At 50.9% G+C, this 67,187-nt stretch overlaps 13 protein-coding genes across 13 annotated transcripts; 8 read left to right on the top strand and 5 right to left on the bottom strand.

Annotated features, from left to right (window-relative positions):
* Positions 1 to 4,009: 4,009 nt before the first annotated feature.
* Positions 4,010 to 5,398, top strand: LOC135998294 (feather keratin 1-like). Its single transcript, XM_065651450.1, has 3 exons — positions 4,010 to 4,069; positions 4,150 to 4,281; positions 5,069 to 5,398. Exons 1-3 carry the CDS (start codon positions 4,010 to 4,012, stop codon positions 5,396 to 5,398), a joined length of 522 nt encoding a protein of 173 aa, XP_065507522.1.
* Positions 5,399 to 7,686: 2,288 nt separating this feature from the next.
* LOC135997964 (feather keratin 1-like) lies at positions 7,687 to 7,995 on the bottom strand. The gene has a single exon (XM_065650945.1). The coding sequence runs from the start codon at positions 7,993 to 7,995 to the stop codon at positions 7,687 to 7,689; it is 309 nt and encodes a 102-aa protein (XP_065507017.1).
* A 5,855-nt stretch (positions 7,996 to 13,850) lies between these two features.
* Positions 13,851 to 14,159, top strand: LOC135998115 (feather keratin 1-like). Its single transcript, XM_065651224.1, has one exon. The coding sequence runs from the start codon at positions 13,851 to 13,853 to the stop codon at positions 14,157 to 14,159; it is 309 nt and encodes a 102-aa protein (XP_065507296.1).
* A 2,458-nt stretch (positions 14,160 to 16,617) lies between these two features.
* On the bottom strand, positions 16,618 to 16,926 carry LOC135998012 (feather keratin 1-like). Its single transcript, XM_065651035.1, has one exon. The coding sequence runs from the start codon at positions 16,924 to 16,926 to the stop codon at positions 16,618 to 16,620; it is 309 nt and encodes a 102-aa protein (XP_065507107.1).
* Positions 16,927 to 21,204: 4,278 nt separating this feature from the next.
* On the top strand, positions 21,205 to 21,942 carry LOC135998040 (feather keratin 1-like). Its single transcript, XM_065651089.1, has 2 exons — positions 21,205 to 21,277; positions 21,632 to 21,942. The coding sequence occupies exon 2, from the start codon at positions 21,634 to 21,636 to the stop codon at positions 21,940 to 21,942; it is 309 nt and encodes a 102-aa protein (XP_065507161.1). The 5' UTR covers positions 21,205 to 21,277; positions 21,632 to 21,633.
* A 2,284-nt stretch (positions 21,943 to 24,226) lies between these two features.
* On the bottom strand, positions 24,227 to 24,535 carry LOC135997963 (feather keratin 1-like). The gene has a single exon (XM_065650944.1). The coding sequence runs from the start codon at positions 24,533 to 24,535 to the stop codon at positions 24,227 to 24,229; it is 309 nt and encodes a 102-aa protein (XP_065507016.1).
* A 5,218-nt stretch (positions 24,536 to 29,753) lies between these two features.
* Positions 29,754 to 30,557, top strand: LOC135998295 (feather keratin 1-like). The gene is made up of 2 exons (XM_065651451.1): positions 29,754 to 29,784; positions 30,229 to 30,557. The coding sequence occupies exons 1-2, from the start codon at positions 29,754 to 29,756 to the stop codon at positions 30,555 to 30,557; spliced, it is 360 nt and encodes a 119-aa protein (XP_065507523.1).
* Positions 30,558 to 39,241: 8,684 nt separating this feature from the next.
* LOC135998011 (feather keratin 1-like) lies at positions 39,242 to 39,550 on the bottom strand. Its single transcript, XM_065651034.1, has one exon. The coding sequence runs from the start codon at positions 39,548 to 39,550 to the stop codon at positions 39,242 to 39,244; it is 309 nt and encodes a 102-aa protein (XP_065507106.1).
* A 3,445-nt stretch (positions 39,551 to 42,995) lies between these two features.
* On the top strand, positions 42,996 to 43,773 carry LOC135998102 (feather keratin 1-like). The gene is made up of 2 exons (XM_065651211.1): positions 42,996 to 43,065; positions 43,463 to 43,773. Exon 2 carries the CDS (start codon positions 43,465 to 43,467, stop codon positions 43,771 to 43,773), a length of 309 nt encoding a protein of 102 aa, XP_065507283.1. The 5' UTR covers positions 42,996 to 43,065; positions 43,463 to 43,464.
* Positions 43,774 to 49,440: 5,667 nt separating this feature from the next.
* LOC135998297 (feather beta keratin-like) lies at positions 49,441 to 49,749 on the top strand. The gene has a single exon (XM_065651452.1). The coding sequence runs from the start codon at positions 49,441 to 49,443 to the stop codon at positions 49,747 to 49,749; it is 309 nt and encodes a 102-aa protein (XP_065507524.1).
* A 4,217-nt stretch (positions 49,750 to 53,966) lies between these two features.
* On the bottom strand, positions 53,967 to 54,275 carry LOC135998004 (feather keratin 1-like). The gene has a single exon (XM_065651021.1). It carries the CDS (start codon positions 54,273 to 54,275, stop codon positions 53,967 to 53,969), a length of 309 nt encoding a protein of 102 aa, XP_065507093.1.
* Positions 54,276 to 57,962: 3,687 nt separating this feature from the next.
* Positions 57,963 to 58,271, top strand: LOC135998182 (feather keratin 1-like). Its single transcript, XM_065651316.1, has one exon. The coding sequence runs from the start codon at positions 57,963 to 57,965 to the stop codon at positions 58,269 to 58,271; it is 309 nt and encodes a 102-aa protein (XP_065507388.1).
* A 4,637-nt stretch (positions 58,272 to 62,908) lies between these two features.
* Positions 62,909 to 63,217, top strand: LOC135998109 (feather keratin 1-like). Its single transcript, XM_065651217.1, has one exon. The coding sequence runs from the start codon at positions 62,909 to 62,911 to the stop codon at positions 63,215 to 63,217; it is 309 nt and encodes a 102-aa protein (XP_065507289.1).
* The last annotated feature ends 3,970 nt before the right edge of the window (positions 63,218 to 67,187 follow it).

The following is a 67,187-nucleotide window of genomic DNA, read 5'->3' on the forward strand; positions in this document are numbered from 1 at the left end:
TGGAGGATCCCACGGTGGTGTTCTGCGGGAAGGAGCTGAGGATGGGGCCGGGCAGGGTCACCACCACGGGAGATGGCTGGATGTAAACATGGGAGTCCTGGCACTGCAGGACACAGGGCTCATTGCAGCTGTTGGCCAGCGGGGTTGGGCTGCAGGGCTGGCAGGGCAGTCACTGGTTGTAGCAGGACACGTGTTGTGGCTGGTGCTGCACCTGGGAGAGAGTGTAGGGGGAAGCAGAACATGAGGGGTTGCAGAGGAGCAGTCTGTCTACTGTACCAGGAGGGAGCCTAGGCAGAAACTGGAGATGAGATTTAGAGGCTGTGTAAGAGGCCCACAGGCTTCTCCTTTCCCTCAGAAGAGCCCAGTAAAGAGCACTGAACCCCGGGGAGATCACTCAACTCAAGACCCTGCAGGTGACAAAGGGGCCAGGAAGGCACTGAGAAATCCCAGAGGAGGAGGGGAAAGCGGAGAACAGGTGTCTGACTCACCTATTTCTCAGGGAGATCGAGGCAAGAGGAGTGGATGAGGGAGTGAGGAGAAGAACCTGCTTTTATACTGCTCGTGCATTGCCCCAGGCCCAGAGTCGCTGCACGCAGGCAGCAATTTTCCAACAGACTCACCTCCAAAGCAAAACATCCTAATTAATAGCATAGGTTGTGTTTTGGTTTCTGTCAATGCTGCCATTTCATTTCTTCATTTCTGCCATGCCCTCTAGGCCATGGAGGCTCATTTCAAGTGCCAGTATGAGAAGCGCAAGGATTTTCCATGCTAGAACACATTCATGCAGGCTGAAAACCTGCCTCAATTGGAGCCCCATGAAGCAGATTTCTTCCTCAATATGAGGGCTGTGTTGGGGCTCAGGAGAATGTCTTCTTGCTCCCACTCTCCTCAGACCACCATGGACTTTGTCTGCACACTTTGGAGCCTGAGCAGCAAGAGACACGACGGCTTAGGCACATTTGCAAACACACTGACCATCCTGTGAGCCCCTTGAGCTGAGGGAGTGCCGGCAAGAAGGTCACACTGAGATCGAGGGCCATTAGGGTTTCCAGAAGCTGTGTACTCGAGTCCAGCCCAGTGCTCAGAGCTGGTTTTCCTGGGGCTGGGATGGAGCTGCCCTGGCCTCAGGGGAATTATCCCTGTGTGGGACACGGGCCTGCAGACAGCACACACTCCTGGCTTGGGCTCACACCAAAAGCCTGGCACATGGCCAATCCAAAATTAAGAGTGTGACTCGCCATGGGTCGGGAGAGTCTATCCCAGGAAGCTTGTCTGCTGAAGGCACTCCCTTGGTCTGCTGGGATGCGTCCTAGCTGCCTCCATGCCTGCCGGGCAGGGAAGTGCATCGCCTCTTGAAATCTTCTCAGAGCTGTTTTTATACCCAGGGCCCTTCTGACCCCGTCAGCTCCCTGAGTATCCTCAGGCACGTTGCACTGCAGGGTCCTGGCAGCCCTCACTCACTGGGGAGTTTGAGGAAGCTTCATGCCTCTCCAGTGGTACTGTGTTGTGCTCCAAGCTGAGGAGGCCTTTGAGGCATAGGAAAGGAGACATGCAGAAGCCCAGGAGAAGATATATAGCGTGAGACCCAGGGATGAGTCCCAGCTGGTGAGGCAATCCATTCTGCAATCCTTTCTTTCTCTCCACAGAGCATTCAGGAGAGAACCCTACAACAGCCTGGTCTCTTTGGCCATGAATATGTGGCTTGTGGTTCTGTTCACTTCCACCATGCAGACCTTGCTCAGGGATGATCAAACCCCAAGGGCACATCTACCCAGAGGAGGTTTGAGGGCTCTACGATCATAGCATATATCAGTCCCCACTCATTACTGATGCAAGAGGTTCTTCCTCTCAAAGTGAAGAACTTGCCATTTGCCCTTCTTGAATGCCATGAGACTCCTGAGGGCCCATTCCTCGAGCCGATCTAGATCTACCTGTATGCAGCCCTGCCCTGGAGCACATTAGCTGCCTTGTAGGGGTTTACTTTTCTCAGGCAGCCCTTGATTTGATGCCCAGCCACTGCTGGGAAGGTTCCCTCTCCCCCGTTCAACTCTTTAAGGGGGCACAGCGGCCTGGGAGTCCTTGTAGCTGAATATTGAGAGAGAAGGTATTGGCTCCCCCACAACCTGCTCTCTGTCCAGTCTTCAGGAAATCAGCTGCCCCAGTCTGCAGTGAGCCCATGTTTTCTTCCATCAGTCTGCTCTTTGACTGCACTTGTAGGGACTTATGTTGCTCTTGGTGCCTCCTGCCGGTTGCTCTTGATGCCCCTTGCAAGTCTCAAAGCCAGCTGAGCTTTGCTTTAATATTCTTTACTCATCTGTGTGGCTCTTTGCTGGACTCGCATATGGCAGTGCCTCTCTCGTACTAAAGAGCTGCAAGCTTGTCATGACAGCTGTGGTTTCAGTAGTGCATAGCAGAGGAGAGGATTCACCTTCTGCAATTTGATAGCAACCCTCTTCCTAATGCAGCCCAGGATGATGCTGCTCCCCTGTTGATGCAAGAGCGTGGGGCTGCCTCATAGTCTCCAGCAGGACCCACATCCTTCACTGCAAATCTGTTTTGCAGCCCATCAGCTCCAGCCTGTGGTGATGCATGAGGTTATCTCTCCCCCACTTCAGGACTTTGCATACAGAGGCTTTTGCATTTCCCTTTACTGAACCTCATGACATTTATGTGTCCCCATGTCTCCATCCTCTCAACATGCCTCTGAACAGCAGCACAGCTATCTGCTATATCAATGCCGCCCTCCCCCAGCTGTTGTGGCATCTGCGGACTTGCTGCGGGTGGGATCCTTCCAAACCTGCAGGTCATTATAAAAAAAGTTAAACAATACTGACCCTAGTCTGGACCTGTGCAGTGCATCAAGACTCCCTGGCCTCTACCGGGACTTTGTGCCACTCATCACCACCCTTGCAGACCAGCAGCCATGCCAGATTTCCATGCCCTGCACTGCACTCTTCCCCAGCCTGAATTTCATCAGTTGGTCTGTAAGGATTGTTACAGTAGACAGCATCAAAAGCCTTCGTTAGATGAGATTTGCAACATTTGCTGCAGTTCCCTCACCCACTGGAGCTAGGCACATCCTCAAAGAAGTCCATATGTTTCATCAGGCCTGTTTTTCCCTCCATAAATTTTTCCTGACCAGTCAAATTCACCGTCATGTCCTCTCATCTTGGGAAAGGGCTTCCAGCATGATTTGCTCCATCAGCTTTGCAGGCCTAGAGGTGAGGCTGACTGGCCTGTCATTCCCTAGCTCCTCCTTCCTGGGGATACCCATTGGCTTTCTTCTACTCTTCACATGCATTCCCTGGCCACTGAAACTTTCATACATTATTGAAAGTGGCCTTGTAGTGACACCATGTCAGTCCAATCTGTTTAAATTTTCCCACACTTGATCCTTCTCTATTGCAAGTCTGCCCTCTTCCAGATGTCCCAAGGAATGTCAGGAGCTCCAATTCTTGACAGCAAATCCTGCCAGTAAAGACCAAGTCAGGGAAACCTTGGAGCACCTCCACCTTTCCTGTAAGCCCTGTTGTCAGGGAAGCTGCCCTGTTAACACTGGGGTGGCCTTTACCCAAGCCTTGCTTTTCCTGCCAACCTACCTGGAAGAAGACCTTCTTCCTGACCTCCATGTGCTGTGCCTGATTCAACACCAGATGATCTGTGGCTTTGGTGCCCCCAACCCTGCATTCTCAGCCTGGCAAAAGTTCTCCTCAGAGCAAAAGTCATCAAGAGGAAGAGAGCTGAAACCACTGGCACAGCCTGACTGCCCAGGGATGCAATGGCAAGTGAACGCTGAAGCAAGCTGAGAGAGAGAGGAGAGAGAAGCACGTGGCACATCTTTAAAAAGAGGAGCCTGTGGGTGCTCTGTGGACATGTGCAGCGTTGGAGAGAGCTGGGCCTATTCCTACTAAGGAAGTTGGAAAAAAACACACCTCACTGCCCCGAGCACGTGGATGTCAGACCCAGCACAGCCTGGGGCTCGTCTTCTATCAAAAATGACACAATTCCAATGAGGATATCCTTCGACCTCTCATCTCTGCACATGAAAGGAGCCTGCATGGCAGAGCAGGTATGTCAGAAATTAGAAAATAAAATGGCAGCAGTGATGGATATCAAAATACAAACTTGCTAATACAATTTGCTTTGGAGGTGAGTCTGCTGGAAAATAACTGCCCACGTGCAGTGACTGTGGACCTGGGGCGGTGCAGGAACAGGATAAAAGCGAGTCTTTCTCCTCACTGTCTCATCCACTCCTCTCACCTCCATCTCTTTGGGAACAAGGTGAGTCTGAAGCTCTTTCTCCCCTTCCTGCTGTTCCTCCTGCACCTTTATCCTCTCCAGAATTTCTCAGCACAAACTTGCCCCTTTTTCTTGTGCTGGGTCATGGGGCTACTTGTCGTGGGAGAAGTAAGGAGTAAGAGATACACCATGGAGAGAAGTTGGGGCTTCACTGAGATGTCTCCTGAGATATGGACAAGGAAGGGATCTCCCTGGACTTGGTTGCTGTTTGTAGGTGCTCTTTTGGGCTGAGAGAAAGGGTTTCCATAATCTGGAGTGACAAGCTGCTCTTCAACCATCCCTCATAATCTGCTTCCTCCTGCCCTCTCCCCCTCCCAGGCGCAGCTCCAGTCACAAGACATGTCCTGCTACAACCAGTGACTGCCCTACCAGCCCTGCGGCCCAACCCCGCTGGCCAACAGCTGCAATGAGCCCTGTGTCCACCCCCTTGGGATCAAGGTGAGTATGAAGCCTTTTCTCCACCTCCTTCTCCTCCTCCTTTAAGATTTCTCAGTGCATGCCTGCCCCTTAGTCCCATGCAGGGTCTTGAAGCTGTTTGTCACATTAGATGGAATGGGTCAGAAGGTGTGACATGGCTGAGTCATGGTTGAGGTGTCTCCTGAGCTATGGGCAGGGTAAAGATCCCCCTGGGCTTCGTCACTCATGGCAGGGCTTGCCTTAAGGGAAGGAGAGGTGTTTGTGCCCCCTACTCTTGTCTGTGCTCCAGCTCTTGTCTCCAGCTCCTGCCTTGGCTCCCATAGAACTTTGTTTCCCCTGTCCTCTCTCCCAGGTGCACATCCAGCCACAACACGTGTCCTGCTACAACCAGTGCCTGCCCTACCAGCCCTGCGGCCCAACCCCGCTGGCCAACAGCTGCAATGAGCCCTGTGTCCAGCAGTGCCAGGACTCCCATGTTTACATCCAGCCTTCCCCTGTGGTGGTGACCCCGCCCAGCCCCATCCTCAGCTCCTTCCCGCAGAACACCGCCGTGGGATCCTCCACCTCCGCTGCTGTTGGCAGCATCCTCAGCTCCCAGGGAGTTCCCATCAACTCTGGGGGCTTTGGCCTCTCTGGATTGGGCAGCAGCTTCTGTGGCACGAGGAGGTGTTTCCCCTGCTAAATCTGCTGCTGATGGCCCTGGAGAAGGCCCCCAGGGACCCACAAGATGGCACCGGACTGGGGACGGAGCATTGGGTTGTTGGTTTCAGAGGAGCTGAGCAATCTCAGCACCCCTTGCAAAATGATGGGGCTAGCCTGGGCTCTCAGAAAGCACGGACCATGCAGCCTTTCCTCCCTTCCCGTGTCTCCTCTTCTTCTTGTGTCCTTGTTCTCTTGTGCTCCCCATGGCCTGTGAGCCCCACAAAGCTGGCCTAGGGAGGACCCGATGGCCCTGCTCCCTTCTATGGGACAGACAAATAAATATCTGGCTCAATCTCCACCACAGCCTTGGGTCACAGACTTGTTATCGTGTTCTGCCTTGTTAAAGTTCTGCTGCATTTCAGCTCATGTCTCTTGTGCCATTCTTTCAGCTGCAGATGATCTCCCGAGATGCCCAGGGAGAGATGAGATCCTTAGGCGTGATTCTGGGAGTGAGTTGTTTGGGATGTTATGCAGTGACTGTTAACATGGGCTTGCTTTGAGTGTGCTTAGCCATACTTGGAGTGACCCTCTGCTTTCTAAACTTCGCTGCCCATCTGGAGTTTGATACAATTCTACGACAGAGTTCAGTGTCCATTGCTTCTCTAGAATGATTTTATATCTCTTACCAAAGCATTGTCTACTCCACACTCAGCGAGCCTTGTGCCCTCAGCCTTTCCTCCGCAGAGAATTGCTTCAGCCTTTACACCATTCTGGCTTCCCAGCTTGTACCACTGGGTCAAGGTCTTTCTTGCGTGAGAGCAGTTCTGTAGATGCTATCTGATGAGTGCTAAGCAGAGTGGGAGATTAGGTTTTTCAAGGAACTTTGAATAACTTGATGTACTGATAGATAGTCCTGCCCACGGCAGGAAGATTGTGTCATGGAGGCACCACAAAAAAAAGTTTAGGCAGGAAATAAGCTCCAAACCAACATTAATCTAAGTAGAACTTTTTTCAAATACACAGCTATAAATGGGGTTTATTCAGCACTCTGACAACACCATGAAACACAGGTTTGGAAATAACTCAGGAATTAATTACTACACAGCAGACTCAAACTCCAGGATATCAGATCCCAAAAGTCTAGAGTGATGATTCAAAATGTGCATCTTCCCACTCTATGAGAAAGCGAGGACTCTCAAGAGTACCCAGATTGCTTACCAGTTTGGCAAGGTGTCCAAGTCCCCAAGGAATGTGCCTTAGGTGACCAGTCTAAGGAGCAGAGTCTTTGACTGCATACCCAAAGAAGTCTAAGAGTCCAAAGAAGACTAACTCAAAGGAGGCATCCAGTGTTTTATAGCCTGGTTGGGTCTGGCTGTGGTCATTATGAGCATGGTCCAAAAGCTTCTCTGCTTCCCTGGACCTGGGAACCTCCTTGCCTGAGGACCCTGTCTGTTGACTGAGGGTCCCAACTGTTCTGCTCCACCAGCTGGGGGGAGGTGAAAGTAGGGAGTCACCATGCCCAGGGTAGGGGTCGGAGGGGGTGTGACTGTCGGCACCTTGGCACTGACTAAGCTGTGTGGACAAGGGCAAGCATAGTGGGGCACAAAAGGCACTAAGGAGCCATCAACTGCTCTACTGAAAGGAAGACCTCATTGGGGGATGTGCAACTGCCACAGGTTGGACTAGAGGATATTCAAAGATCTGTCCCTATCCAAATCTTTCTGTGGTTCTGTGCTACTCTGGTTCTACAATAAAGGCAGGCAGCTGCACTGTGTCCCTTCCTTTAAGAATGTTATGATTACGATGGGTTCTCCTGTCCGCTCCTGGCAAGCCACTGCATATGTCTTGTCAATACCACATTCCCTCCTGACTACTTGCATCACAGTTGAGTTTACCAAGGAAAAAGAAAAGGCATACACAACGAAGCAGATGGCACCCACTAGACTCTGTTTGGTGATTCTCTAGATGGACAAATATAGAAATTACCACAGAATCCTAGAATGACTGAATGTCCTGAGTTGGTGGGGACCACAAGGATCATCGAGTCCAGCTCCTGTCCCTGCATCGGATAACCACAAAATTCACACCATGTGTCTGAAGAGTGCACGACTAAGCAGACTCAATGCAAGCCTGTGTTGACAGTCACTGCAAAATCATACCAAATATCCCCCTTTCAAAAGCCACCACTGAGAAACATGTGTCTCCCTGGGCATCTAGCAAAATCATCTGCAGGTGAAAGGATGACACGAAAGCAGAGTCTAGGATGCAGCAGAACTTTAATGAGTTAAAAAAAAAGAAATAAGGTGGATCCAAATGCAGGGAGCAGATTTAGCAGGGGAAACACCTCCTGGTGCCGCAGATGCCGCTGCCCAAACCAGAGAGGCCAAAGCCCCCGGAGTTGATGGGCACTCCCTGAGAGCTGAGGATGCTGCCAACAGCAGCGGAGGTGGAGGATCCCACGGCGGTGTTCTGTGGGAAGGAGCTGAGGATGGGGCCGGGCAGGGTCACCACCACGGGGGAGGGCTGGATGTAAACGTGGGAGTCCTGGCACTGCTGGACACAGGGCTCATTGCAGCTGTTGGCCAGTGGGGTCGGGCCACAGGGCCGGCAGGGCAGGCATGGGTTGTAGCAGGACATGTCTTGTGGCTGGAGCTGAACCTGGGAGAGAGGGCAGAGGAAAACAAAGCTCTACGGGGGGCTGAAGAACAGCCTGTCACTGTGCCATGAGAGAGACCCTAACCCTCCACCCAAAGGAGCTCTGCCAAGTGCTACGAAGCTGAGGAAGGTTCCTACCTAGCTCATAGCTCAGGAGGCATCTCAGTAAAGCCCCAGCCTCTCTCTATGGCACACTCTCTGCTCCCTTCCCTCTCCCAGGTCAAGCATCTCCAAGACCGAGCATAATACAAAGGGGCAGGTAAGTGCGGAGAAAACCCAGAGGAAGAAGAAGACAAGGAGCAGGAGGACAAGGAGGAAGACGAGGAGGAAGGCAAAGACAAGAAATAGCTCCAAACTCACCTTGATCCCAAGGAGAAGGAGACAACCGTAGTGGATGAGTGAGTGAGTGAGGAGAAGGACCCATTTTTATACTGCTCCTGCACAGCCCCAGGCCCACAGTCACTGCATGCAGGCAGTAATTTTCCAGTAGACTCACCTCCAAAGCAAAACACCCTAGAAAATTGCACAGGTTGCTTTTTGGTTTCCGTCATCACTTTCATTTCCTCATTTCTGACATGACCATTATGCCATGGACGCTATTTTGAACAGTCACAATGAGAGGCCCAAGGCTTTTTCTGAGCAAGATCATCTCAGTACAGGCAGAAGATGTGCTCTGGAGTGCTGGAGGGGTTTGTGCAGAGAGAGAATATGGATCTGGGGACATCTGGTGAGGTCGCTTTGAACTCCAAGGGAATGAAGGTGCATGTCTTCCCACCAATGCAGCCCTCTCCCTAATGTACAAAGGCTCCTGTGACTGAGGACATGCCACATCTCCCTTCCTCCTTGACTGCCTCCCTGCATCACTCCAGCAGTCACTGCTCATTGCCTCTACATGCAGATGGGCTGCAGTGCTGGTTTAAAATGCCTTTGACTAAGGAAAGCTTCTCTTGCTTGAGATATTTGCTGGTTTCTTTGGCCAAGTCATCCCCTCTTGTGGCGGTCTCTGGGAGTCCCCAGCCACTGCTGTCATAAGGAAGAACTTTGTCATCCAAAACCTCCCTGATTCCTCAACAAGCGCCATGGAGTCAGGTCCCTCCTCGCTGCATTTCGGAGTGTGACCAGGACTGCACCTTATTCCTCCCACTCTCCTCACACCATCGTGCAGTTTGGCCACAGGTTTTGGACCCTGACCTGCAGGACACACAATGGTCTTGCCTGGAGATTGGTAGTCAGGTAGAGGTCAGTGCTCAGAGCTCTGGCCACAGGGGAATTTTTCCCTCTGTGGGACATGGGTCTGCAGACAGCACGCACTCCTGGCTTGGCCTCACGCCAGAAACCTTACACACGGCCAATCCAATATTAGAGTGTGACTCGCCATGCCTTGACAGAGACTAACCCAGCGAGATTGCATACTGAAGGCACTCCCTTGGCCTCCTTGGATGCGTTCCAGGTGCCTCCATGCCTGCAGGGCAGGGAAGTGCATCACCTCTTTGAAGTTGTCTCAGAGCTGTTTTTACACCTGGGGCCATTCTGAGCACAACCCCTCTCTGAGCATCTCCTGGCACGTTGCACTGCAGGGTCCTGACAGCCTTCGCTCACTGGGGAGATGCGGGAAGATTCATGCCTCTCCAATGGTACTGCATTGTGCTCCAAGCTGAGGAGGCCTTTGAGGGATAGCAAAGAAGACATGGGGAAGTCCATGAGAAGGTATATAGCATGAGACCCAGGGATGAGTCCCAGCTGGTGGGTAGATGTGTTGTGCAACCCTTTCTTTTCCTCCACAGAGCATTCAGGAGAGCCCCCTAAAACAGCCTGGTGTCTTTGACCAGGGAGATGTGGCCTGTATTTCTGTTGACTTCCACCATTGAGTCTCTCCTCAGGGATGATCAAGCCCCAAAGGCACATCTACCCAGAGGAGGTTTGAGGGCTCCCAGATCCCCTCTCGGCCTTCTCTTCTCAAGGCTGAACACAGAGTCATAGAATCGTTTCAGTTGGAAGAGACACTCATGGTCATCGAGTCCAAACTTAGCCTAACTCTAGCACTAAACCCTGTCCCTAAGAACCTCGTCTATACGCATTTTAAACACATCCAGGGATGGTGACTTCAACACTTCCCTGGACAGCCTGTTCCACTGCTTCACCCTCTCCGTGTATAATTTTTTCCTAATATCCAGTCTAAACCTCTCCTGGCACAACTTGAGGAATTTCTTCTTGTCCTATCACTTGCTACTTGGTAGAACAGACCAACACCCTCCATGCTACAGCCTCCTTTCAGGTAGTTGTAGACAGCAATAAGGTCTCCCCTCAGCCTCCTTTTCTCAAGGTCTTTCTTAGGACGACGCGCCCAAAACTGAACACAATATTCAAGGTGGGGCCCTACCAGTGCTGAGTACACTGGCACGATCACTTTACTCCTGCTGGCCACACTATTCCTGATACAAGCCACGATGCTGATGGCCTTTTTCACCACTTGGGCACAAGCTGGCTCATACTCAGCCAGCTGTCAATCAACACCCCAGGTCCTTTTCCACCAGGCAGCTTTCCAGCCACTCTTCCCGGATTCTGGAGTATTCATGGGGCTATTGTGACCCAAGTGCAGGACCCAGCACTTGGCTTTGTTAAACCTCATACAGTTGGTCTCAGTCCAACGATTCAGCCAATCAAGATCCAGATGTCTCAATCTTTCCTCATAAGAAAAATGCTCTTTCTTTCACGCTCATCATTTTGTAGCCTGCCACTGGACTCTCTCAGGTAATGCCTTGTCCTTCTTAAACTGGGGAGTCCAGAACTGGACCCAGTAACTCCAGATGTGGCCTCACCAAGGCAGAGTAGAGGGGGAGGACAACCTCCCTTGACGTGCTGCTCAGACTCTTCCTCATGCATCCCAGGTACCATTTGCCTTCTTGGCCACAAGGGCACATAGCTGGTTCACGGTCAACCTGTTGCCAACCAGAACTCTCAGGTCCTTCTCGCAAAGCTGTTTTCCAGCAGGTCCACCCCTCACCTGTACTGGTGCCTGGGGTTATTCCTCCGCAGGTGCAGGACCCTACACTTGCCTTTGTTAATTTTCATCAGGTTCTTCTAGGCCCCATCCTCCCACCTGTCCAGGTCTCACTGAACGGCAGCACAGCCTTCTGGTGTATCAACCCTTCCTCCCAGTTTGGTATCATCAGCAAACTTGCAAGGGGTGCACTCAGTCTCTTCATCCAGGTCATTGACGAACAGGACTGGACCTAATACTGACTCCTGGGGAACGCTACTAACTACAGGCCCCCAACCAGACTCTGCACCATTGATCACAACCATATGAGCTCTCCCATCCAGCCAGTTCATGACCCATCTCACCGTGCATTCATCCATCCTGCACTTCCTGAGCTTGCCTATGAGGAGGTTGTGAGAGATGGTTCCAAAACCCCTGCTGAAAACAAGGTAGACAACATCCACTGCTCACCCGTCGACTACCCGGCCACTCATACCATCATAGAAGGCTATCAGGTTGCTCAAACATGGTTTCCCCTTGGTGAACCCATGCTGACTACTCCTGATAACCTTCTTGTCCTCCACATGCTTGGCAATGACATCCAGAATGAGCTGTTCCATCACCGTTCCAGGGATGGAGGAGAGGCTTACTGGACTGTAGTTTCCTGGACCGTTCTTCTTACCCCTTTTAAAGACTGGCGTGACGTTGGCTTTTTTCCAGTCCTCAGGCACCTCTGCTGTTCTCCATGACCTTTCCAAAATGACGGAGAGTGGTTTTGCAATCAGATCTGCCAACTCTCTCAGAACTCGCGGGTGCATCCCATCAGGGTCCATGGACTTGCGGATGTCCAGTTTGCTTAAAAGATCTCTAACCTGATTCTCCTCAACCAAGGAAAAGTCTTCCTTTCTCCAGACTTTGTCTGTTACCTCTTGGGTCTGGGATTCCTGTGGGCCGCTCTTGGCAGTAGAGACGGAAGCAAAGAAGACATTCAGTAACTGTACCTTCTCTGTATCCTCCGTCACCAGGGCAACCACCTCATTGAGCAGCACACCTATATTTTCCGTAGCCTTCCTTTTGCTGCTGATGTACTTGAAGAAGCCCTTCTTGTATTCCTTGACGTGTCTAGCCAGATTTAATTCCAAGTGGAGCTTAGGCTTCATCAGCACATCCCGGCATACTCTAACAGCAGACAGTATCAAAAGCCTTGATTAGATGAGATTCACAGTATTTGCGGCATTTCCCTCATCCACCGGAGCCAGGCACATCTTCAAAGAAGGCCGTGAGGCTGTCAAGCCTGTTTCCCCTCCATAAATCTTTCCTGAACGCTCACAATTACTGTCTTGTCCATTCTCCTTGGGAAAGGGCTTCCAGCATGATTTGCTCCATCGGCTTTGCAGGCCTAGAGGTGAGGCTGACTGGCCTGTCATTCCGTAGCTCCTCCTTCGTGCTCTTCCTGGGGATACCCATTGGCTTTCTTCCACTCCTCACATGCATTCCATGACCACTGGAACTTTCATACATTATTGAAAGTGGCCTTGTAGTGACGCCATGTCTGTCCAATCTGTTTAAATTTTCCCACACTTGATCCTTCTCTATTGCAAGTCTGCCCTCTTCCAGATGTTCCAAGGAATGTCCGGAGCCCCCAGCTCTTGGCAGCAAATCCTGCCAGTAAAGAGCAAGGCAGGGAGCCCTTGGAGCACCTACACATTTTCTGTAAGCCCTATTCTCGTGGAAGCTGCCCTGTTAACACTGGGGTGGCCTTTACCCAAGCCTTGCTTTTCTTGCCAACCTACCTGGAAGAAGACCTTCTTCCTGACTACCTCCATGTGCTGCGTCTGATTCAACACCAGATGATCTGTGGCTTTGCTGCCCCCAACCCTGCATTCTAAGTCTGGCAAACATTTTCCTCAGAGCAAAGGTCATCAAGTGGAAGAGAGCTGAATCCTCTGGAACAATCTGGCTGCTGGGAGGTGCAATGACATGTCAACACTGAAGTGACCTGCGAGACAGATGAGAGAGAAGCACCTGGCTCATCTTTAAAATGAGGAACCTGTGGGTGCTCTGAGGACATGTGCAGCATGGGGCAGAGCTGGGCCTATTCTTGCAAAGGGAGTTGAAAAAAACCATACTTTACTGCCCCGAGAATGGGGATGTCTGTCCCACCAGAACACGGAGCTCGTCTTCTGCCCGAAATGACATGATTCTAATGAGGATATCCTTTGGCCACTAATCCCAGCAGAAGAAAGAAGCCTGCATGGCAGAGCAGGCATGTCAGAAGTGAGGAAATGAAATGGCATCATTGACAGACATCAAAATACAGCCTTGCCATTACGTAGAATATTTTGCTTTGGGGGTGAGTCTCTTGGAAAATTACTGCCCAGGTGCAGTGACTGTCGGCCTGGAGCAGTGCAGAAGCAGTATAAAAGTGGGTCCTTCTCTTCACTTTCTCATCCAGCCCTCTTGCCTCCATCTGCTTTGGATCAAGGTGAGTATGATCTTCACCTCCTTCTTTTCCTTCTTTACGATTTCTCATTGTATTCCTGCACCTTAGTCCCCTGCAGGGTCTCGGAGCTGTTTGTCACATGAGAGGGAGTAGGACAGAAGGTGTGACATGGCTGGGTCGTGGTTGAGGTGTCTCCTGAGCTATGGGCTTGACAGAAACCCCCTGGACTTGGTCACTCATGGCAACGCTTGTCTCCTGGGGAGAAGTGTGTGTGCATCCCTACACAGTCTCCAGCTGTCATCTCCAGCTCATGCTTGGTCTCCCTTCTCATGAGGTGACAGGCTGCTCCTCACCCATCTCCCCTTATCTTCTTTCCCCTGCCTTCTCTCCCAGGTGCATCTCCAGCCACAAGACATGTCCTGCTACAACCAGTGCCTGCCCTGCCAACCCTGCGGCCCAACTCCACTGGCCAACAGCTGCAATGAGCCCTGTGTCCTGCAGTGCCAGGACTCCCACGTTTACATCCAGCCATCTCCCGTGGTGGTGACCCTGCCCGGCCCCATCCTCAGCTCCTTCCCGCAGAACACCGCCGTGGGATCCTCCACCTCCGCTGCTGTTGGCAGCATCCTCAGCTCTCAGGGAGTGCCCATCAGCTCCGGGGGCTTTGGTCTCTCTCGTTTGGGCAGCGGCATCTGCGGCACAAGGAGGTATTTCCCCTGCTAAATCTGCTGATGATGGCCCTAGAGAAGTCCCCCAGGGACCCACAAGATGGTACTGGACTGGGGATGGAGCACTGGGTTTTCTTTCAGAGGGGCTGAGCAACCACAACACCCCTTGCAAAAGGACGGAGCCAGCCTGGGCTCTCAGAAAGCAGGGCCCATGCCGCCTTTCTCATCTTCCAGTGTCCTCTCTCCCTCTTGTGTCCTTGTTCTCCTGTGCTCCCCTGGGCTGTGAGCCCCACAAAGCCAGTCTAGGGAGGACCTCTTGGCCCTGGTCCCCCTGTAAGGCAGACAGATGGACACCTGCCTGGATATTTGCCAGAGGCATGGGTTTCAGACTCTCATCTCCTCTGGTGCTCCTTGAACCAGGATCTCCACTCATAACAACCTCGTTTCCATCTTTGACTCATTAAAGTTCTACTGCATCCCAGCCAAAGCCTCTGTGTCATCTTTTTCCCTGCACTATCCCAAGATGCCCATGGAGAGAAATGTTCCTCACGGTGATTGTGGGAAAGGGTTGTTGTGGATGGTTGGGCAATGGTTGTTAACAGAAAGATTATTAAGTGAATGACTGTGGCCAGTCTTTTCAAAGTAGTCGTTCTTCAAAGGACGGTCGAGCAACAATCATCTGCTGAAAGGTGGTGGGTGATTGCATTTTCATCACTTGATATTTTTGGTTTTTCCCATTTTTTTCTTTTCCTCTTAGAGCTTCCTGGTCTTGACCCAAGGGTAATTTGCTCTCTTGCTGTTCCAAATCTCCTCCCATACCATTGGGAAAGTGGATTGAGAGATCGATGGGTGGGTGCTTAGTGCTGCTCAGGTTCCACACACCACACAGACTAACAGGCAGTTCATGTCGTCCTCATCTTGCCCCTTCCCATTCTGTGCCCAGAGCTTCCTGGGAATGTTTCTGGAGGGAGGGAGCAGGGAGAGGCATTGGCAGGAAGAGAGGCAGCAGGTGCAGGCAGAGTGTCTCCAAGGGCTGTCCAGAATGTCTCTAAAGCAGCGTGGTGAGCAGCAGCAAACACTGCGGAGAGGCTTGCAGATGAGGAAGGGGAGCTGCTGAACTGCTGTAGGACACAGCTGGGCAAGGTGACGCATGTCCAGATAGAGCCAGCCCTGTTTCCCCATGAATCACTCATCCCCTGAGAAGCAGCAGCCCAACAGCAGGGCCAGGGAAAGGTGCTTTTGCAGTAATGCCAGCAAAACAGGTACAACTCCAGCACTGCTCCTGGGCACCAAGGACATTCATCAGCATCCTGGCCAAGGTGAGCAGAACCTCAGATAGGAGATATAGGGTAGTGACTATCTCACTCTGCCCAGCACTCACCTGAAAGCACCTACAACACTGCTGTAATGTAAGAAAGATGTGATGAAAGAAACACCTTGGCCAAGTTAGTTCAGCAGAAGATGTTCCAGGATGGTGAGGAGCTGAAGCACTTGTGTGGGAAGCTGTGGCTGAGGCCATGGGGCTTGCGAGCATGAAGACAATATTTGGTGGGAGAACGAAGAGCAGCTTTGGAGGAGCTATGCTGAGGTCCCGCAGAAGACAGATCCAGGCTCAACACTATGGCAGTGTGTGGTTGGAGGACTAGAGACATTGGGCTTACATTCAAACATGAAAGGTTTGTACCTGGTAAGAGGAAAATGGTTTTCAGCACAAGGCTGGTCAAGCAGTAAAAGAGGTTTACTGGGGACATTGTCCAGTCAATCTCCTTGAACACTCATGGCTCCCATCGTGGAAGAAGGGCTTGGGCCCAATGACCTCTGTAGGTCCTTTCCACCTTGATTATGCTTTGATCCTATGGTCCAGGACAGCCTTTTTGTGCCTTGGCTTACTGGGTACAGGGACACCAGTGAGGATGAACTCAGCTTCGTGGCCGAGGAGACAGGCACAAGATCTATGGACACCATGTCTTGGGACAAGTTTTCCTGAAGATGCTGTGGCAGGATTTTCCCTTACTTTTCTCAAGCTTTTATTTTCCACCTGGTCTTTTCCTCACCTCACAACTCTGTATCTCAAGGTTGTTGTTAGTACAGGTTCTCCTGTCAACAACCCCATCCCGGAACCAGCCCTGAACAGCATGTGTCTCCTTGGGCATCTTGGAGAGCATCTGCAGGGGAAAGGATGAGACAGAAGTATGTGCTGTGACGCAAAAGAACTTTATTGAGTCAAAAAGAAAACAAGGTGGCTCTGAGTGGAGGCCCCAGTACAGGGAGGACCAGGGGCAGACAGGAGTGTGCTCACTGTGGTTGTGGTGCAGAGCCAGCCAGGTGTCCATCTGCCTGCCTCAGACAGGGAGCAGGGCCGGCAGGTCCTCCCTAGGCCGGCTTTGTGGGGCTCACAGCCCATGGGAGCACAAGAGAACAAGGACACAAGAGGGAGAGTAAACACTGGAAGAGGGGAAAGGTACCATCTTGTGGGTCCCTGGGGGCCTTCCCCAGGGCCATCATCAGCAGATTTAGCAGGGGAAACACCTCCTCGTGCCGCAGATGCCGCTGCCCAAACCAGAGAGGCCAAAGCCCCCGGAGTTGATGGGCACTCCCTGAGAGCTGAGGATGCTGCCAACGGCAGCGGAGGTGGAGGATCCCACGGCGGTGTTCTGCGGGAAGGAGCTGAGGATGGGGCCGGGCAGGGTCACCACCACGGGAGATGGCTGGATGTAAACGTGGGAGTCCTGGCACTGCTGGATACAGGGCTCATTGCAGCTGTTGGCCAGCGGGGTTGGGCCGCAGGGTTGGCAGGGCAGGCACTGGTTGTAGCAGGACATGTCTTGTGGCTGGAGCTGCACCTGGGAGAGAGGGCAAGGGGAAGCACAGCATGAGGGATTGCAGAGAAGCAGTCTGACACCTTACCCAAAAAGAGCCAGGCCTAGCCAAGTAAAGATGGAGATTAGATCTGGAGGCTGTGTAGAGAGGTCCATGTGTTTCTTCTTCCCTTCAGGTTAAAAGTTCCCCATCAAAAGTAACTAAGCTAAGGGATACCTGTGCCTACTCCCTTGCTTGCTTCAGCAAAGCCCCAGTAATGGGTTGAGAAAACTAAAGGGAAGAGAGGAAAGGAGAGGAGAGGAGAGGAGACTTCAGACTCACCTTGTTTCCGAGGAGAAGGAGGTGATAGGAGTGAATGAGAGAGTGAGGAGAAGGACCTGCTTTTATACTGCTCCTGCACTGCCCCAGGCCCAAGGTCACTGCATGTGGGCAGTAATTTTCCAACAGACTCACCTCCAGAGTAAAACATCTTACCTTATGGCACAGGTTGAGTTTTGTTTCATCAATGCTGCCATTTCATTTCCTCATTTCTGACCTGACCATTAGGCCTCAGAGGCACCTTTGAAGTATTGAGATGAAAGGTCCAAGGATTTCCCAGGTAGGAACACATCAGTAAAGGCACAATATGTGCCCCTGAGTGCTGGAGACATCTGTGCAGGCAGGGGACTTGGGTCTGGGGAAATCTGATGAGGTTGTTTCCCACTCCCTTTGCATGAAGGTGCACGTGTCCTCCCACCAATGCATTCCTCTCCTGCCTGTGTTAGTTTGTTTGGGAAAGTTGTTCCCTCTCATGCAGTCTCTGGGGGTTCTCAACCAATGTCACCAGCAGGTTGAAGGAAGGAGAACACTGCCCTCATAATCCCTGTGATTTCTCAACCAGCCCTGTGGAGCTGGGTACCTCCTCACTACATCAGCGGTGTGTTGGTGCTCAGGACAGCACCGTGTTCCTTACACTCCCCTCATACCACCACGCACTTTGACCACACACTTTGGACACTAACCAGCAGGAGACTCCATGACTGGGCTGTGAGTCCCTTGAGCTGTGGCAGTGCCAGGAAGAAGGTCATGCTGAGAGCGATGGCTGTTGGCACTGCCTGCAGCTGAGTAGTCAGGTGGAATCCGGTGCTCAGAGACCATTTTCCCAGGGCAGGGATGGAGTTGCCCTGGCCACAGGGGAATTCAGCCCTGCCTGGAACACAAACCTGCAGACAGCACACATTCATGGCTTGGCCTCTCCACAAAAGCCTGACACACAGCTGTTCCAAAAATAAGAGTGTGACTGGCCAAGAGTAGGGAGAGTCTATCCCAGGATTTTCCCAGGGCAGGGATAGAGCTGCCCTGGATGCAGGAGAATGCAACCCTGAGTAGGACACGGGCCTGCACACAGCATGCACTCCCGGCTTGGCCTCACACCAAAATCCTGACACATGGCCAATCCAAAATTAGAGTGTGACTTGCCATGGGTAAGGAGAGGCAGGAAGCCAGGAAGCTTGCCTGCTGAAGGCACTCCCTTGGCCTCCTGGGATGCATCCCAGCTGCCTCCATGTCTGCAGGGCAGGGAAGTGCATTGCCTCTTTGATGTGGTCTGAGAGCTGGTTTTGTACCCTGGGCCCTTCTGTGCACATCCCCTCCCTGGGCATCCTCAGGGACACAGCACTGCAGGATCCTGACAGTTCTTATATGCTGGGGAAATTAAGGGAGTTTCCTTGTGTTCTTGATGGTGCTGGGTTTTTCTCCAGCCTGAGGAGCCTTTTGGGCTGTGGGAAAGGATGTTTTCTTAAGCCCTAATGCCCAGGAGAAGACGTACTGCATGGGACCCAGGGATGAGTCCCAGCCAGAAGGGAGTTGTTTTCTGCAAACCTTTCTTTCCCTCTGCTGAGAATTCAGGAGACCTCCTCATCACAACCCACCCTTTTTGGCCACAAAGACGAGGGCTGTCTGCCCATTCCCTTCTACACTTAATGTTTCTGCTTGCTTTCCTGAGCATTGCCGGAATCTTTCTTGCTCTTGGACCGTGAAGTACCAAAGGTGTTGCTGGTTTTTCTGAGCTATTTTGCTCTTCACAGCTGCCCCCATGGCATACTACCTACTGTCTGCTTCACTAGGTAGTGAACCTGAAATCCAGGGACTTGACTCTGCTACTCACTTTCCTCCCTGCCAGCAGATCTTGAACACTCACTTTCTCCAGTGTGATAGCTATGGCTGTCCTTGATTCCAATGTTCCCAACCACTTCTTCCCTCTTAGAGGCAGCTGTGCATCACCCATCCTTTCACCATGACAGAATCACAAGATCCTTGAGGTTGCAAGGGACTTCAGGAGATCTTCTAGTCAGAACAGCCCTGCTGAAAGCACAGTCAGCCTTTAGAGGATGCTCAGGGCCAAGTCTTGTCAAGCTCTGAATACCTACAAGGATGCAGAAGACACAACATCTCTGTGACAACCCCAGGCGGTGCTTTACCACACTAACAAAGTATTTTCTGGTGTTTCTGTGGAATTTCCCGTATTGCAATAGGTGCCTGTCACCTTTTGTTCCTTCAGTGGATAGGATTAGGAGTGTCTGGCTCTATATTCTGGACTCCTTCCCATCATCTTTTTTACCCGTTTCTAGGAAGCCTGTCCTGGGGACTTCTCTCTTCCAGGGTGAACCACACTACCTCGTGCAGTGCCTCCTGCCTCAGGGTCTCCAGTCGTTCCATGGGTTCCATGGGCCTTTGCTGGTTTTGTGCCAGTATGGCAATTTTTCATACTGGCAAGCTGCTTGTACTCAAAGATGGAGTGTGGTGGATGCATTCCACCATCCCACCCTCCTGCCAAACCAGCAACAGTTTCATATAGACTCCAAAGGAGGGAAAGGCCTGAGCTGCAGCCAGGCCAAGAACTCCTGTTAGGAAACCTACAAGGAAGCAGAACATCACACTGAACACCGATAAGTTGTGAGTGCAAGAAATCTTGTCCATACTTTTCCCACTGTGTGTGATTTTACTGGGAGCCAACAACTTTATTCTATAAATATGACAGCCTGGCTAAGCTACTGTGAGCTCTCTGCTCTCTGCTCAGCAAGTGTGGCTGAATGGTGATGATCTTTTACTACTCACAGATCACTGGATGAGCCCAATTTAAGTTTCATAGCAATCACTTAGCTTAAGTAAACGCATACTAAATAGCATGAACCACCTAGAATTGTAAGGTTGTGTGATTTTAAATATACTGTCTGCTTCATGTTAATTAGTAAGCTGTGTGCTATAAAGTTTTGATCTTATTTACCAAAGGTAGCTACACACTACACTGAACATCTGCGAGATAAGGTCTAGTTCACACTTCGCTTGGAAGAACGGAATTGACTAGGGAGAAAATGATGCCTTCAAGGCAAACACAAAGACATTACAGACATCTGCAAGATAGGGCTTGTTCTGCACTTTGCTGAAAAGAAAAGGATTTGTTCAGACAAAACAGTGCCTTCAAGGCTATGAACTATAAACAATACCTACAGAAAAGAAAGGTTCCTAACTGCATGAAGAAAATTAATTCACTTTCGGTCAAACCAGCTCACCCTGGTGCACTCATGTCAGTCCAGTCTTTTTAAATGTTCTCACACTTGATCCTCCGCTACCGTGGGGAAGTTGTTCATGCTCTAGACTTTCCAAGGACCTGCAGGAGCCTGATCTTTAGACAGCAAATCCTGCCACTCAAGACCAATGCCAAGAACCCAGGGAATACCTCTGCCTTTCCTATAACACCTGTCCCTGCTGAAGCTGCTTCATTCAGCCTTTGCACAAGTCTCTCTTTTGCTGCTGACCTACCTGGAAGAAGAACTTTTTCTTGCCCTTCAACTGATTTGCCTGGTTCAATAGCAGGTGGGCTTTGCCTTTCCTAACCACACCCTGCATACTCAGAGAGCCTGGCAAATGCTGTCCCCAGAGCAAAGGGCATCAAGAGCAAGACAACAGAAACCTCTTCCTGCAATGGGAGTTGCAAACAATTGAACTTCACTGCCCCAAGCCAACATACCCTGTCTGCATGGGACACCTCAGCCCTCAAGGGCACATCTTCACCACGTACAGACACGATCTTGCCAGGGATATCACTGGGTGTTTCATCCTGGCACATGAAAGGAGCTTGTATGGCAGACCAGCTATGTCAGAAATGAGGAAATAAAATGGGAGAGTGGCAGGAAACCCAAATGCAACCAGTGCAATTGGGTAGGATATTTTGCTTTGGGGTTGAGTCTACTGGAAAATTACTGCCCACGTGCAGTGAATGTGGGCCTGGGGCAGTGCAGGAGCAGGATAAAAGTGGGTCCTTCTCCTCACTGTCTCATCCACTCCTCTCACCTCCATCTCTTTGGGAACAAGGTGAGTCTGAAGCTCTTTCTCCTCTTCCTGCTGTTCCTCCTGCACCTTTATCCTCTCCAGAATTTCTCAGCACAAACTTGCCCCTTTTTCTTGTGCTGGGTCATGGGGCTCCTTGTCATGGGAGAAGTAAGGATAAGAGATATACCATGGAGAGAAGTCGGGGCTTCACTGAGATGTCTCCTGAGATACGGACAAGGAAGGGATCTCCCTGGACTTGGTTGCTGTTTGTAGGTGCTCTTTTGGGCTGAGAGAAAGGGTTTCCATAATCTGGAGTGACAAGCTGCTCTTCAACCATCCCTCATAATCTGCTTCCTCCTGCCCTCTCCCCCTCCCAGGTGCAGTTCCAGTCACAAGACATGTCTTGCTACAACCAGTGCCTGCCCTGCCAGCCCTGCGGCCCAACCCCACTGGCCAACAGCTGCAATGAGCCCTGTGTCCAGCAGTGCCAGGACTCCCACGTTTACATCCAGCCCTCCCCCGTGGTGGTGACCCTGCCCGGCCCCATCCTCAGCTCCTTCCCGCAGAACACCGCCGTGGGATCCTCCACCTCCGCTGCTGTTGGCAGCATCCTCAGCTCTCAGGGAGTGCCCATCAACTCCGGGGGCTTTGGCCTCTCTGGCTTGGGCAGCGGCGTCTGCGGCACAAGGAGGTGTTTCCCCTGCTAAATCTGCTGGTGATGGCCCTGGGGAAGACCCAGATGGAACCGGACTGGCGATGGAGCATCAGGTTGTCGGTTTCAGAGGGCCTGACCAACCACAGCACCCCTCGCAAAAGGACAGGACCAGCCGGGGCTCTCAGAAAGCATGGCCCATGCCATCTTTCCCCTCTCCCTCTTGTGTCCTTGTTCTCTTGTTCTCCCCTGGGTTGTGAGCCCCACAAAGCCAGGCTGGTGGGGATCTGCTGGCCCTGCTCCCTCTGTGGAGCAGGCAGATAAATATCTGGCAGGGCCTCTACCACAGACATGGGTCACAGACTTCTGTCTGCCCCTGGTACTTCTTACACTGGGGTCTCCACTTTGATCAAACTAATTTTCCTCTTTTGCCTCATTAAAGCTCTGCTGCATCCCATCTCATGTCTCTGTGTCTTTCTTTCACCTGCAGATGTTCTCACAAGATGCCCAGGGTCAGACCTGGTCCTCAGATGTGGTTCTGGGAAGGGATTGTTGAGGATGTTTTTGCAGTGACTGTTAACATGGGCTTGCTTTGAGTGTGCTTAGTCATACTTCGAGTGAACCTCTGCATTCTAAACTTCGCTGCCCATCTGGAGTTTGATACAATTCTACGACAGATGTCAGTGTCCATTGCTTCTCTGCAATGATTTTATACCTCCTGCGAAAGCATATTCCACACTCAGTGAGCCTTGTGCCTTCAGACTCTCCTCCTCAGAGATTTGCTCCAGGCCTTACACCTTGCTGGCTCCCCAACTTGTACCACTTGGTCAAGGTCTTTCTTGCATGAGAGCAGTTCTATCTATCGGATGAGTACTAAGCAGAGTGGGAGATTAGGTATTTTGAAAGAACTTTGAGTAACTTGATGTACTGATAGAGAGCCCTGCCCATGGCAGGAAGATTGTGTCATGGAGGAAACCCAAAAATCACTTTAGGCGGGAAATAAGCTCCAAACCAACATAAATCTATGTAGAACTGTTTGCAAACAAACAGCTACAAATGGGGTTTATTCAGCACTCTGACAACACCATGAAACACAGGTTTGGAAATAACTCAGGAATTAATTACTACACAGCGGACTCAAACTCCAGGATATCAGATCCCAAAAGTCTAGAGTGATGATTCAAAATGTGCATCTTCCCACTCTATTAGAAAGCGAGGACCCAGATTGCTTACCAGTTTGGCAAGGTGTCCAAGTCCCCAAGGAATGTGCCTTAGGTGACCAGTCTAAGGAGCAGTCTTTGACACATACCCAAAGAAGTCTAAGAGTCCAAAGAAGACTAACTCAAAGGAGGCATCCAGTGTTTTATAGCCTGGTTGGGTCTGGCTGTGGTCATTATGAGCATGGTCCAGAAGCTTCTCTGCTTCCCTGGACCCGGGAACCTCCTTGCCTGAGGACCCTGTCTGTTGACTGAGGGTCCCAACTGTTCTGCTCCACCAGCTGGGGGGAGGTGAAAGTAGGGAGTCACCATGCCCAGGGTAGGGGTCGGAGGGGGTGTGACTGTCGGTACCTTGGCACCGACTAAGCTGTGTGGACAAGGGCAAGCACAGTGGAGCACAAAAGGCACTAAGGAGCCATCAACTGCTCTACTGAAAGGAAGACTTCATTGGGGGATGTGCAACTGCCACAGGTTGGACTAGAGGATATTCAAAGATCTGTCCCTATCCAAATCTTTCTGTGGTTCTGTGCTACTCTGGTTCTACAATAAAGGCAGGCAGCTGCACTGTGTCCCTTCCTTTAAGAATGTTATGATTACGATGGGTTCTCCTGTCCGCTCCTGGCAAGCCACTGCATATGTCTTGTCAATACCACATTCCCTCCTGACTACTTGCATCACAGTTGAGTTTACCAAGGAAAAAGAAAAGGCATACACAACGAAGCAGATGGCACCCACTAGACTCTGTTTGGTGATTCTCTAGATGGACAAATATAGAAATTACCACAGAATCCTAGAATGACTGAATGTCCTGAGTTGGTGGGGACCACAAGGATCATCGAGTCCAGCTCCTGTTCCTGCATCGGATAACCACAAAATTCACACCATGTGTCTGAAGAGTGCACGACTAAGCAGACTCAATGCAAGCCTGTGTTGACAGTCACTGCAAAATCACTCCCAACAACCCCCATTCAAAAGCCACCACTGAGAAACACGTGTCTCCCTGGGCATCTTGGGAAATCATCTGCAGGTGAAAGGATGACACGAAAGCAGAGTCTAGGATGCAGCAGAACTTTAATGAGTCAAAATAAAGAAATAAGGTGGATCCAAATGCAGGGAGCAGCTTTAGCAGGGGAAACACCTCCTGGTGCTGCAGTAGCGGCTGCCCAAGCCAGAGAGGCCAAAGCCCCCAGAGTTGATGGGCACTCCCTGAGAGCTGAGGATGCTGCCAACAGCAGCGGAGGTGGAGGATCCCACGGCGGTGTTCTGCGGGAAGGAGCTGAGGATGGGGCCGGGCAGGGTCACCACCACGGGGGAGGGCTGGATGTAAACATGGGAGTCCTGGCACTGCTGGACACAGGGCTCATTGCAGCTGTTGGCCAGTGGAGTTGGGCCACAGGGCCGGCAGGGCAGGCACTGGTTGTAGCAGGACATGTCTTGTGGCTGGATGTGAACCTGGGAGAGAGGGCAGAGGGAAACAAAGCTCCATGGGTGGCTGAAGAACAGCCTGCCATGAGAGACACCCCAACCCTCCACCCAAAGGAGCTCTGCCAAGTGCCACCAAGCTGAGATAGGTCCCCACCTTGCTCATAGCTCAGGAAATATATCAGCAAAGCCCCAGCCTCTCTCTATGGCACACTCTCTGCTCCTTTCCCTCTCACAAGTTAAGCAGCTCCAAGATCGAGCATAAGGCAACGGGGCAGGTAAGTGCTGAGAAAACCCAGAGGAAGAAGAAGACAAGGAGCAGGAGGACAAGGAGGAAGACGAGGAGGAAGGCAAAGACAAGAAATGGCTCCAAACTCACCTTGATCCCAAGGAGATGGAGACAACAGTAGTGGATGAGTGAGTGAGTGAGTGAGGAGAAGGACCCATTTTTATACTGCTCCTGCACAGCCCCAGGCCCACAGTCACTGCATGCAGGCAGTAATTTTCCAGTAGACTCACCTCCAAAGCAAAACACCCTAGAAAATTGCACAGGTTGCTTTTTGGTTTCCGTCATCACTTTCATTTCCTCATTTCTGACATGACCATTATGCCATGGACGCTATTTTGAACAGTCACAATGAGAGGCCCAAGGCTTTTTCTGAGCAAGATCATCTCAGTACAGGCAGAAGATGTGCCCTGTAGTGCTGGAGGGGTTTGTGCAGACAGAGAATATGGATCTGGGGACATCTGGTGAGGTCGCTTTGAACTCCAAAGAAATGAAGGTGCACGTCTTCCCACCAATGCAGTCCTCTCCCTAGTGTACAAAGGCTCCTGTGACTGAGGACATGACACATCTCCCTTCCTCCTTGACTGCCTTCCTGCATCGCTCCAGCAGTCTCTAGTCACTTTGTCATCCAAAACCCCCCTGATTCCTCAACAAGCGCCATGGAGTCAGGTCCCTCCTCGCTGCATTTCGGAGTGTGACCAGGACTGCACCTTATTCCTCCCACTCTCCTCACACCATCGTGCAGTTTGGCCACAGGTTTTGGACCCTGACCTGCAGGACACACAATGGTCTTGCCTGGAGATTGGTAGTCAGGTAGAGGTCAGTGCTCAGAGCTCTGGCCACAGGGGAATTTTTCCCTCTGTGGGACATGGGTCTGCAGACAGCACGCACTCCTGGCTTGGCCTCACGCCAGAAACCTTACACACGGCCAATCCAATATTAGAGTGTGACTCGCCATGCCTTGACAGAGACTAACCCAGCGAGATTGCATACTGAAGGCACTCCCTTGGCCTCCTTGGATGCGTTCCAGGTGCCTCCATGCCTGCAGGGCAGGGAAGTGCATCACCTCTTTGAAGTTGTCTCAGAGCTGTTTTTACACCTGGGGCCATTCTGAGCACAACCCCTCTCTGAGCATCTCCTGGCACGTTGCACTGCAGGGTCCTGACAGCCTTCGCTCACTGGGGAGATGCGGGAAGATTCATGCCTCTCCAATGGTACTGCATTGTGCTCCAAGCTGAGGAGGCCTTTGAGGGATAGCAAAGAAGACATGGGGAAGTCCATGAGAAGGTATATAGCATGAGACCCAGGGATGAGTCCCAGCTGGTGGGTAGATGTGTTGTGCAACCCTTTCTTTTCCTCCACAGAGCATTCAGGAGAGCCCCCTAAAACAGCCTGGTGTCTTTGACCAGGGAGATGTGGCCTGTATTTCTGTTGACTTCCACCATTGAGTCTCTCCTCAGGGATGATCAAGCCCCAAAGGCACATCTACCCAGAGGAGGTTTGAGGGCTCCCAGATCCCCTCTCGGCCTTCTCTTCTCAAGGCTGAACACAGAGTCATAGAATCGTTTCAGTTGGAAGAGACACTCATGGTCATCGAGTCCAAACTTAGCCTAACTCTAGCACTAAACCCTGTCCCTAAGAACCTCGTCTATACGCATTTTAAACACATCCAGGGATGGTGACTTCAACACTTCCCTGGACAGCCTGTTCCACTGCTTCACCCTCTCCGTGTATAATTTTTTCCTAATATCCAGTCTAAACCTCTCCTGGCACAACTTGAGGAATTTCTTCTTGTCCTATCACTTGCTACTTGGTAGAACAGACCAACACCCTCCATGCTACAGCCTCCTTTCAGGTAGTTGTAGACAGCAATAAGGTCTCCCCTCAGCCTCCTTTTCTCAAGGTCTTTCTTAGGACGACGCGCCCAAAACTGAACACAATATTCAAGGTGGGGCCCTACCAGTGCTGAGTACACTGGCACGATCACTTTACTCCTGCTGGCCACACTATTCCTGATACAAGCCACGATGCTGATGGCCTTTTTCACCACTTGGGCACAAGCTGGCTCATACTCAGCCAGCTGTCAATCAACACCCCAGGTCCTTTTCCACCAGGCAGCTTTCCAGCCACTCTTCCCGGATTCTGGAGTATTCATGGGGCTATTGTGACCCAAGTGCAGGACCCAGCACTTGGCCTTGTTAAACCTCATACAGTTGGTCTCAGTCCAACGATTCAGCCAATCAAGATCCAGATGTCTCAATCTTTCCTCATAAGAAAAATGCTCTTTCTTTCACGCTCATCATTTTGTAGCCTGCCACTGGACTCTCTCAGGTAATGCCTTGTCCTTCTTAAACTGGGGAGTCCAGAACTGGACCCAGTAACTCCAGATGTGGCCTCACCAAGGCAGAGTAGAGGGGGAGGACAACCTCCCTTGACGTGCTGCTCAGACTCTTCCTCATGCATCCCAGGTACCATTTGCCTTCTTGGCCACAAGGGCACATAGCTGGTTCACGGTCAACCTGTTGCCAACCAGAACTCTCAGGTCCTTCTCGCAAAGCTGTTTTCCAGCAGGTCCACCCCTCACCTGTACTGGTGCCTGGGGTTATTCCTCCGCAGGTGCAGGACCCTACACTTGCCTTTGTTAATTTTCATCAGGTTCTTCTAGGCCCCATCCTCCCACCTGTCCAGGTCTCACTGAACGGCAGCACAGCCTTCTGGTGTATCAACCCTTCCTCCCAGTTTGGTATCATCAGCAAACTTGCAAGGGGTGCACTCAGTCTCTTCATCCAGGTCATTGACGAACAGGACTGGACCTAATACTGACTCCTGGGGAACGCTACTAACTACAGGCCCCCAACCAGACTCTGCACCATTGATCACAACCATATGAGCTCTCCCATCCAGCCAGTTCATGACCCATCTCACCGTGCATTCATCCATCCTGCACTTCCTGAGCTTGCCTATGAGGAGGTTGTGAGAGATGGTTCCAAAACCCCTGCTGAAAACAAGGTAGACAACATCCACTGCTCACCCGTCGACTACCCGGCCACTCATACCATCATAGAAGGCTATCAGGTTGCTCAAACATGGTTTCCCCTTGGTAAACCCATGCTGACTACTCCTGATAACCTTCTTGTCCTCCACATGCTTGGCAATGACATCCAGAATGAGCTGTTCCATCACCGTTCCAGGGATGGAGGAGAGGCTTACTGGACTGTAGTTTCCTGGACCGTTCTTCTTACCCCTTTTAAAGACTGGCGTGACGTTGGCTTTTTTCCAGTCCTCAGGCACCTCTGCTGTTCTCCATGACCTTTCCAAAATGACGGAGAGTGGTTTTGCAATCAGATCTGCCAACTCTCTCAGAACTCGCGGGTGCATCCCATCAGGGTCCATGGACTTGCGGATGTCCAGTTTGCTTAAAAGATCTCTAACCTGATTCTCCTCAACCAAGGAAAAGTCTTCCTTTCTCCAGACTTTGTCTGTTACCTCTTGGGTCTGGGATTCCTGTGGGCCGCTCTTGGCAGTAGAGACGGAAGCAAAGAAGACATTCAGTAACTGTACCTTCTCTGTATCCTCCGTCACCAGGGCAACCACCTCATTGAGCAGCACACCTATATTTTCCGTAGCCTTCCTTTTGCTGCTGATATACTTGAAGAAGCCCTTCTTGTATTCCTTGACGTGTCTAGCCAGATTTAATTCCAAGTGGAGCTTAGGCTTCATCAGCACATCCCGGCATACTCTAACAGCAGACAGTATCAAAAGCCTTGATTAGATGAGATTCACAGTATTTGCGGCATTTCCCTCATCCACCGGAGCCAGGCACATCTTCAAAGAAGGCCGTGAGGCTGTCAAGCCTGTTTCCCCTCCATAAATCTTTCCTGAACGCTCACAATTACTGTCTTGTCCATTCTCCTTGGGAAAGGGCTTCCAGCATGATTTGCTCCATCGGCTTTGCAGGCCTAGAGGTGAGGCTGACTGGCCTGTCATTCCGTAGCTCCTCCTTCGTGCTCTTCCTGGGGATACCCATTGGCTTTCTTCCACTCCTCACATGCATTCCATGACCACTGGAACTTTCATACATTATTGAAAGTGGCCTTGTAGTGACGCCATGTCTGTCCAATCTGTTTAAATTTTCCCACACTTGATCCTTCTCTATTGCAAGTCTGCCCTCTTCCAGATGTTCCAAGGAATGTCCGGAGCCCCCAGCTCTTGGCAGCAAATCCTGCCAGTAAAGACCAAGGCAGGGAACCCTTGGAGCACCTACACATTTTCTGTAAGCCCTATTCTCGTGGAAGCTGCCCTGTTAACACTGGGGTGGCCTTTACCCAAGCCTTGCTTTTCTTGCCAACCTACCTGGAAGAAGACCTTCTTCCTGACCTCCATGTGCTGTGCCTGATTCAACACCAGGTGATTCGTGGCTTTTCTGACCAAACCCTTCATTCTCAGCCTGGGAAATGTCCTCCTCACATCAAAGTTTATCAAGAGGAAGAGAGCTGAAACCACTGGCACTGCCCAGCCTCCGAGGGAAGCAATGGCAAGTGAACACTGAAGCGAGCTGAGAGAGGGAGGAGAGAGATACATGTGGCACATCTTTAAAAACAGGACCCTGTGGGTGCTCTGTGGGCATGAGGACAGTAGGGCAGAGCTGGGCCTGTTCCTACAAAGAGAGATGCAAAAAACCATGCTTTACTGCACTAAGAATGGGGATGCCTGTCCCACCAGAACATGGGGCTCATCTTCTGCCCAAAATGACATGATTCTGATGGCATATGCTTTGGACTCTCATCCCAGCAGAAGAAAGAGGACTGCATGGCAGAGCACGAATGTTGGCAATGAGGAAATGAAATGGCAGCATTGACGGACATCAAAATACAACCTTGACATTACATAGAATATTTTGCTTTGGGGGTGAGTCTCTTGGAAAATTAGTGCCCGCGTGCAATGACTGTGAACCTGGGGAAGTGGAGAAGCAGTATAAAAGTGAGTCCTTCTCCTCACTCTCTCATCCACTCCTCTTGACTCCTTCTGCTTCGGATCAAGGTGAGTATGAAGCCCTATCTTCCCCTCCTTCTTCTGCTCCTTTATGATTTCTCGTTGCATTCCTGCACTTTAGTCCCTTGCAGGGTCTGGGAGCTGTTTGTCACATGAGAAGGAATGGGCCAGAAGGTGTGACATGGCTGGGTCGTGGCTGAGGTGTCTCCTGAGCTATGGGCTTGGAAGAGATGCCCCTGGGCTTGGTCACTCATGGCAGGGCTTGCCAGAGGGGAAGAAGAAGTGTTTGTGCCGCCTACACAATCTCCACCTATTGTCTCCAGCTTGTGTCTTGCCTTCCTTGACAAGCCACTCCTCCCTTTACCTTGACAAGCTGCTCCTCACCCATTTCCACTGATCTGCTTCCCCCTTCCCTCTTTCCCAGGTCAGCTCAGGCCACAAGACATGTCCTGCTACAACCAGTGCCTGCCCTGCCAGCCCTGCGGCCCAACTCCACTGGCCAACAGCTGCAATGAGCCCTGTGTCCTGCAGTGCCAGGACTCCCACATTTACATTCAACCCTCCCCCGTGGTGGTGACCCTGCCCGGCCCCATCCTCAGCTCCTTCCCGCAGAACACCGCCGTGGGATCCTCCACCTCCGCTGCTGTTGGCAGCATCCTCAGCTCTCAGGGAGTGCCCATCAACTCTGGGGGCTTTGGTCTCTCTGGCTTGGGCAGCGGCATCTGTGGCACAAGGAGGTGTTTCCCCTGCTAAAGCTGCTGGTGATGGCCCTGGGGAAGCCCCCCAAGAACCCACAAGATGGTACTGGACTGGGGATGGAGCACTGAGTTTTCTTTCAGAGGGGCTGAGCAACCACAGCACCCCTTGCAAAAGGATGGGGCCAGCCTGGGCTCTCAGAAAGCAGGGCCCATGCCGCCTTTCTCATCTTCCTGTGTCCTCTCTCCCTCTTGTGTCCCTGTTCTTTTGTGGTCTCCTGGGCTGTGAGCCCCACAAAGCCAGTCTAGGGAGGACCTCTTGGCCCTGGTCCCCCTGTAAGGCAGACAGATTGTGGGAAGGGGTTGTTGTGGATGGTTGGGCAATGGTTGTTAACAGAAAGATTATGAAGTGAATGACTGTGACCAGTCTTTTCAAAGTAGTCGTTCTTCAAAGGATGGTTGAGCAACGATCATCTGCTGAAAGGTTGTGGGTGATTGCATTTTCATCACTTGATATTTTTGGGTTTTCCCATTTTTTTTTCTCCTCTTAGAGCTTCCTGGTCTTGACCCAAGGGTAATTTGCTCTCTTGCTGTTCCAAATCTCCTCCCATACCATTGGGAAAGTGGATTGAGAGATCGATGGGTGGGTGCTTAGTTCTGCCCAGGTTCCACACACCACACAGACTAACAGGCAGTTCATGTCATCCTCATCTTGCCCCTTCCCATTCTGTGCCCAGAGCTTCCTGGGAATGTTTCTGGAGGGAGGGAGCAGGGAGAGGCATTGGCAGGAAGAGAGGCAGCAAGTGCAGGCTGAGTGTCTCCAAGGGCTGTCCAGAATGTCTCTAAAGCAGCGTGGTAAGCAACAGCAAACACTGCAGAGAGGCTTGCAGATGAGGAAAGGGAGCTGCTGAACTGCTGTAGGACACAGCTGGGCAAGATGATGCCAGCCCTGTTTCCCCATGAATCCCTCATCCCATTGCAGTCTGTTCCAGCACCTGACACTCCTTTCAGTTGGGAATTTTTCCTTATATCCAATCTAAAGCTCCCCTGGAGCAACTTGAGCCTATTTGCTCTTGCCCTATCACTTCCTACTTGGGAGAACAGTCTAACACCCTCCATGCTACAGATTGCTTTCAGGCAGTTGCAGAGAGCGAGAAGGTCTCCCCTCAGCCTCCTGTTCTTCAGGCTGAAACCCCTCAGCCGCTCCCATCACACTTGTGCTCCAGCCCCTTCCCCAGCTCTGTTCCCTTCTCTGAACTCACTCCTGCACCTCAAGGCCTTTCTTGTCATGAGGGGCCCAAAAATGAACAGAGGATGCGAGGTGTGACCTCAGCTTTGCCCAGCACAGGGGGACGGTTACTGCCCTGCTTCTGCTGGCTGCACCAGTGCTGATACAAGCCAGGATGCTCTTGGCATTTTTGGCCACCAGGGAACACTGCTGGCACATATTCAGCAGCTGTCGACCAGTACCTGTCATCCTTTTCTGCTGGACGTCTTTCAAACCACTCTTCCCCAAGCCTTTAGTGTTCATTTTGGTTGTTGTGACATAAGCACACGACCCAGCACTTGGCCTTGTTGAACCTCATACAACTGGCCTCGGCCCAACAATCCAGCTGGACCAGATCCCTCTGTAGAACCTTCCTACCCTCCAGCAGTCAAACATTCCCACACAACTTGGTGTCATCTGCAAACTTCCTGAGGGTGCACTCAATCCCCTCATCCAGATCATTGATAAAGAGATTGAACAGAACTGGTCCCAATACTTATCCCTGGGGAACACCAGTCATGACTGGCCACCAGCTGGATTTGATTCCATTCACCACAACTCGTCTGGCCTGGCCAGCCAGCCAGCTCACTAATCAGCGAAGACTAGACCCATCCAAGCCATGAGCAGCCACTCTTTCCAGGAGAATGCTGTGGGAAACAGTGTCAAAGGCTTTAATAAAGTCCAGCTAAACAACTTCCACAGCCTTTCCCTCATCCACTGAGTAGAATGACTTGCTGCTATCTAGTCAGCATCCAATCAGGGCTCTGGGTAGACACGTATCATTATGCTATCTGTGTCCTACAACAGTTCAGCTGCTCCCCTTCCTCAGCTGAAAGCCTCTCTGCAGCCTTTGCTGCTGCTCAGCACGCTGCTTTGGAGAGCTCCTGGACAGCCCTTTGAGACACTTCATCTCACATCCGCTGCCTCTCTTCCTGCCATTGCCTCTCTCTGCCTTCCTCTCCCCAAAAACTTTTCCAGAAAGCCCTGGGCACAGACAGGGAAGGACCAAGATGAGGAGGACATGCACTGCCTGTGGGTCAGTGTGGTGTGTTGACCCCAGCCAACACTAAGCACCCACTGGCCTTTCACACTCACTCCACTGTCCCAGTGGGATTGTACAAGACTTGGAATCCAAAGAGAGCAAAATGCCCTTGGGTCAAGATAAGGACAGTTAAAGAAGGAAACGGCCAAAAGAGAATAAAAGCAAGTCAAACAAAAGCAATCACCAACCACCTTGCACCAGCAGACTCATGCCCAGCCATTCTCCAAAAAAAAGCTACTATAGAAAAACAGGGCACAATTTTCTTGCTGAGCATGATGTTACATGGCCTAGTGCAGCTCTTTTGTCAATTAGAGTAAACCCTTCGGAGGTCATCTCCTGCTTGAGCCTCCTCCTGCAGCACAGTGGCAGCCAGGGCAAGAGGAATTGCTGCCCTGCCCCCCCTCTCACATCTCTTCCGCTCCCCTCCTGGCCATATTGTAGGAAATGGTGGGGCTGCTGCCCTCCCAGAGCCTCCCACAGCCCAGGCTTCTCAACTACTATCAGAAGTGGCCACTTGCCCCTGCCATAGCTTGTGCACTGAGGCCAAGAGAAGAACATCTGGGCAGAGACTCAGCAGAGCTGGGTCTGATGGCCAGAGGCTCTGAAGGAGTCACAGATGCCCTCCAAGCCTGCGAGTGATAGTACCCAAAGGGGTCCCACTACACTGTGTCCCACTGTCCTCGTTTTGTTAAAAAGAAGTTTCTCTTTTAGTGAATTTTCCTTTTAGCTAAAGTCTTCTTACTAACTGCACTTTTCTGAAAGCTAGATACATGTTTTGGTAGACGTAGCAATGGAATGCAAGGTCACTGTTAAGGATGCACATCCCACCAGAGGGGCAAGCAGTGAACTGAACAATGAAGTATTCCACCCCATTCACCTGATACATCGTATAAAAGTGGGAGATGACGAGGATCTTGTCCCTTTTCCCTATGGCAGACATTAGGAGAAGACCTTGCGAGTCGTCCCTGCGAACTGAGGCCTAGTGACAGACTGAATCCAGTTCCTGTTGGCTGCTGAATCCAGTCCAGGACTTCTGGGTTCCAGCCCTACATCTGCCGGAGCAGTTGCCAGGATTTTCAAGATTGGTTTTGTATACTTTGTATTATTTTCTCTGCTTTATTAATAGCATTAGTAAAACATTCTTGATTTTTTTCAACTCTCTCTCTCTTGGCTCCTTCTTTGCCTTCCAATCGCCTATACTTAGTGGGAAAGGGGGAGGGGGGGCTAAAGAGGGAAAAGACGGGGGGAGAGCGGGTTAACAAAACATCTGCCACAGTTTATTGTCACCCTGCAATCAAACCTTGACACCCACCCTCCCCTCCTTATGTGAATGCTGAAGGGCTCCTCATGTGCCGCACTCACCTCTCACTTCCCCAGGGCAACACTCTCCTCACTCCTGGTGCTGCAGCGTCCACAGAAGAGGCAGTAAACAACCATTCTTACCATGGCTTGACCTTTTCTGGCTACCAGGTGATGGAGACATATTGATCACATACATGGGTGTGTGACAACATCCACCCTGACATTTCTTGAGGTTGGTGAAAAAGTAACTGTGGGGTTTGCATTGTTGAAATCTGCCATTTGATATTGGAATGTATTCTTAAATGTGGTTAGGTTATATATCATTTTAATGCATTTTTCTCACTTTATTTTTTTTTTTTGCTACTGACTTGTTACTTGCTGTTTATTTTAGACGTTGGAAATTATATTAGACAAAAATCAAACTCAAGTGATTTTCTTTTTCAGATTGAAAATGAGTCGTAAAGAAGCGGAGACTATTTCCAACATCAGTCACACGTTTGGACCAGGAACTGCTAACAAACATACAGTGCAGTGGTGGTTAAAGAAGTTTTGAAAAGGACACGAGAGCCTTGAAGATGAGGAGCATAGTGGCCACCATCAGAAGTTGAAAACAACTAACTGAGAGCAGTCATTGAAGATGATCCCCTTACAACTACATGAGAAGCTGCCAAAGAATTCGACATCAACCTTTCTATCATCATTCAACATTTAAAGCAAATAAGTGGGTGCCTCATGAGCCGACCAAAAATTTTAAAAATTGTCAGTTTGAAGTGTCATCTTCTCTTGTTCTACACAACAATTAACCATTTCTCGATTGGATTGAAATGTGCAATAAAATGTAGATTTTATATGACAACTGGTGACAAGCAGCTCAGTGCCTGGACCTCCAAAGTGGTAAGAACCTACAAAGCACTTCCCAAAGTCAAACTTCCACCAAAAAAAGGTCATGGTCACCATTTGGTCATCTGCTGCCAGTCTGATCCACTCCAGCTTTCTGAATCTCAGTGAAACTATTAGATCTGAGAAGTGTGCTCAGCAAATCAATGAGATGCACCAAAAACTGCAATGCCTGCAACCGGTATTGGTCAACAGAAAGGGCCCAATTCTTCTCCACATCAATGCCCAATCACATGTGACACAACCAACGCTTCAAAAGTTGAGCGAATTTGCCTATGAAGTTTTGCCTCATCCACCGTATTCACCTGACCACTCGCCAAACAACTACCATTTCTTCAAGCATCTCGAAAACACTTCCACAACCAGCAGGATGCAGAAAATGCAATCCAAGAGTTCACTGAATCCCAAAGCATGGATTTTTATGCTGCAGGAATAATCAAACATATCTCATTGGCAAAAATCTGTCGAGTGCAATGGTTCCTATTTTGAAAAATAACAATGTGTACGAGCCTGGTTATAATGCTTTAAAATTCATGATCCAAAACCGCAATTACTTTTGCACCCACATAATACTCCCAAGAAGAATATCCCCTGTGCAGGTCCATTGACCTTGTTTCTTTTTATGGTAAATCCTTCTTTCAGAAGAATCAGAATTATTCTTTAGTCCTTCTCAAAACCTTCTTCTCCTTTCTTATCCCACATCATGTAGTAGCTAGACAACAACTAAACTACCAGCACTCTTGCATGAGCCCTTCTTAGCAGCTGTCTTCTCCCTCAGTTTTCATACATAGGCTTCCACCTTACAAGCGGGCTCATAGCCTCACTTCCTCAGTCCTCCTCCTGGTCATGCAGGAAGAACAAGAGAGGGCCACGCAGCATGGTCTTGGGGGTCTCTTCCCCACTGACTGTGGTGGGAGAGGACTGGCTCCCTGGGATGCCCCTCATACCTGTAGTGCTAGACCCTGGGGACATGGAGGGAGAGAGAATTTCTTCACAATTTGAGAGATGGGAAGATACTCTCTGTACAGTTGGTGTATCCAAATCTGGGCAACAAGTTTTTGCCAACCTCTTAAAATATTACACTGATGCCCTTTGGAATAGCTTTTTCACATGGCCTGCAGTGAAGGATCTCAGCTCTTGGCCTTCCTTAAACTTCCAGTTCCTGACCGTTGGCTCTGCTCTCCCCACAACAGTGTTGCCAGGCAGTAATCCGCTCACCTGGCCAGTGCCTGTAATCTTTACACATCTAAAACATCTCTGGAGGTCAGGGACCAGGTACTCTCTGTCTGTTAAGTGATATCTCTCACTTCTTCCTCCCATTTCTTTGCTGAAGATCCAGCTTCCCTATCAGACTCTTCCTCCTCGTCACTCCCTTAGAAATCAATAATGAGGATGCATTCACCTCCTTATCCACTATTACTTTTCCACTACTGGGGTGATTAATGCAGGTGCTATTTGGGTCAATATCTCAACCATAGTGTCCTCACATGTGGTTTTGGTCTTTGCCTCAACTGCTATCTTCTCAGATGTAGGTTGAATACCTGGCTCAAACATGGCACTCGCAGAAGCGATTTGGGTCCCTGTCTTTACCATGGTTGTCTGACAGTACTGAATTGTGGTTCAACAGGCAGGTCGAGGTGCAGTACAGTGCTAAAAGCACCTGGTTTTCAAGCAACTGCCAAACAGGGATCGGCCAACTCAGGGCATGTTTCACTGTTGCCACACCCAAAGCTTTCTCCTCTTACACCAGCATGACACCAGACTCCGCAAACATCACATTAAGCAAACAGTGTTAATTCATAGCAGTAAACACCTCACTTAAGGGTGAGCAAGGACCTCAGGGGCATACACAACAAAACACCCCCCATCACTCCTGCTGGGAAGAGGGAGGTGAATTCCCACATCCTCTCCACTAGACAGCTCCCCCAGCAATGTAAGGGCTGCAATGCCAGGATGAAGCACAGGGCATTTGGTTCTATTAATATGTTCCCAAGCTTAGCAAAATCCAGAGACAAGCCATGCAGCGAGCAAACTGCCTGCGCTGCACGGAGGCCTGTAAATTGGTAACTGGTACAGCTATAGCCTGCTCAATTAAAATTGCCATTGTCTAGAGCACCCCACTATACATCACCTGGGACCAGTATTATTCAATATATTCATCAATGACTTGGATGAGGGAATAGCGTGTCCTATCAGCAAGTTTGCTGATGACACCAAGCTGGGAGGAGTGGCTGACACACCAGAAGGCTGTGCTACCATCCAGAGACCTGGACAGGCTGAAGAGTTGGGCAGGGAAAAATTTAATGAAATAGAACAAGGGAAAATGTAGAGTCTTGCATCTGGGCAGGAATAACCCCAGGTTCCAGTATAAGTTGGGGAATGACCTCTTAGAGAGCAGTGTAGGGGAAAGGGACCTGGGGGTCCTGGTGGACAGCAGGATGACCATGAGCCAGCACTGGGCCCTTGTGGCCAAGAAGGCCAATGGCATCCTGGAGTGTATTAGAAGGAGTGTGGTTAATAGGTCGAGAGAGGTTCTCCTTCCCCTCTACTCTGTCCTGGTGAGACCACATCTGGAATATTGTGTCCAGTTCTGGGCCCCTCAGTTCAAGAAGGATAGGGAACTGCTGGAGAGAGTCCAGTGCAGGGCAACAAAGATGATGCAGGGAGTGGAGCATCTCCCTTATGAGGAAAGGCTGAGGGAGCTGGGTCTCTTTAGTTTGGAGAAGAGGAAACTGAGGGGTGACCTCATGAATGTTTATAAATATGTGAAGGGTGAGTGTCATGAGGATGGAGCCAGGCTCTTCTCGGTGACAACCAACAGTAAGACAAAGGGTAATGGGTACAAACTGGAACACAAGAAGTTCTACTTAAATTTGAGAAGAACCTTCTTCTCAGTGAGGGTGACGGAACACTGGAACAGGCTGCCCAGGGAGGTTGTGGAGTCTCCTTCTCTGGAGTCATTCAAAACCCACCTGGACACCTTCCTGCATAACCTCATCTAGGTGTTCCTGCTCTGGCAGGGGGATTGGCCTGGATGTTCTTTTGAGGTCCCTTCCAATCCCTGACATTCTGTGATTCTCTGATTCTGTGGTGAGAAAGACTGGGGTGAGGTGACCAGGTGTCCACCAAGATGCTTTATCAGTCCCACCTCCTCAGCAAGACAGAGAGAAAACAAGATTACTGAGTTGTAGGTTGAGATATATGCAGTTTAAAGAAGAAAGGCAGAAGCCATTTGCAGAAGCAAAGCAAAGCAAAAAGATATATTCTCTGCTTTCCATCAGGAGGTGATTTTCAGCCAACTCCTGCATAGTAGGGCCAGAGTACACTTTGGAAAATGAATGGATAAATATTGAATGGCCCATACACCTTCTCCTTATTTGTCTTACGTTTCTTGCTGAGCACAATGTCATATGGTATCAAATGTCCCTTTGGTCACTCTGAGCCAGCTGTTCTGGAGATGTCCTGCCTATGTCCCCTCCCAGGCTCTTGTCTAACTCCAGCCTACTGGCCTTTGGGAGCGTGGTTGGAGAGACAGCCTTGCTGCTGTGCAAGCACTGCTCAGCAAAAGCCGAAGATGTGCTGTCATCAGAATCATTGTAGGTACAACTGCAAAGCGCGTATCTATGAAGGTTGCTAAGGGGAAAGATAATCCCACTCCAGTCAGACCCAACACAATTGTGTTAACAACCATGGCATAACCATCCTGAAGACAACCTTCCCAGAATAATTCCTGAGCATCATCCTTCTACCTGGGCACCTTAGAAAAACATCTGCAGGGGAAAGAATGACACAGAGACACGGGCTGTGATGCAGCAGAACTTTAATGATGGAAAAAAAAGGAAAACAGGCTGTTCTCAGTGGAGATCCCAGAGCAGGGAGCACCAGGTGCAGAAGGGTGTCTGTTCTCTGCAGCTGTGAGAGACACCCAGACAGGTGTTCCTCTGCCTGCCTTACAGTGGAAGAAGGGCAAACAGGTCCTCTCCAGGATGGCTCTGTGGGGCTAACAGCCCAGGGAAGCACAAGAGGACAAGGACACAAGAAGAAGACGGGACGCTGGAAGAGGGGAAAGGTGGCATGGGCCATGCTTTCTGAGAGCCCAGGCTGGCCCCATCCTTTTACAAGGGGTGCTGCGGTTGCTCAGGCCCTCTGAAACCAACAACTCAATGCTCTGTCCCTAGTCCAGTACCATCTTGTGGGTCCTTGGGGGGCTTCCCCAGGGCCATCACCAGCAGATTTAGCAGGGGAAACACCTCCTCGTGCCACAGATGCCGCTGCCCAGGCCAGAGAGACCAAAGCCCCCGGAGTTGATGGGCACTCCCTGAGAGCTGAGGATGCTGCCAATGGCAGCGGAGGTGGAGGATCCCACGGCGGTGTTCTGCGGGAAGGAGCTGAGGATGGGGCCGGGCAGAGTCACCACCACGGGGGAGGGCTGAATGTAAACGTGGGAGTCCTGGCACTGCAGGACACAGGGCTCATTGCAGCTGTTGGCCAGTGGGGTTGGGCCGCAGGGCTGGCAGGGCAGGCACTGGTTGTAGCAGGACATGTCTTGTTTCCGGAGCTGCACCTGGGAGAGAGGGCAGAGGAAAATAAAGCAGAAGAGATGGTGAGGAGCAGCTTGTCACCCCAAACTGATGGAACCATAAGCTGGAGAAGAGAGCTGGAGGCTGTGTAGGGAGGTCTACGGGCGCTTCACCTTCCTCTTAGCCCAAAAGAACCCTGTCAATAGTGACCAAGCCCAGGGAGATCCCTTCCTAGCCCACAGCTCAGGAGACACCTAAACAAGCCCAGCCTCTGTCCTTGCCTCACCTTATGTCCCCTTCCCTTGCCCAGGTAAATCAGTTCCTCGACCCAGTGTAGGACAAAGGGGCCCATAAGCTGGAGACAGGAGATGGAAGCATTGTAGATGCAAAGCCCACAGTGTTCACCTTCCACTCAACCAAAAAGATCCCTGCTAAAAGCAACCAAGCCCAGGGAGGTTGCCACCTAGATGATAGTTCAGCTTGGCCAAGCCCCAGTCTCTTTACGTGTCACATCGTCTGCTCGTTGCCCTCTCCTGTGATAAGTAACCCCATGACGCAGCATAAGACAGAGAGTGTGGATTGAAATCCTGGAAGGAAGATAAGGAGAAGAAAGAGCTGCCGACTCACCTTGTTCCCAAGGAGATGGAGGTGAGAGGAGTGGATGAGACAGTGAGGAGAAGGACCCACTTTTATACTGCTCCTGCACTGCCCCAGGCCCACAGTCACTGCACGTGGCAGTCATTTTCCAACAGACTCACCTCCAAAGCAAAACCTGCTACTTAATTGAACTGGTTGCGCTCGGGTTTCCATCACTGCTGCCATTTAACTTCCTCATTTCTGACATACTTATTCTCCTATGCAAGCTCCTTTCACGCGGTGGGATTACAGGTCAAAATACATCCTGGGCAGTGTCTTGTCAGCGCAGGAGAATTAGCCTCCAAAGTTCTGCAGGGGTCCATTACAGGCAGGGGATGTTGTCTTGGGGTGGTGAATTGTTTGCAACTCCCTTTGCAGGAAGAGACCCAGCTCTGGCCTGTGCTGCACATGTCTGCAGAGGACCCAACAACTCCACTTCACTAAGGACATTCCACTTGCTTCTCCCTCCTCCGTCTCTCTGTGCTTGCTCCAACAGTCAGTGGCCATTGCATCTGCTGGTGGCCAGGCTGTGCCAATGATTTCTTCTGTCTTCCCCTTGATGCCCTTTGCTCTGGGGACAACATTTACCAGGTTGTCGGAGTATGCAGGGGTGGGGTTAGACAAGCCAAAGCCCATATGGCATTGAACCAGGCAAATCTTGTGGAGGGCAAGAAGAAGGTCTTCTTCCAGGTATTCAGCAGCAAAAGAGAGGCTTGTGCAAAGGCTGAATGGAGCACCTTCAGTGGGGACTGGGGTTATAGGAAAGGCAGAGGTACTCCAAGGGTTCTTGGCATTGGTATTTACTTACAGGATTTGTGGTCTAAAGGTCCAGCTCTTGAACACAGATACGGACTCTCCTGATTCCTCTTCAGTGAAGAAACAAGAGTTAATAGGCACCTGTTGCAAAATGAGATATTCCATAGAAACATGAGATGATACTTTGTTATTGTAAGGGTGGTCATGCATCATCTGGTGTTGTCACAGGTTATGACTTCTCCACCCTTGTAGGTATCCAGAGCTTGACAGGACTTGGCCCTGAGCATCCTCCAAAGGCTGACAGTGCTTTGAGTAGTGCTAGTTGGACAAGATGATCTCCTGAAATCCCTTTCAAATTCAAGCATTCTGTGATTCTGTCATGGGCAAAAGACAAGTGATGCACAGCTGCCCCTAAGAGGGAAGAAGTGGTTGGGAACATTGGAATCAAGGGGTGGCTTAGCTACCACACCAGAGAAACTGAGAATTCAAGACCTGATGGCGGGGAGGAAAGTGAGAAGCAGAATCAAGTCCCTGGACTTCAGCCTAATGAGGCAGCTGGTAGGGAGGATACCATGAGATCAGCTGTGAAGTGCAAAATAGCTTAGAAATGCTGGAAGCACCCTAGACACCTCATGGTTCAAGAGCAGGAAAGGTGAAGCCCAATACTCAAGAAAACAGTAGAGAAGTTGAGGGTGGAAGGTAATGGACAGAGAGCCCTCATGTTTCTGGCCAAAAAGGATGGGTTATGGTGAGGAGCTCTCCTGAATTCTTAGCAGAGGGAAAGACAGGTTTGCAGAAAACAACTCCCTTCTGGCTGGGACTCATCCCTGGGTCCCAAGCAGTACGTCTTCTCCCAGGCATTAGGGCTTAAGAAAACATCCTTTCCCACAGCCCAAAAGGCTCTTCAGGCTGGAGAAAAACCCAGCACCATCAAGAACACAAGGAAACTCCCTTAATTTCCCCAGCATATAAGAACTGTCAGGATTCTGCAGTGCTGTGTCCCTGAGGATGCCCAGGGAGGGGATGTGCACAGAAGGGCCCAGGGTACAAAACCAGCTCTCAGACCACATCAAAGAGGCAATGCACTTCCCTGCCCTGCAGACATGGAGGCAGCTGGGATGCATCCCAGGAGGCCAAGGGAGTGCCTTCAGCAGGCAAGCTTCCTGGCTTCCTGACTCTCCCTGCCCTTGGCAAGTCACACTCTTAATTTTGGATTGGCCATGTGTCAGACTTTTGGTGTGAGGCCAAGCCAGGAGTGGGCGCTGTCTTCAGGCCCGTGTCCTACTCAGGGTTGCATTCTCCTGCATCCAGGGCAGCTCCATCCCTGCTCCGGGAAAACCATCTCCAAGCACTGGGCTGTATGTCAGTCCACAGCTGCAGGCAGCGCCAAGGGTCATTGTCCTCAGCATGACCAAATTGCCATCACTGCCACAGTTCAGGGGGCTCACAGGACAGTTAGTGTGTTTTGGAAAACTGTCTCCTACTGGTCAGTGACTGAGTGTGTGGCCAAAGTGCATCATGGTGTGAGGAGAATGGGAGGAACAAGATGCTGTCCCAAGCACCAAAACACCGCTTATGTAGTGAGGAGGTACCTGACTCCACAGGGACTGTTCAGGAAACTCAATGTATGGGCGGGTAATGTTCTCGTTCCATAAACCTGCTTATGATATTGGTTGAGAACCCGCAGAGATTGCCATGAGAGGAGACAACTTTGCCAAACAAATTGACACAAACAGGAGAGGAATTCATTGGTGGGAGCTTATGTGCACCTTGGTGCAAATTAATCAAGATTTCCCTGGACCCATACCCTCTGCCTGCACAGACTCTCCAGCACTTTGAGCCATCTTCTGCCTTTACTGATGTTTTTCTGTGAGGGAAATCCTCAGGCCTTTGATCTTGATACTTGAAAGGAGCCTCTGAGACCCAGTGGTCATGCCAGAAATGAGGAAATGAAATGGCAGCATTGATGGAAACCAAAACCCAACCTGTGCCATTAGGTAAGATATTTTGCTTTGGAGGTGAGTCTGTTGGAAAATTACTGCCCTTTTCAGTGACTGTGAGCCTGGGGCAGTGCAGGAGCAGTATAAAAGTGGGTCCTTCTCGCTCTCTCATTCACTCCTCTCGCCTCCATCTCCTTGGGAACAAGGTGAGTATGAAGCTCTTTCTCCTTTCCCTCATGCTCTTCTACCTCCTCTAGATTTCTCAGCCCATATCTGCTCCTTAGTCTTATGACTGGCCATGAGACTACTTATCCTGGGAGAGGGAAGATGTCAGACATGGTTGCATGAAGAGAGGATAGGGCTTTGCTGAATTAAACTATGGGTTCTGCAGGGACATCCCTGGGCTTTGTTTCTCTTGGAAGGGAATTCTGGGCTGAAGGGAAGTAGAAACCTGTGGGCCTCCCTACACAGCCTCCAACTCTCTTCTCCAACTTGGCTTGGCTTGTCTCCCTTGTAGTGCAGAGACAGGATGCTACTCACCAACCTCTTCTGCTCCGCTTCTCCCTGCACTCTCTTTCTCCCAGGTGCAGCTCCAGCCACAAGACATGTCCTGCTACAACCAGTGCCTGCCCTGCCAGCCCTGCGGCCCAACCCCGCTGGCCAACAGCTGCAATGAGCCCTGTGTCCAGCAGTGCCAGGACTCCCACGTTTACATACAACCCTCCCCCGTGGTGGTGACCCTGCCCGGCCCCATCCTCAGCTCCTTCCCGCAGAACACCGCCGTGGGATCCTCCACCTCCGCTGCTGTTGGCAGCATCCTCAGCTCTCAGGGAGTGCCCATCAACTCCGGGGGCTTTGGTCTCTCTGGCCTGGGCAGCGGCATCTGTGGCACGAGGAGGTGTTTCCCCTGCTAAATCTGCTGGTGACGGCCCTGGGGGACAACGCACAAGATGGTACCAGACTGGGGATGGAGCATTGAGTTGTTGGTTTCAGAGGGGCTGAACAACCCCAGCACCCCTTGCAAAAGGACGATGCCAGCCTGGCCTCTCAGAAAGCATGGTCCCCTCTTCCATTCTCTCCTTTCCCTCTTGTGTCTTGCTCTCCTGTGCTCCTGTGGGCTGTGAGCCCCACAAAGCCAGCCTAGGGAGGACCTGCTGGCCCTGCTCCCTGTGTGGGTCCGGCAAATAGACCCCTGGTGGGATGTTCACCACAGCCATAGGGTGCAGACTCTTGTCTACCCCTGGTCTTCCCTCCACTCAGAAAAATCTCATTTCCATCTTTTGACTCATTAAAGTTCTGCTGCATCTGAGCCCATGTCTCTGTGTCATTCTTTCCCCTGAAGATGAACTTCCAAGGCACCCAGGAGACACATGTTGCTCAGGATTTGGCATGGCGTCATTTGGGATGGTTTTCCATTGACTGTTAACACAATTTTGCCTCGAGTAGTCATGCTTTAGGTTGTCCTCTTCTTTCTAATCTTCACTGCCTATCTGGAGCTAGATGGAAATATCCTATGCAGTTCAATAACCATAGATTCCAAAGATGTGTTTAGGTCTCCCACAAATGTGTTCTCTAATCTATGCTCAGCAAGCCTCATTCCCTCAGCTTCTCCTCCCAAACCAAGTTCTCTAGGCCATCCCCCCATTCTGGCCCTCCTCTGTTGTACTTATTCCTACTGGTCAAGGTCTTTCATTGAATCATAGAATCACTAGGTTGGAAAAGGCCTTCACAGTGATTGAGTTTAACCATTAGCATAGCACTGCAAGGTCTTACTAAACCGTGTCCCTAAGCCCCATGTCTACATGTTCTTTAAAGACCTCCAGGGATGGTGAGTTAACCACTTCCGAGGGAACCTGTTCCAATGCTTGATAAGCCTTTCTGTGAATAAGTGTTTCCTAATATCCAATCTAAACCTGACCTGGAGCAACTTCAGGCCGTTCCCTCTTGTCATATCACTTGCTACTTAGGAGAAAACACCAACAACCTCCATGCTCCAACCTCCTTTCAGGCAGTTGCAGAGAGCGAGAAGGTCTCCCCTCAGCCTCCTGTTCTCCAGGCTGAAATCTCAGGTCCCTCAGCCGCTTACCATCACACTTGTGCTCCAGCCCCTTCCCCAGCTCCATTCCCTTCTCTAAACTCGCTTCTGCACCTCAAGATCTTTCCTGTTGTGGGGAATCCAGAACTGACCTCAGAATTAGAGGTTTGGCCTCCTCAGTGCCCAGTACAGAGGGAAGGTCACTGCCCTGGTCCTGCTGGCCACACCAGTGCTGATACAAGCCAGGATGCTGGTGTCCTTTTTGGCCACCTGGGCATGCTGCTGGCTTATATTCAACCGCTGTCGATCAACAGCCCCAGGTCCTTTTCCGCCAGGCAGCTTTCCAGCTGCTCTTCTCTGAGCCTAGAGTGCTGAATGAGGTTGCTGCAGCTCCCAGCTCTTGGATTTGTTGAACTTGGTACAATTGGCCTCAGCTCAACAACCCAGATGGTCCAGATTACTCTGTAGAGCCTTTCTCCCACCCAACTTGGTGTCATCTGCAAATTTGCTGAGAGTGTGCACAATCCCCTCATCCAGATCACTGGTAAAGAGATAAAACAGAATTGCCCCAGTTCTGAGCCCTGTGGAACACAGCTTGTCACTGGCCATGAACTGGATTTGACTCCATTCACCACAACTCATTGGGCCTGACCACCAAGACAGTTTTTTACCTAGCAAAGAGTGCACCCATCCAAGCCATGAGGGGCCGCTTTCTCCAGGAGAATGCTGTGGGAAACAGAGTCAAAGTCCAGCTACGCTACATCCACAGGCTTTCCTTTGTCTACTAAGTGGGTCGTCTTGTTGTAGAACGATATCAGGCTAGTCAAACAATCTGCCTTTCACAGACCCATGCTGACTGGGCCTGAACGCCTCGTCCTGTATATGCCACATGATGGCACTCAGGATGATCTGCTCAATATCCTTCCCCAGTACTGAGGTCAGAGAGACAGGCCTGTTATTCCATGGATTCTCCTGCCCTTCTAATAGATGTATTTTTCTTGCATTAGAACCCTAAACTCAACACAGTGTTCTAGATGTCATCAGGTGAGTGTCAGCAGAGTGTCATCATCGTTCCCACCGATCTCCTGCTATGGTTCTGCTCATACAGCCCAGGATGTTGATGAAAGTCTGTGCTGGGTCAGTAAAGGTGAGGTTAATGTCTACACTGCCAGGACATCCAGGTATTCTATACCATATAAGGTCAAGCTCAGGTATAAAGGAAAGAGAGGCCGGGGGTGGGCTCTCTTTTCCCTTTGTTGCTGGCCTGGGGCTGGTCCTTTTTGACTACACTGCTTTGGTATTTCGGATGCGAGTCACGGTTCGGGGTAGGGGGCCGTAGGTTTCAGTGCGAGCTGCAGCAGGAGTGTTCTACTGCCACAGTGGCGCTGCAGGCTGCGTGTGTTGGGGCTGCCACGTGTCGGAGCTGCCATGAGTCAGAGCTGCCACGTGGATTGGCTTAGGCAGTGTCCCCGTTGCTTCATAGGTTATTTCATTACAATTTTTACTGCTTGTTCAGTTTTTTTTCTTTACTATTAAACTGTTAAACTGTTTACTGTTAGTAACCTGCATTCAGTCAGGAGATTATGATCTGGTGGCAATTACAGAGACATGGTGGGACAGCTCACATGACTGGAATGTGGTCATGGATGGCTATGTCCTTTTCAGGAAAGACAGGCCAGCCAAGCATGGTGGTGGAGTTGCTCTTTATGTGAGAGAGTAACTACAATGTATAGAGTACTGTCCAGGTGCAGTTGAGGAGCGAGTTGAGAGTCTGTGGGTGAGAATTAAGGGGCAGGCTGGCAGGGCTGATACTGTTGTGGGTGTCTATTACAGGCCACCAGATCAGAGTGAGGAAGTTGATGAGGCCTTCTATGGGCAGCTGAGAGTGGCCTCACAGTCACAGGCTCTGGTTATGGGGGATTTTAACTTCCCTGATGTTTGCTGGAAGGACTACTCAGCCAGCCAGCCTCAGTCTAGGAGGTTCCTCCAGTGCATTGATGATAACTTTCTGATGCAAATGGTGGAGAAGTCAACTAGGAGAGGTGCACTGCTGGATCTTATCCTCACTAACAAGGAGGGTCTGGCTGAAGCAGTAAAGGTTGAGGGCTGCCTTGGTTGCAGCGACCATGAGATGGTGGAGTTCAGGATCTCATGTGGCGGGAGCAGAATAGCAAGCAGAATTGCAACCCTGGACTTCAGCAGGGCCAACTTTGGCCTGTTCAAACAATTGCTGGAGGAGATCCCATGGGCAAGGCTGCTTGAAGGTAAAGGCGCCCAAGATGGTTGGTTAACATTCAGGGACTGCTTCTACCAAGCTCAAGATCAGTGCATCCCGACGTGCAGGAAGTCAAGGAAGGGAGCCAGGAGACCTGCATGGTTAAACAGGGAACTGCTGCGTAAGCTCAAGTGGAAGAGGAGAGTTTGCAAATCATGGAAGGAGGAGCTGGCCACTTGGGAAGAATATAAGGCTGTTGTTAAAGGTTGTAGGGAGGCAACTAGGAAAGCTAAGGCCTCCTTAGAGTTAAACCTGACAAGAGCGGTCAAGGACAACAGAAAGAGCTTCTTCAAATACATGGCAGATAAAACTAACACCAGAGGCAATGTAGGCCCACTGATGAATGAGGTGGGTGCCCTGGTGACAGAAGATACAGAGAAGGCAGAGTTACTGAATGCCTTCTTTGTCTCTGTCTACTCTACCAGAGGCTGTCCTGTGGAGCCCCGTACCCCTGAGGCCCCAGAGGAAGGCAGGGCAATCGAGGAGTTTGCCTCAGTTGATGAGGACTGGGTTAGGGAGCAATTAAGCAATCTGGACATCCATAAATCCATGGGTCCTGATGGGACGCACCCGCGGGTGCTGAGGGAGCCAGCTGAAGTCATTGCTGGACCACTCCCCATCATCTTTGCCAAGTCTTGGGAGACGGGAGAGGTGCCTGAGGACTGGAGGAAAGCAAATGTCACTCCGGTCTTCAAAAAGGGCAAGAAGGAGGACCCGGGCAACTATAGACCGGTCAGCCTCACCTCCATCCCTGGGACAGTGATGGAACACCTTATCCTTGGTGCCATCTTAAGACATATCAAGGATAAGAGTGTCATTAGGGGCAGTCAACATGGCTTCACCAAGGGGAAGTCATGCTTGACCAACCTCATAGCCTTTTATGAAGACATAACAAGGTGGATTGATGATGGCAGAGTGGTGGATGTGGTCTGCCTTGACTTCAGTAAAGCATTTGACACCATCTCCCACAGCATCCTCACGGCTAAACAAAAGAAGTGTGGACTGGACGATCGGGTAGTGAGGTGGACCGCAAACTGGCTGAAGGAAAGAAGCCAGAAAGTCGTGGTCAATGGGGTGGAGTCTGGTTGGAGGCCTGTATCTAGTGGAGTGCCTCAAGGGTCAGTACTGGGACCAGTATTATTCAATATATTCATCAACAACTTGGATGAGGGAATTGAGTGTACTATCAGCAAGTTTGCTGATGACACCAAGCTGGGAGGAGTGGCTGACACTGGAAGGCTGTGCTGCCATCCAGCGAGATCTGGACAGGCTAGAGAGTTGGGTGGGGAAAAAATTAATGAAATATAACAAGGGAAAATGTAGAGTCTTACATTTGGACAGGAACAACCCCAGGTTCCAGTATATGTTGGGGAATGACCTCTTAGAGAGCAGTGTAGGGGAAAGGGACCTGGGGGTCCTGGTGGACAGCAGGATGACCTTGTGCCCTTGTGGCCTTGTGGCCAGGAAGGCCAATGGCATCCTGGGGTGTATTAGAAGGGGGGTGGTTAGTAGGTTGAGAGAGGTTCTCCTTCCCCTCTACTCTGCCCTGGTGAGACCTCATCTGGAATATTGTGTCCAGTTCTGGGCCCCTCAGTTCAAGAAGGGTAGGAAACTGCTGGAGAGAGTCCAGCGCAGCCATGCAGATGATTAAGGGAGTGGAGCATCTCCCTTATGAGGAAAGGCTGCTGGGTCTCTTTAGTTTGGAGAAGAGGAGACTGAGGGATGACCTCATTAATGTTTATAAATATATAAAGGGTCAATGTCACGAGGATGGAGCCAGGCTCTTCTCAGTGACAATCAACAGTAAGACAAGGGATAATGGGTTCAAGCTGGAACACAAGAGGTTCCACTTAAATTTGAGAAGAAACTTCTTCTCAGTGAGGGTGACGGAACACCGGAACAGGCTACTCAGGGAGGTTGTGGATTTTCCTTCTCCGGAGACATTCAAAACCCGCCTGGATGCCTTCCTGTGTAACCTCATCTAGATGTTCCTGCTCCGGCAGGCGGATTGGACTAGATGATCTTTCGAGGTCTCTTCCAATCCCTAACATTCTGTGATTCTGTGATGTGTGAGATTGATTTCTCCTAGCAGCAAATTCTGGTCTGGAGGGAATGAGAAACTTGTGGGCTGCCCTACACAGCCTCCAGTTCTCAATTCCATCTTGGCTTGGGTTGGCTCCCTTGTAGTGCAGAGACAGGATGCTCCTCACCCATGTCCCCTGCTCTTCTTCTCCCTGCCCTCTCTCCCAGGTGCAGCACCAGCCACAAGACATGTCCTGCTACAACTCATGCCTGCCCTGCCAGCCCTGCAGCCCAACCCCACTGGCCAACAGCTGCAATGAGCCCTGTGTCCAGCAGTGCCAGGACTCCAGAGTTGTCATCGAGCCCCCAGCTGTGGTGGTGACCCTGCCTGGCCCCAACCTCACGTCCTTCCCGCAGAACACCGCAGTGGGATCCTCCATCTCCGCTACCGTTGGCAGCATCCTCAGCTCTCAGGGAGTGTCCATCAACTCTGGGGGCTTTGGCCTCTCCAACTTGGGCAGCCGCTACTGCAGCACGAGGAGGTGTTTCCCCTGCTAAAGCTGCTGGTGATGGCCCTGGGGAAGGCCCACAGGGACCCACGAGGTGGTACCAGACTGGAGACAGAGCATTGGGGTGTTGGTTTCAGATGGGCTGAGCAACCCCAGTACTCCCTGCAAAAGGACGGGGCCAGCCTGGGCTCTCAGAAAGCATGGCCCATGCCACCTTTCCCCTCTTCCAGTGTCTCCTGTTCCTCTTGTGTCCTTCTTCTCTTGTGCTCCCCTAGGCTGTAAGCCTTAGAGAGAAAGCCTAAGGAAGACCTGAGGGTCCTACCGTCACTGTAAGACAGGAAGACGGACACATCATTGAATCTCTTCTACAAGCATGGGGCATAGGTTCCTGAGTTGGTGCTCCCTGCTCTGAGATCTCCACTGAGAACAATCTGTTTTCCTCTTCTGCCTCATTAAAGTTCTGCTGCATCCCAGATCATGTCTCTGTGCCATCCTTTCCCCCACAGATGCTTTCCCAATGTTCCCAAGGAGAAGGATGTCACTCGCGTTATTCTGGCAGGGTTGTCTTCAGGATGGTTGTGCAGTACTTCCTAAAACAATTCTGTTGGGTCTGACTGGGATGGAATTCTCTTTCCCCATGGCAGCCTTCAGAGTGCTGTGCTTTGCAGTTGTAGCTAGAATGGTTCTGATGACAGCACATCTATGTTTTGGCTTTTGCTGAGCAGTGCTCGCACAGCAGCAAGGCTGTCTCTCCAGCCACACTCCCAAAGGCCAGTAGGCTGGAGTTAGGCAAAAGCCTGGGAGGGGACATAGGCATGGACATCTGCAGGACAGCTGGCTCAGAGTGACCAAAGGGACATTCCATACCATATGACATTGTGCTCAGCAAGAGATATACGACAAATAAGGAGGATGTGGAGGCGACATTCGATACATACCCATTTGTTTTCCAAAGCTACCACTATATGTACGCTGGCTCTGCTTTGTGGAAATTGGCTGAATATCACTTCCTGATGGAAAGCAGAAATCTTTTTGCTTTGCTTTGCTTCTCCACGTGGCCTCTGCATTTTTTCCTTAAACTGCAAGTATGTCTACCTGCAACTCTGTAATCTTTTCTTCCTGTCTTGCTGAGGAGGTGGAAATGATAGAGCATCGTGGTTGATATCTAGTGATCAGTCAAGGTCATCTCACCCGTCTTTTTGGTGCTTAACATGGGGTTTGAGACAACAGCAGTTTTGTATTGAGCGGGCTATAGCTTTAGCAGTTACTAGTTGACAGGCCTCTGTGCGGCTTAGGGAATGTACTCACTGCACTGCTTATCTCTTGATTTTGCTAAGGTTGGGAATACGTTCATAGGACCAAGCACTCTGTGCTTTGTCCTGGCATTGGGGCCCTTACAGTGCTGGGGCAGCTGTCTAGTGGAGAGGATGAGGGAATTTACCTCCCTCTTCCCAGTGGGAATGGTAGTTGCATGTTTTGTTGTGCAGGCCCCGGAGGTCCTTGCTCACCCTTACGTGACATGTTTACTGCTATTAATTAACACTGTTGGCTTAATGTGAGGTTTGTGGAGTCTGGCGTCATGCTGGTGTAAGAGAAGAAAACTTTTGGGTGTGGCAACAGTGAAACATGCCCTGAGGTGGCCGGTCCCTGGGTGGCAGCTTTTCCACTCTACTGGGCCTTGACCTGTGTCTGTTGAGCCATCATTCAGTACTGTCAAAAGACCATGGTAAAGACATCGTAGAATGCATGTCTGAGCCAGGCATCTGAACTACATCTGAGAACATGATAGTTGAGGCAAAGATCAAAACCACATGGAAGAGTCTGATCAGTAAGCCGTGAACTCTGCAGGGAGAGCAAGGCTAACAGTTAGGAATTGGAAGGTAAGGAAGCCCAAAAGCTGAGATCCCTTGCTAGAGACCGGGAAGTTAACAGTAGAATTGGAAAAGAGGCAATGAATTCTAGTGTCTGGAGGTGTGTCCTGTCAAGTGTGAAAGTAAGACTCTCAGCACTGTTCCCAGACACCAAGGACTCTCATCAACATCCTGGGCTATATGAGCAGAACCATAGCAGGAGATCGGTGGGAACAATGATGCCACTCTGCTGACACTCACCTGATGACATCTAGAACACTGTGTTGTGTTTGGGCCTCTAATGCAGGAAAAACACATCTACAACATGGGCAGAAGGAGAATCCATAGAACAACAGACCTGTCTGTGTGACCTCGGTGCCAGGGAAGGATTGGAGTAGATCATCCTGAGTGCCATGATACGACATGTACAGGACAACCAAGTTAACAGGCCCAGTCAGCATGGGTTTATGAAAGGCAGGTCATGCTTGACTAACTTGAACTCCTTCTACAACCCGACTTCCACTTAGCAGAAGAAGGAAAGGCTGTAGCTATGGCACTTTTTCCCACAGCATTTTCCTGGGGAAGCTGGCTACTCATGGCTTGGATACATGCACTCTTCACTGAGTAAAAAACTGTCTGGTTCGCCAGGCCAAAAGAGTTTTGGTGAATGGCATCAAATCAGTTGGTGGCCGGTCATGACTGTTGTTCCCCACGGCTCTGTACTGGAGCCAGTTCTGTTTGATACCTTTATCCATGATAGGGATGAGGGGATTGAGTGCACTCTCAGCAGGTTTGCAGATGACACCAAGTTGGGTGGGACTGTTGATCTGCTTGAGGGTAGAAACATTCTACAGAGGGATCCAGATCATCTGGATTGCTGGACTGAGGTCAATTGTATGAGGTTCAACAAGTCTGAGTGCTGGGTCCTGCAGCAACCTCATGCAAAGTTACAGTCTCGGGAAACAGTGGCTGGAAAGCTGACTTGCAGAAAAGGACCTTAGGGTGCTGGAAAACAGCTGACCAGTGTGTGTCCAGGTAGGCAAGAAGACCATCTGCATCCTGACTTATATCAGCACTAGTGTGGCCAGCAGGGCCAGGGCAGTGACCTTCCATCTATACTCGGCACTGGTGAGGCCACATCTCAAATCCTGGGGTCAGTCTGGGGCCCTCACACCAAGAAAGGCCTTGAGGTGCTAGAGCGAGTTGAGAGAAGGGAACGGAGCTGGTGAGGGGCTGGAGCACAAGTGTGATGGGAGTGGCTGAGGGAGCTGGGGAGTTCAGCTGGAGAACAGGAGCTGAGGGGAGACCTTCTGATCTCTGAACTGCCTGAAAGGAGATTGTAGCATGGAGGTTATTGCTCTCTTCTCCTAAGCAGCAAGTAATAGGACAAGAAGATATGGCCTCAAGTTTCCCCAGGTGAGGTTTACATTGGATATTAGGAAAAAATTCTTCATGGAAAGGGTTGTCAGGCATTGGAACAGGCTGCCCAGGGAAGTGGTGGAGTCACCATCCCTGCAGGTGTTTAAAAGACATATAGATGTGGTGATTACGGGCACAGTTTAGCACAACTTTGCAGTGCTAGGTTAACGGTTGGACTCAGTGATTTTAAAGGCCTTTTCCAACCTAGTGATTCTGTGACTCAACCTTGACCAAGAGGAGTACATTCAGTGGACGGGAACCAGGAAGGAGAGGGTCTAGTTTATGTGATTTGGGAAGAGAAGCTGAGGAAATGAGGCTTTCTGAGCATGGCTTATGAAAGGCTTTTGTAGGAGACATAATTAAATCTCTGGAGAAACTATGGTCACTGAACTGCATTGGATATTTCTATCTAGCCAAAGATAGGCAGCGAACTTTATAAAGCAGAGGACAACCTAAAGCATGACTAAGCATACCCAAAGGAAACGTCTGTTAACAGTCAAAGCAAAACCATCCCCAACAACCCTCCGCCAAATCCTGAGCAACATTGTCTCCCAGGTGCCTATGGAGAGCATCTGCAGGGGAAGGAACAACACAGAGACATCGGGTCAGATGCAGCAGAACTTTAATGAGTCAAAAGATGGAAACAACGTTGCTTTGAGTGCAGGGAGGACCAGGGGCAGATGAGAGTCTATGCCTAATGCCTGTGATAAACATCTCACCAGGGATCTACTTGCTGGCCCCATAGAAGGAACAGGGACACCAACTTCTCCCTAGACTGGCTTTGTGAGGCTCAAGGCTCAGGGGAGAACAAGAGAATGAGGACACAAGAGGGAGAGGAGACACTGGAAGAGGGGAAAGGCAGCATGGGCCATGCTTTCTTAGAGCCCAGGCTGGCCCTGTCCTCTTCCGAGGGGTGCTGGGTTTGCTCAGCTCCTCTGAAACCAACAGTCCGATGCTCTGTCCCTGGATTCCTTCCCCAGGGCCATCACCAGCAGATTTAGCAGGGGAAACACCTCCTCGTGCCACAGATGCCGCTGCCCAGGCCAGAGAGGCCAAAGCCCCCGGAGTTGATGGGCACTCCCTGAGAGCTGAGGATGCTGCCAACAGCAGCGGAGGTGGAGGATCCCACGGCGGTGTTCTGTGGGAAGGACGTGAGGATGGGGCCAGGCAGGGTCACCACCACAGCTGGGGGCTCGATGACAACTCTGGAGTCCTGGCACTGCTGGACACAGGGCTCATTGCAGCTGTTGGCCAGTGGGGTTGGGCCGCAGGGCTGGCAAGGCAGGCACGGGTTGTAGCAGGACATGTCTTGTGGCTGAGCAGCACCTGGGAGAGAGAGAGGGTAGGGGAAAGCAGAGCATGAGGGGTTGCAGACGACAAGCCTGTCACCCCACCACATGGGAAAAAAACTAAGCCAAGCCAAGATGGAGGTGAGAGCTGGAGGCTCTGTAGGGAGGCCCACAGATTTCTTCTTCCCTTCAGCCCAGAACTCCCTGCCAAGAGAAACGAAGCTCAGGGCAATCCTTGCATAGCCCATCACTTACTTCAGCAAAGCCCCAGCATCTCTTCATGCAACACTGTCTGACCCATTTGTCACCCTGGAGCAGAATACCATGGACCAGCATAAGACAAAGGAGCAGGAAGGGGCTGACAAAACTACAGGCAGAAGAGGAGAAGGAGGGAAAGGAGAAAGAGCTGCAGACTCACCTTGTTCCCAACAAGAGGGAGATGAGAGGAGTGGACAAGAGAGCGAGGAGAAGGACTCGCTTTTATACTGCTCCAGCACTGCCCCAGGCCCACAGTCACTGCACGTGGGCAGTAATTTTCCAACAGACTCACCTCCAAAGCAAAATATCCTACATAATGACACAGGTTCAGTTTTGTTTCCATCAGTGCTGCCACTTCATTTCCTCATTTCTGTTATGACCAGTAGGTCTCAGAGGTTCCTTTCAAGTATCAAGGTTAAAGGCACGAAGATTTCCCTGGTGGGAACACATCAGGGGATGAAGAAGATTGGCTCCAAGTGCTGGAGGGTCTGTGCAGGCAGGGGGCACGGGACTGTGAAAATCCGATCAGTTTACATGAAGGTGCACATAAGCTGCCGCCGATGAATTCCTCTCCTGTTTGTGTCAGTTTGTTTGGCAAAGTTGTCCCCTCTCATGGCAGTGTCTGGGAGTTCTCAACCAATGTCATAAGCAGGCTTATAGAATGAGAACTTTGCCCGTCCATACATCGCGTTTCCTCAACAGTCCCTCTGGAGTCAGGTACCTCCTCACTACATGAGTGGTGTTTTGGGGCTTGGGAGAGTGCCCTGTTCCTCCCATTCTCCTTACACTGTGATGCACTTTGGCTGCACACTTCAGACACCGACCAGCAGGAGAAATTTATCCAATACACACTGTCCTGTGAGCCCTCTGAACTGTGGAACTGATGACAAGAAGATCATGCTGAGGACGATGGCCCTTGGCACGGCCTGCAGCTGTGGACTGAGGTACAGCCCGGTGCTTGGAGATGATTTTCCTGGGGCTGGGATGGAGCTGGCCTGGCCACAGGGGACTGCAGCACTGAGTGGGACATGGCTGTACAGGCAGCACACACTCTTGGCTTGACCGCACACCAAAAGTCTGACACATAGTCAATCCAAAATTAGAGTGTGACTTGCCATGGGTAGGGAGAGTCTATCCCAGGAAGCTTGCCTGCTGAAGGCACTCCCTTGGCCTTCTGGGATGCATCCCAGCTGCCTCCATGTCTGCAGGGCAGGGAAGTGCATTGCCTCTTTGATGTAGTCTGAGAGCTGGTTTTGTACCCTGGGCTCTTCTGAACACATCTCCTCCCTGGGCAACCTCAGGGACATGGCGCATCAGGATCGTGACAGTTCTCCTATGATTCCTCGCCTCTGTGATGGTGCTGGTTATTCTCCAGCCTGAGAAGGCCTTTGGGCTATGAAAAAGGATGTGACCTTAAGCCCTAATGCCCTGGAGAAGGCATTACACCAGCTATTCTGACCTCTTTTGTACTTCAGAGCTGTCCCCATGGCATCCTTCATAGCAGCTGCCTCCTTAGGCTGAGGTCAGCATGCCTGAAGTCCAGGGACTAACTCTGCTATTAGCTTTCCTCCCTGCCATCAGGTCTCAAATTCTCAGTTTCTCTGGTGTGGTAGCTAAGCCACCCCTTGATTCCAATGTTCCCAACCACTTCTTCCCTCTAAGAGGCAGCTGTGCATCACCCATCATTTGCCCATGACAGAATCACAGAATGCTTGAGTTTGAAAGGGATTTCAGGAGATCATCTTGTCCAACTAGCACTACTCAAAGCACAGTCAGCCTTTAGAGGATGCTCAGGGCCAAGTCCTGTCAGGTTCTAAATACCTACAGGGATGGAGAAGCCATAACCTGTTTGTGACAACACCAGGCTGTGCATGACCACCCTCACACTAGCAAAGTATTTTCTGATGTTTCTGTGGAATTTCCCATATTGCAATAGGTGCCTATTACCACTTTTTCCTTCACTGGACAGGATTCAGGAGAGTTTGGCTCTTTGTTCAGGAGCCAGACCTTTAGACCGCAAATCATGTAAGTAAATACTAATGCCAAGAACCCTTGGAGTACCTCTGCCTTTCCTATAATCCCTGTCCCCACTGAAGGTGCTCCATTCAGTCTTTGCACAAGCCTCCCTTTTGCTGCTGAATACCTGGAAGAAGACCTTCTTCTTGCCCTCCACAAGATTTGCCTGGTTCAATGCCACATGGGCTTTTTCTTGTCTAACCCCACCCCTGCATACTCCAACAACCTGGTAAATGTTGTCCCCAGAGCAAAGGGCATCAAGGGGAAGACAGAAGAAATCACTGGCACAACCTGGCCACCAGCAGATGCAATGGCCACTGACCGTTGGAGCAAGCACAGAGGGAGGAGGGAGAAGCAAGTGGAATGTCCTTAGTGAAGTGGAGTTGTTGGGTCCTCTGCAGACATGTGCAGCACAGGCCAGAGCTGGGTCTCTTCCTGCAAAGGGAGTTGCAAACAATTCACCACCACCCAAGACAACATCCCCTGCCTGCAATGGACCCCTGCAGAACTTTGGAGGCTAATTCTCCTGCACTGACAAGACACTGCCCAGGATATGCTTGGACCTGTAATCCCACCACATGAAAGGAGGTTGCTTGGTAGAATAAGCACATCAGAAATGAGGAAATTAAATGGCAGCATTGCTGGAAACCCAAACGCAACCAGTTCGATTAGGTAGGATGTTTTGCTTTGGCGGTGAGTCTGTTGGAAAATTACTGCCATGTGCAGTGACTGTGGGCCTGGGGCGGTGCAGGAGCAGTATAAAAGCGCATCCTTCTCCTCACTGTCTCGTCCACTCCTCTCACCTCCATCTCCCTGGGAACAAGGTGAGTCTGCAGCTCTTTCTTCTCCTCCTTATCTTCCTTCCAGGATTTCAATGCACACTCTCCATCTTGTGCTGCATCGTGGGGCTACTTATCACAGGACGGGGAAAGGGGCAGAAGACGGTATACAGCAAGAGAATGGGGTTTGGCCGAGCTTACCCATCATCGAGGTGGTGACCTTCCTGGGCTTGACTGCCCTTAGCAGAGATCTTTCGCGTTGAGGTCAAGGTGAAGACTGTAGGCCTCACCTCTACGACGCTACCACCTCCCATCTCCAGCTTATGTGCCCCATTTGGCCTATGCTGGGTCCAGGAACCGATTATTATGGGAGAGGGAAGGGGAGAGAAGGTGAGGCAAGGACAGAGGCTGGGCTTGAATGGGTGCCTCCTGAGCTGTGGGCTAGGAAGGGATCTCCCTGGGCTTGGTCACTATTGACAGGGTTCTTTTTGGCTAAGAGGAAGGTGAAGCCCGTAGACCTCCCTACACAGCCTCCAGCTCTCTTCTCCAGCTTATGGTTCCATCAATTTGGGGTGACAAGCTGCTCCTCACCATCTCTTCTGCTTTATTTTCCTCTGCCCTCTCTCCCAGGTGCAGCTCCGGAAACAAGACATGTCCTGCTACAACCAGTGCCTGCCCTGCCAGCCCTGCGGCCCAACCCCGCTGGCCAACAGCTGCAATGAGCCGTGTGTCCTGCAGTGCCAGGACTCCCACGTTTACATTCAGCCCTCCCCCGTGGTGGTTACCCTGCCCGGCCCCATCCTCAGCTCCTTCCCGCAGAACACCGCCGTGGGATCCTCCACCTCCGCTGCCGTTGGCAGCATCCTCAGCTCTCAGGGAGTGCCCATCAACTCCGGGGGCTTTGGCCTCTCTGGCTTGGGCAGCGGCATCTGTGGCACGAGGAGGTGTTTCCCCTGCTAAAGCTGCTGCGGAAGGCCCACAGGGACCTACAAGATGGTACCAGACTGTGGCTGTTGCTTTCAAAGCAGCTGAGCAACCGCAGCACCCCTTGCAAAAGGATGGGACCAGCCTGGGCTCTCAGAAAGCACAGCCCGTGCTGCCTTTCCCCTCTTCCAGTGTCTCCTGTTCCTCTTGTGTCCTTGTTCTCTTGTGCTCCCACAGTTTGTGAGCCCCACAAAGCCGGCCTAGGGAGGACCTGCTGGCCCTGCTGCCTCTGTGCGGCAGGCAGATAAATATCTGGCGGGCTCTCTACCACAGCTGTGGGTCACAGACTCCTGCCTGCCCATGGTGCTCCTTGCACTGGGGTCTCTACTTGGATCAACTTAATTTTCCTCTTTTGCCCCATTAAAGATCTGCTGCATCCCATATTGTGCCTCTGTGTCATTCTTTCCCGTGCAGATGTTCTCACCTGATGCCCAGGGTCAGACCTGGTCCTCAGGTGTGGTTCTGGGAAGGGATTGTTGAGGATGGTTTTGCAGTAACTGTTAACACGGGCTTGCTTTGATCCTACTTAGCCAAGCTCGGCGTGACTTTCTGCTTTCTAAACTTTGCTGTGTATCTTGGACTTGACAGACTTAAATGACAGAGATCAATGACCATTGCTTCTCTAGAATGATTTTATATCTCCCACCAAATCATTCTCTACTCCACGCTCAGTGAGCCTTGTGTCCTCAGTCTCTCCTCCTCCACAGAGAATTACTCCAGCCCTTACATCTTCCTGACTCCACAGCTTGTACCACTTGGTCAAGGTCTTTCTTGCATGAGAGCAGTTCTGTAGGTGGCATCTGATGAGTGCTAAGCAGACTGGGAGCTTAAGTATTTTGAAAGAACTTTGAGTAACGTGATGTACTGACAGATATCCCTGCCCACGGCAGGGGGGTTGTGTCATGGAGGCGCCCCAAAAATCAGTTTAGCCAGGCAATAAGCTCCAAACAGACTTTATTCTAACCAGAACTGTTTGCAAAAAGCAAGAACAAATGGGGTTTATCCAAAATTTTTCAGCACTACCACATCATAAAACTCAGGTTTGGGTACCAGTTAGGAATTAATTGCTACACAGAGGACTAAAACTCAGATATGTCAGATCCCAAAACTTCAGAGTGATGATTCAAAACGACATCTTCCCAATCCATTAGAAAGTGAAGACCCTCAAGAGTACCTAGATTGCTTACCAGTTAGGCAAGGTGTCTCAGTCCCCAAGGATTGTTCCTTAGACAGTCAGTCTAAGGAGGAGAGTCTTTGCATACCCGCTACTCTTGTATCTACTTAATAAAGCAAAAGCAGCTACAGAACATCATGGACACCTGCAAGAAAAGGTCTATTTTTTCCAGTTCATGGCTCCTCAGTATGAGACACACAACCATACTCGTGACAGTCCAGCAAGGAGTGACGGAGCCCATGAAGTGACTGGAGCCCCCAAGGCAGGAGGAGCTGTGAGAGTTGGGGTTGTTCACCCTGGAAGAGAGAAGTCCCCAGGACATGCTTCCTAGCAATGGGTAAAAGAGCTGATGGGACAGTCTCACAGAATCACAGAATCACAGAATGTTTAGGGATTGGAAGGGACTTGGAAAGCTCATCCAGTCCATTCCCCCCGCCAGAGCAGGAACACCTAGATGAGGTTACACAGGAAGGTGTCCAGGCGGGTTTGAATGTCTGCAGAGAAGGAGACTCCACAACTTCCCTGGGCAGCCTGGCCCAGTGTTCTGTCATCCTCACTGAGAAGAAGTTTCTTCTCATCTTTAAGTGGAACCTCCTGTGTTCCAGTTTATACCCATTGCCCCTTGTCCTACCATTGGTTGCGACCGAGAAGAGCCTGGCTCCATCCTCGTGACACTCACCCTTTATATATTTATAAACATTAATGAGGTCACCCCTCAGTCTCCTCTTCTCCAAGCTAAAGAGACCCAGCTCCCTCAGCCTCTCCTCATAAGGGAGATGCTCCACTCCCTTCAGCATCTTCGTATCTCTGCGCCAAGAGTTAAGAGTCAAGAACACAGAGACAGACACTCCTCAGTCCCATCCAGTGAATGGACAATAGGTAATGGGCACCTCTTGTAATACAGGAAATTCCATAGAAACATCAGAAAATACTTTGTTAGTTTGAGGCTGGTCAAGCACCATCTGGGCTTGCCACAGACAGGTTGTGGCTTCTGCATCCTTGCAGATATTTAGGACTAGACAGGACTTGGACCTGAGCATCCTTCAAAGGCTGACTGTGCTTTGAGCAGGGCTGGTTGGACTAAGTGATCTCCTGAGGTCCTTTCTAATGTCAAGGGTCCTATGATTCTGTCATGGGGAAAGGATGGGTGAGGCACAGCTGCCTCCAAGAGGGAAGAAGTGATCGGCAACATTGGAATTAAGGGAAGCCTTGATTTTCAGAGTGCGGAAACACTGGGGTTCACAACTTGATAGCAGCGAGGAAAGCAAGCAGCAGAATAGAATCCCTGGACTTCACGCATACTGACTTCAGTCTAGAAAAGCTGGCAGCACCTTAGGGACCTTGTGGTCCAAAAGCAACAGTGTCCAGTCCATTACTCAGGAAAACCAGCAGACATCTCAGCAGACTGGCTTTGACTAAGTGGGATAGTCAAGGTGGTGCACCACCATCAAAAGGCAAAATTCCAGAGGTGGAAGTTGGGAAAAGCTGCTAAGGAGGAATGTGGAAATAATTCCTAGGTATGTTAGGCTGCCGCTAGAAAAGCTAATGTTTAGTGTGCTTTGAGTCTTGCAAGGGGCACCAAGAGCCTCTTGGTAACAGTAGTTACATTTATACAGTCCTAAAATTACATTTGGCCCTTTGAAGGCAACCGTGAGGCTGATGTGGCCCCCAGTGAAAATGAGGTGGACACCCCTGATTTAGACCATCTAGGGGACAGGGCCAGAAGAGGCTCCTGGTATTCAAGAAGGGTAAATGGCAAGTCCTGCATCTGGAGATGAAGAATTTCTTGTGTGAGTATGGGCTGGGGACTCAATTGTGATCTTAGAGCCCTCAAACCTCCTCTGGGTAGATGTGCCCTTGGGGTTTCATCATCCCTGAGAAAAGACTCACTGGTGGAAGCGAATGGAAACACAGGTCTCATCTTCATGGCCAAAGAGACCAGGCTGTGGTAGGGGGCTCTCCTGAATGCTTCATGGAGGGAAGGAAAGGGTTGCAGAACGGATGTTCCCACCAGCTGGGACTCCTCCCTGGGTTTCACACTATATATCTTGTCCTGGGCTTCCGCACATCTCCTTTCCTGTGCCTCAAAGGTCTCTTCAGCTTGCAGCATGCCCCAATACCATTGGAGAGGCATGAAGCTTCCCCCAAGTCCCCAGTGAGCGAGGGCTGTCAGGACTCTGCAGTGCAACATGCCAGGGGATGCTCAGGGAGGGGACAGCATCAGAAGGGCCCTGGCTATAAAAACAGCTCTCAGACAACTTCAAAGAGGCAATGCACTTCCCTGCCCTGCAGACATGGAGGCAGCTGGGACACATCCCAGCAGACCAAGGGAGTGCCTTCAGCAGGCAAGCTTCCTGGGGTAGACTCTCCCGACCCATGGTGAGTCACACTCTTAATTTTGGATTGGCCGTGTGTCAGGCTTTTGGTGTGAGTCCAAGCCAGGAGTGTGTGCTCTCTGCAGGCCCGTGTCCCACACAGGGATAATTCCCCTGAGGCCAGGGCAGCTCCACCCCAGCCCCAGGAAAACCAGCTCTGAACACTGGGCTGGACCCGAGTACACAGCTTCTGGAAGCCCTAATGGCCTTTGGTCTCAGCATGACCTTCCTGGCGGCACTCCCTCAGCTCAAGAGGCTCACAGGATGGTCAGAGTGTTTGGAAAAGTGGACAGACTATTGTTTCCCTTGCTGGTCATGGTCCAAAGTGTGCAGCCGAAGTACGTGGTGATGTGAGGAGAGTGGGAGGAATAAGACATTGTCCTAAGCCCCAAAACAGCCCTCATTTGTGAGGAAGAAATCAACTTCTCATATGGTACTTGAAATGAGACTTGGTGACCTAGAGGGAATGGTAGAAATGAGGATAATGAAATGGGAGGGTTGACAGAAACCAAAACACAAACTAGGTTATTAAGTACGATATTTTCCTTAGGAAGTGAGTCTGTTGGAAAATTACTGCCCGCCTGCAGTGACTCTGGCCCTGGGGCAGTGCAGGAGCACTATAAAAGCGAGTCCTTCTCCACACTCACTCATACATTTCTCTCGCCTCCATCTCCCACGGAAAAAGGTGAGTTGGACACCCATTCTCCTCCTCTTCCTCCGCCTCCTCCTCTGTAATTTCTCAGGGCATACCTGCCCCTATGTCCCATGCAGAGTCTTGAGTCTACTTGCCATGGGAGGGGAAAGGGGCAGAACTTGTAAAAAGGAGAGACTCTGGGGTCTGGCTGAAGTGTCTCCTGAGCTATGGGCTAGGTGGGGATCTCCCTGGTCACTCTTGGTAGCGATTGTCTGAGGGAAAAGCCTTTGGGTCACCTACACAGCCTGCAACTCTCATCTCCAGTTCATTCCTTGTCTCTTTCATGGTTGGGAGAAAGGCTAATACTATGCAATCCCTCACGCTTACTTCCCCCTGCCCTCTCTCTCAGGTTCACCTCCAGCCACAAGACATGTCCTGCTACAACCAGTGCCTGCCCTGCCAGCCCTGCGGCCCAACCCCGCTGGCCAACAGCTGCAATGAGCCCTGTGTCCAGCAGTGCCAGGACTCCCATGTTTACATTCAACCCTCCCCCGTGGTGGTGACCCTGCCCGGCCCCATCCTCAGCTCCTTCCCGCAGAACACCGCCGTGGGATCCTCCACCTCCGCTGCTGTTGGCAGCATCCTCAGCTCTCAGGGAGTGCCCATCAACTCCGGGGGCTTTGGTCTCTCTGGCTTGGGCAGCGGCATCTGTGGCACAAGGAGGTGTTTCCCCTGCTAAAGCTGCTGGTGATGGCCCCGGGGAAGGCTTCCAGGGACACACAAGATGATACCAGACTGGGGATGGACTATCAGGCTGTTGGTTTCAGAGGGGCTGAGCAACCCCTGCACTCCCTGCAAAAGGACAGGGCCAGCCTGGGCTCTCAGAACGCACGGCCCATGTCGCCTTTTCCCTCTTCCAGTGTCTCCTGTGCCTCTTGTGTCCTTGTTCTCTTGTGCTCCCACGGTTTGTGAGCCCCACAAAGCCAGCCTAGGGAGGACCTGCTGGCCCTGCTCCCTCTGTGAGGCAAGCAGATGGACATTGATTGAATCTCTTCCACAGCCGTGGGTCACAGGCTCCTGTCTGCCCCTGGTGCTCCCTGTACTGGGGATTCCACTCAGAGCTACTTTGTTTTCTTTTTGACTCATTAAAGTTCTTCTGCATCCCAGCCCATGCCTTTCTCTCATCCTTTCCCCTGCAGGTCCTCTCCCATGATGTCCAGGGAGAGAGATGTTGCTCAGGCCTGGTTCTGGGATGGGGTTGTTGGGGAAGCTTGTGCAGTGATTGTCAAGTAGTTTAGTATTGACTATGCTTAGTGATGAATTGGGTGTAGCCTCTGGTTTCTAAACATCTCTGCCTATGTGGAGTAGAACAACACAAGGTAGTTCAGTCACTACCATCACTTTGTTGGATACAGCTTTTCTTTTTCCTTAGGAAGCTCAACATTGTGAAGCAAGTAGTCAGGAGAAGGAGGGATGAATATGGTATTAACAAGACAGAGGCAATACTGTCCAAGGAAAGCCCAGGAGAACCTGTCCTAACCCCATCCTTGAGACATAGAATTGCGGCGTGAGGGAAAGACCATTGGAAAAAAAAAAAAATTGGGAAAAGGAAGGGAAAATACTGCCACAGCATCTTTGGGAAAACTTGCCCCAACAGATGGGCTCCACAGATCTTTTGGTCTTCTAGCAAGTGCAAGAGATGCATTTTGCAATCTTCTGCCCCAGAGCCTTCAGGGCAGCTCCTGCTCACTGCCTGTCTCCTTGCCTGGGAACCCGAGCTCCTCCTCCTCATTGCTGGCCGTGTACCCAGTAGGCCAAGGCACAAAAATGCTGTCCTGGGACCATAGGATCAGAGCATAACCAAGTTGGAAAGGACCTCCAGAGGTCATTTGGCCCAAGCCCCTGCTTCATGCTCAGTCAACCATGAGTGTCCAAGAAGGGTGAGTGGACAATGCAACAGCAAACCTCTTTCAATACTTGATGCCCCTTGTGCTGAGAGCCATTTTTCTCCTACTAGGTACAAACCTCTCATATTTGAATGTGATCCCTTTATCTCTAGCCCTGCAACCACGCACTGCCACAGTGTTGAGCCTGGATCTGTCTTCTGCGGGACCTCAGCATAGCTCCTCCAAAGCTGCTCTTTGTTCTCACACCAAATATTGTCTTCATGCTCAGCAAGCCCCGTGCCCTCAGCCACTGCTCCCCTCACAAGTGCTCCAGCTCCTCACCATCCTGGAACACCTGCTGGACTCACTCCACTTGGCCAAAGTGTTTCTTGCATCACGTCTTTCTTGCATTACAGCAGTGTTGTAGGTGCTTTCGGGTGAGTACTGAGCAGAGTGGGATAGTCACTACCCTATATCTCCTATCTGAGGTTCTGCTCACCTTGGCCAGGATGCTGACGAATGTCCTTGGTGCCCAAGAAGAGTGCTGGAGTCGCAACTGTTTTGCTGGCATTACTGCAAAAGCACCTTTCCCTGGCCCTGCTATTGGGTTGCTGCTTCTCAGGGCATTTGGGATTCATGGGGAAACAGGGCTGGCTCTATCTGGACATGCGTCACCTTGCCCAGCTGTGTCCTACAGCAGTTCAGCAGCTCCCTTTCCTCATCTGCAAGCCTCTCCGCAGTGTTTGCTGCTGCTCACCACGCTGCTTTGGAGACATTCTGGACAGCCCTTGGAGACACTCAGCCTGCACCTGCTGCCTCTCTTCCTGCCAATACCTCTCCCTGCTCCCTCCCTCCAGAAACATTCCCAGGAAGCTCTGGGCACAGAACGGAAAGGAGCAAGATGAGGATGACATTCACTGTGTGTTGGTCTGTGTGGTGCGTGGAATGTGATCAGCACTAAACACCCACCCATCGATCTCTCAGTCTACTGTCCCAAAGGTACGGGAAGAGATATGGAACAGCAAGAGAGCAAAATACCCTTGGGTCAAGATCAGGAAACTCTATAGAGGAGAAGGAAAAAATGGGAAAAAATAACAGAAATAACAGGTGATGCAAATGCACTCAACCACCACCTTGCAGCCACACATCAATGCCCGGCCACCATTTGAAGAACGGTTACCTTACAAAGACTACCCACAGTCTTTCACTAAACAGTCATTGTATTAAAAACCATTGCTTAACCATTCCAAGCAACCCCTTCCCACAATCACCCTGAGGAACATTTCTCTCTGTGGGCATCCTTGGACAGTATCTTTCATGAAAAGGACGATATAGAGGCTTGGGCTGGAATGCAAAAGAAGTCAAATAAATTAGTTATCTCCAACATTACACCAGACTCTACAACCCCCACATTAATCCAATACCGTTAATTCATAGCAGTGAACACCTCACGTAAGGATGCGCAAGGACCCCATGAGTCCCGCTGGGAAGAGGGAGGTGAATTCCCTCATCCTCTCCACTAGACAGCTCCCCCAGCACTGTAAAGGCCCCAATGCCAGGACAAAGCACAGAGCATTTGATTCTATTAACATGTTCCCAACCTTAGCAAAATCAAGAGATAAGCTGTGCGGTGAGCAAACTGCCTGCGCTACATAGAGGCCTGTAAATTAGTAACTGCTAAAGCTAAAGTATATTAAATTCAAAACTGTTGGTGTCTTGAACCCCACACGAAGCATCAAAAAGACTGGCGTGAGGTGACCTTGTCTGGTTACCGGATGTCCACCAAGATGCTCTATCATTTCCACCTCCTCAGCAAGACAGGGAGAAAAGAAGACTACAGAGTTGAAGGTTGAGATATATGCAGTGTAAGCAAGAAATGCAGAGGCCATGTGCAGAAGCAAAGCAACGCAAAAAGATTTCTTCTCTGCTTTCCATCAGGAGGTGATTTTCAGCCAATTCCTGCAAAGCAGGACCAGAGGACGTGTAGTGGTTGCTTTGGAAAATGAATGGGTATATGTCGAATGGCCCGTCCACATCCTCCTTATTTGTCTTATATCCCTTGCTGAGCACAATGTCATATGATATGGAATGTCCCTTTGGTCACTCTGAGTCAGCTGTCCTGCAGATGTCCATGCCTATGTCCCCTCCCAGGCTCTTGCTTAACTCCAGCCTACTGGCCTTTGGGAGTGTGGTTGAAGAGACAGCCTTGCTGCTGTGCGAGCACTGCTCAGCAAAAGCCAAAACACAGATGTGCTGTCATCAGAACCATTCTAGCTACAACTGCAAAGCACAGCACTCTGAAGGCTGCTATGGGGAAAGAGAATTCCACCCCAGTCAGACCCAACACAATTGTTTTAGGAAGTACTGCACAACTATCCTGAATACAACCCTCCCAGAATAACGCCTGAGCAACATCCTTCTCCTTGGGAACCTTGGGAAAGCATCTGCAGGGGAAAGGAGGGCTCAGATGACACAGAGACATGGGCTCAGATGCAGCAGCAAAACTTTAATGATGAAAAAGAGGGCCACTCTGAGTGGAAATCCTGGAGCAGGAAGCACCAGGAGCAGACAGGAGTCTGTGACCCAAGTCTGTGGAAAAGATTCAATCAGGTGTCCATCTGCCTGCCCCACAGAGGGAGCAGGGACAGCAGGTCCTCCCTACGCTGGCTTTGTGGGGCTCAAAGCTCAGGGGAGCACAAGAAAACAAAGACACAAGAGGAACGGGAAACATTGGAAGAGGGGAAAGGCGGCATGGGCCGTGCTTTCTGAGAGCCCAGGCTGGCCCTGTCCTCTTCCAAGGGGTGCTGCGGTTGCTCAGCCCCT

The sequence above is a fragment of the Caloenas nicobarica genome, chromosome 24, assembly GCF_036013445.1.
Source record: "Caloenas nicobarica isolate bCalNic1 chromosome 24, bCalNic1.hap1, whole genome shotgun sequence".
Taxonomy (NCBI): domain Eukaryota; kingdom Metazoa; phylum Chordata; class Aves; order Columbiformes; family Columbidae; genus Caloenas; species Caloenas nicobarica.

Coding starts and splice junctions, on each gene's coding strand:
- LOC135998294 (XM_065651450.1), top strand. CDS start 4,010: ATGAGGATATCCTTCGACCTCTCATCTCTGCACATGAAAGGAGCCTGC. Junction 4,070..4,149: donor GAGCCTGCATGGCAGAGCAG/GTATGTCAGAAA, acceptor TTTGCTTTGGAG/GTGAGTCTGCTGGAAAATAA. Junction 4,282..5,068: donor TCCATCTCTTTGGGAACAAG/GTGAGTCTGAAG, acceptor CCTCTCTCCCAG/GTGCACATCCAGCCACAACA.
- LOC135997964 (XM_065650945.1), bottom strand. CDS start 7,995: ATGTCCTGCTACAACCCATGCCTGCCCTGCCGGCCCTGTGGCCCGACC.
- LOC135998115 (XM_065651224.1), top strand. CDS start 13,851: ATGTCCTGCTACAACCAGTGCCTGCCCTGCCAACCCTGCGGCCCAACT.
- LOC135998012 (XM_065651035.1), bottom strand. CDS start 16,926: ATGTCCTGCTACAACCAGTGCCTGCCCTGCCAACCCTGCGGCCCAACC.
- LOC135998040 (XM_065651089.1), top strand. CDS start 21,634: ATGTCTTGCTACAACCAGTGCCTGCCCTGCCAGCCCTGCGGCCCAACC.
- LOC135997963 (XM_065650944.1), bottom strand. CDS start 24,535: ATGTCCTGCTACAACCAGTGCCTGCCCTGCCGGCCCTGTGGCCCAACT.
- LOC135998295 (XM_065651451.1), top strand. CDS start 29,754: ATGACTGTGAACCTGGGGAAGTGGAGAAGCA. Junction 29,785..30,228: donor CCTGGGGAAGTGGAGAAGCA/GTATAAAAGTGA, acceptor CCTCTTTCCCAG/GTCAGCTCAGGCCACAAGAC.
- LOC135998011 (XM_065651034.1), bottom strand. CDS start 39,550: ATGTCCTGCTACAACCAGTGCCTGCCCTGCCAGCCCTGCGGCCCAACC.
- LOC135998102 (XM_065651211.1), top strand. CDS start 43,465: ATGTCCTGCTACAACCAGTGCCTGCCCTGCCAGCCCTGCGGCCCAACC.
- LOC135998297 (XM_065651452.1), top strand. CDS start 49,441: ATGTCCTGCTACAACTCATGCCTGCCCTGCCAGCCCTGCAGCCCAACC.
- LOC135998004 (XM_065651021.1), bottom strand. CDS start 54,275: ATGTCCTGCTACAACCCGTGCCTGCCTTGCCAGCCCTGCGGCCCAACC.
- LOC135998182 (XM_065651316.1), top strand. CDS start 57,963: ATGTCCTGCTACAACCAGTGCCTGCCCTGCCAGCCCTGCGGCCCAACC.
- LOC135998109 (XM_065651217.1), top strand. CDS start 62,909: ATGTCCTGCTACAACCAGTGCCTGCCCTGCCAGCCCTGCGGCCCAACC.